This window comes from Silurus meridionalis, chromosome 8 (assembly GCF_014805685.1).
Source record: "Silurus meridionalis isolate SWU-2019-XX chromosome 8, ASM1480568v1, whole genome shotgun sequence".
Lineage (NCBI taxonomy): Eukaryota > Metazoa > Chordata > Actinopteri > Siluriformes > Siluridae > Silurus > Silurus meridionalis.
Window position 1 is genome coordinate 14135554 of NC_060891.1, and position 71589 is coordinate 14207142.

Below are 71589 nucleotides of genomic sequence, written 5' to 3' on the forward strand. Positions count from 1 at the left end.
TTTTATTGTGAATGGAATATGGATTTATGAGATTTGCAAATCATTGTATTCTGTTTTTATTTACATTTTGCACTGTGTCCTTTCCTGGACGTGGGGTTATATAGCTCCCAGTGTATAATTTATTCATTTGACTATTAGGATTTACATTTAAATGTATGGCATTTGGCAAACACTCTTATCCAGAGGGACTTACATTGATCTCATTTATACAACTGAGCAGCTACATGGTTAAGGGCCTTGTTTAAGGGCCCAGGAGTGGCAGCTTGGTGTGGCTGGGATTTGAACCTTCCCAGATTAAAATGATTGTTTTAAATGTATAAAATATGTTTTTTAAAAAGTTTTCATTTTTAAAAAGCGTTTATGTTTTTACAAGTATGATTGTAAGACTTAATCAGAATTAGACATTATTTACAGAAATTATATTGTTGAGACAGAGAAACAGTTAGCTCTGTTGCCTTTTATATTTACTTTGGAAGCCCTAGGAGTTGGCATCATCTCATTGTCATTTTCCGGTCATGTGTTTTTTGATTAGTAGGAGCAGGAATGTTAAATGGGCCTTCAGGCTATGCAGTTGGAGTTTTCTGCCATTTGCAGAAAGAATATTTAAAGGGTTTATGTAATGTTTGTGAATGGCCTGCAGAGGGTAGTGATACAAGTTCTCTTCTCTGCACTACATAGGCCACAAAAAATGTCCCATGTGACAAAATATTAGGTTTTTATTGTCTTAACAACAAACCACTGGTCAGGAAATAAGCAAGACTTGAACAAATTACAGTAGCTTTCTCACTTCTCTATCAGTCCTGGCTACATTTAAGCCTTCAATGGGTTGCATCAGATGTGGCAGATAACCAAATAATGACTAAAAAACATCCCAGAACATATTATTTTTAAAAACACGACACACACCCAGGCATGTGTTAGTTTGAAATTTCCTTTACTTTAAATTTTCTGACCATTTAAAAGCTTGATATTTCTGCCAGTTTGTACGTTGCATATTTCTGGCTCAGTATTGTTTAATAAAAAACATTTGTGGACTTGTACCTCAGAATACACATTAATTACATTAATTTAATTAATACAGACCAACTTGCCAATCGCTGCAATTTACTGGCTTGGTCCTGGTCCAGCTGCTGTCTCTGGCCATTAGCCTGAGGAATGGTGACTGGGCATAAGACTGACTATCACAAATGAGATATATAAATGGCTAAATATTAAGTTTTTTTATGCTTTAATTAGATAAATGCACTCCTGAGACCTGCTGTGCCACCATTCTTTCATTTACTTTTTCTGTAGTAAACTGTTGGGGTTTAAAACAAGGAAATTCACAGATTTTTTTCTGTAGCTTTTCTTCCACTTTTATAAAACAAACATATAGGTGTCAGTATATATTTTGATTCAAAACGTAATTCAGCGACAGATAAGTCCTGACTACATTTTGCTGTGTTTTGTGAAAATAATACATAATTATTCATAGATCACTGCAACATCTTCTCACTGAGAATAAGAAAACCAAAGCTTGTATTTTACACAATACATTCTAAATTATAAAAATGTATAATACAGATTACATACAATAAACCAGTGTATTGCAGTTACCACCATTTTCAACAATAAGTTGATTTGTACTGTGATTACGTAATAGTTTTATAAAGACTATTTGTTTTCATTTAATTTAGTGTTCCCAAATACTTGGCCAACACTGCCCTCACCTGGCTGATATGTTCCTCCGAGATGGCGGCAAAACACTAAATGCTGACTTCTATAACCTGCAACAGGGTTTACTGACAAATGCTAAAAACACAGAAAGCGTTTTAACAAGGCTATAAGTTGTTCTCAGACATTCACTGTGCCTCGAGCTGGTATTTCATTCGTCCATGCTGTCATTGCCGTCTGGGAGTCAAACAAAAAATATTAGTTTTCGTAAACTCCCAAGTTCCCAGTAATTGTACTGAGGCTGCTATCAACTGAGGCATAGTGTATAAATATTTCTTTGAGACATTGTTGAATCCTCAGTAGTCTCAGCATGGGCAGAGACTGCCAACATTGTCTTCATCTAAAATGAACACCTGCTGCCATGTCAGACGCTGATAGCTTAATAAATCTCTCCCACAATATGGGTATACCCAGGGCCAGAGTTTTGCTCATTTTGTAACTCTGGTTTACCTGAAAATTTTTACAGTCTTGTTATGGTTCTTGGGGGAACAATTAACATGAAAAATGTTTGCAGAGGTGCATGATAATTGTCCTGACATACACAAGACCAGGAAGAGGATTTAAATGTACAGGCATTTACACATAGGGCTGCCATTAGATAAGGGATTTGTGGCTAAAGTAATGGTCAGCTTAATAAAACACTATTAAAAATCATTGTATCTTTCAAACTAAGAGCTAGATTAACATATCTGGTATTCCAACAAGCTTCGATCCTCAAGTGCTAATTAGGACTAGCAGAAAATGAACTTAAAATAGGAGGTAACTAATTCTGTACACATGATTTTGAAAGGGCTGCTTAGCCAAGGAGGTAGACTTCAAATGTTCTGTTAACTGCCTCTGTTTTTTGGTTCTGCACAGAGACATCTCTCATAGTTCTTCTCATGTGTGTGAATTGTGGCTTCAGGCTGTTTACTTTGACTCTGCAGGTTTTTAACATAAATCGCACATTTGGAAGCGCTTTAATTAAATATGAACCTGACCTGAACCTAAAATGTTTAGATACAGAAATGTGGCATGTAAGAACAAACAGTGAAAATGCCTCTGAAAAGCCATTTTAGTAGTGCAGATTAGCTCTCTGTAACTAGCTCAGGCTGAAGATGGCTGGTTGTCTGAGTCATACTAGTTGCTCAAGGGACACATTAACAGTTGCTTAACCATGGCTTTTGATTTTCCTACTCTTACCTTACCTCCTTCTGTTCCTACCTGTCTACATTTTTTTGCTCTTGCTCCAGAAACACTGAGGTTGACCTCTTCTATTTCTGCTAACTGACAAATCACTGGAAGGAATTCAAGTGAATAGCATAAGTAAGGTACTATATATATATATATATATATATATATATATATATATATATATATATATATATATATATATATATATATATATAGTAGAGTATATATAGTATATGTACTGTTTGTTCAGAAATAGTCACGAGAAACCGATACTTTAAATTTTAGCATAGCAGGGTGAGACAATGCAGTAGCAGGCTGAATTGTAGTGGGTGGGATGCTATCAATTAATATTACTAAATCTATTTTCGAAATACTGTTGTTGTTTTTTACAAGATTGCTTATAAATAAATGTTCAGTTAATTAAGCATGTCTGTTTTCACCTGAGTAACACTCATATTTAACATTGTATAACATCTTTTATTGATGGCGATCGGAGAAAACTGCATTACAGCAATAGAATAGATTTTGAATTTGACAGCAAGTGTCCTAAACAAAGTCTATAGTCCTTTACGCTGATGCTAAATTTTTTAAGGAATAAAGTGCTTTGACATTGCTGCTAACATTTCATTGATAAAGAATAAACCATGACCTTAATAACTTAATATTAAATGCTATAGCTTTAAACATATTCACATTTACAAATGAAATGAGCACTAAGCATACAACTAAGGACACAACTCAGTAAGGTGACCAAATATATAGTAGATAAAATATAAATGATAAATAAACAAATTAATTCATTCATTAAAATGTAAAGAACTTCATGGGGGAAAATAAAGATGGTTAATTTATTCTGTTGATACTGCACTCTCAGGGCCCATCAGCAGGTCCACAGTCCTCATTTATGTGCACTCTTGTGTACTGTTCCAATTTTTTTATTTTCAATTATGTACCAAATGATTATTAAAAAAAATACAGTAGTTAATAAATAAATATTGTAAAATAATAAATAAATAAATAAATAAATAAATAAATAAATAAATAAATAAAATAATGGTTCGGAAATAGTTCTTCAGTTCCTGAACACATAATGACTGTAAATTAAATCTTCCACAAAGACCTGATCCAGTTAGCATGTAAACAGATGACTGGAATGCATCCATTCCATAATTTTATCTAGGATTATACAGTAGCAAGACATGGGTGGGGTACAAAATGACTTGCAAGGTTGAAACAGTAGAACCGTGCAACTAACAATGGATCACTGCAATCTTGCATTAAAGTGTCTATTAGCATTAACATTACCTGTTAATACTCATTTTAAAAGGCACAGATGCAGGTGGAATGTTTTGTCAAGCATGTTTGTGGTCTATTAACACTGCTTATCGATGAATGAGGTGCACATACTGCATTAATGCTTACTTTCGTGTAATTACATCCTGTACTTTGTTTATTAGAATGTTTGTTATTAGTATACTTGAAATTTGTGTTGATGCCATAATGTCATTAAATGCAATTTTGTGTAGTCTTGTCTGTTTAAAATGATGGTTATGCTGGTGATGGTTGCTAATAAGGTCAGGTATAAAATCACTTATTAATTGTAGTTTTATAAATGGATAATTCCTAATTAAAACTAAGGTCTTCATCTATTCAATAAAAATATTTTTTTAAATAACACTGATAAACAGCAATAAATATATTCATTTAAAGTGAGGACCGATCACTTAATCACCTAATCTCTAAAACAATGGCACTGTTTCTCCACCTTGCAAATCACCTAGAACAGCAGATGCTGTAATAAGTCTTCATATCTATGCACTTAATAAAGACAGTCAGTCATGCTTGCGATCATGGTAACTATGCCAGTTTCCGGGAGCGGTCTCCACAGTCTGGACAGGCAGAAAGAAGCCCAAAAACCAGCGGGAACCAAATACATCACTCAAATTGGATCGCCATGTTCCTCGGCTTTCCACTAGCTGCCCTTTCTGTAGCTGGCACCAGGTTTGTCCACGGGCCACAAGCAAGATTTGTTGGCAGCAGAAACCGGCACTCACCAAACCAATGCCTAACCATACATACAGCATGATGACCAGGAAGAACTGAAGGCCTGAAATGGAACCTACCAGAGAAAAAAGAAGGAGGACATTAAGAATGCTTTCAATGGCCTGGATATAGATCTCTCCACATCGTGAAAAGATTAAAACAACTTACCAAGGAAGAAATAGCCTGTTGAGAGGGGCAAAAGTGTGAGGAAAGTCAAAGGGTTTTCAAAGGAAATGGCATACTCTACTGTGAGATAGGCCACCCCAAGCACCAGAGAGTATAGACAGGTACAGGATGTGTAGATACTGAACATTATAAAGTAGCGCATGTTCCTGTTCCCTATGCAGTTTCCTGTGAAGAAACAATGGTGGTCCCGTTTCAGAATGACTTTCTTACACAATTTGCAGAAATGCCGACCATTAAGGAGGTAGTGAGCGTCCACTCTGTCTGGACAGTCTGGTGAACAGACGGGGATAATGTTCTCGTTGGCACTCTCTGCTGGGAACCATATAGTCATTAAGTAATTCCCAAGTGCATTGAGCATAAAAAACATCAAAACAGCAATATGGAGCAGCATGACAGGACTCAGTGGAACATTATGAGTTTGAAAAATAGTGGGCATGAAAAGGAAAAAATGGAGAACAAAGGTGACGGCTGTGGCAGTATAGAAGTAGGCTGGGGCAATAGCATTGAGCATTCGCAGTTTCAGCATCCTGGCGATTATGCCTGCGGTTAGATGAGATAACAGAGTACTGGTTACACAAAAGTTAAATAACCTTCCTCACAGCAGTTAAATATTTTTTAAGATTATTCCTTACGGTTTATTAAGAGGTATAGTGCCATTTGTCTGATTACTCATAATTTAATAAATGCAAAAAAAAATCTCAATTTTATCCATGTTTTTATATACGTATGTATTACTTTACATACTGTTTTACAATTTGGGATTTTTTTTTTCCCCTCATATACTATGAAATTTATATTTATTTGCAGTAGCTATCTGCTACCACATTATATACTTTCTATCATATTGTTGCACTCGTAGATATAAAAAGGTACCGCAGTGTAGTTTTAATTGCACTGATTGGAACCAGGGGGTGGAAGTGGCATGTTTACAATTAGAGGTACATTATATGCACCAAATACGTACATACATACACACACACACACACACACACACACACACACACACATATATATATATATATATATATATATATATATATATATATATATATATATATAAACTTAGGTCAAATATACATACATGCTTCATTGTACCATTTCAGCAGACAAACAAAACAGTTTGTCACTTTGTTAATGGGTAGCACTTTTTTGTTGGGATAAATACGTTTCTTATAATAATAATAATAATAATAATAATAATAATAATAATAATAATTTCACACAAGCATAACAGCCAAAATGATTTCTTTTTTATTTGAGCAATTTTAAGGTCCATTTGAGTTATTTTTCTTTATCTGTGACCGAAATTGTGGCCCAGAGGGTGCAGTATATGACAATCGTTCTGTCGCAAAGCCCCCCAGCAATCGAATACATCCATATTATTAGCTTCAACAAAACACACACACACACACACACACACACACACAGAGTAAGACGCTATCTACAATACGTATTATATAAGATTTTATAATGAGACCCATTTCTGACACATACAGGCTTTACCGTGTCTGATGATTATATCCTTTAAGCTGGTTTTTCAGTCCTCATGTCTCACGCGCGCATTAAACAAGGACTCATTAAAAAAAAAGAGAGGGGGGAATTACCGGTTGCCAGACGTTATGTGTCCATCTGCCACGCTATAATATATTTCCGTTGTGAGCAGATATTGTAGCACCTCCTGTTGGTGTGGCAACATTATGAGGAGGAAAACACCAGGCGGATGGGGGCAGGCTAGGACAATTAACCCCATCTTGCCGTCTGAAGTTTTATAGCCCCAAGACATGGTTATAAGCCCGTTAGATAATCATGGGTCTATATAAATATTAATATATAGTTAATATGTTTAATGGTGTACACCTTCATAAACGCATCATGTAGGATACACGTGATATACTGTAGGTACAACACGTCTAAAACAGATAGGACTGAAATTTTGAAGGGCTTTCCAATTGCCTTATCTTACTACAAACGTTAAATCCAATTATATTTTTTTCTTCAGAGCTTATAAACTGCGTCAAATGTTAGATTATTAAAGGAAAATGATCTGAAAAATAAGTGGCAACCAGCGCACTAAAACAACAACAACAACAAAAAATCACCCTCAGGTTGTAAATGTGGTGTAACTTTGCAGACGCTCCCTAAGCAGACGGGCGCTCCCCTTGTTCCTTGGTGCTGATGCAGCCAGCCAGAAGCGTCTAACCGGACACCGCCTGCGCTATAGACACACTGAAAAGGTGAGCCATGCTATTGTTTGAGATTTTTTTTTTTACATTAATTAATTATAAATGTTTGATAAACTGCTTGGTAATACATGTATAATGAGGAGAAATGTGTTTTAATGCGATTTAACTCGGAAAAAAAGAGGAAGCGTGTTGATTCATTTTTTATTTATTTATTTATTTATTTATTAGAATGAAGTTGAATGGTTTGGGGAAAGTGGGCGTATTGATTTATGACTTGTATCTATAAAGCAGCTGCAGCACTTCTACCTAATGCATGGCGAGCAATAAGGCGCCGATTATAGATTATGCCTGTGTTCCATCTATATATATATATATTTATAGCAATGCATTGGATTTTGCGTAGGCGCAGTGCATATTAGTTCACGGGATATTTTACGCATATCTATATAAACAAACATTATATATATATATATATATATATATATATATATATATATATATATATATATATATATATACACACATACATATATATACACACATACATATATATACACACACACACACGTGCTTATTTTAATCTCATCGCAGAGCTTTCTAGATCCGGCTTGTGCCCGTGCTGCGGTGTGGCTGCACTGTGCAAAAAGACTGAGCTCTTTGAGGTGTACAGAATACGTGAGTAAAAAGTTGAATGTCCTCTGAGAAATTGTGGTTTGTCAGCTGACACTTCACCAGAGAAATGGGTCTGGTGTGTTATAATTCACTTTCTACATCCATCTTCCTTTATGTGTTTGCTTGTGTTGAGGATTATATACAAATTTCACCTGCACCTGCAGCCTACAAATGAATCTTCTGGAACAGATTTAATAATCTCTCATCAAATATTTCTTCGGTTCTTGTCATACCATATTTCTGTCAGGGGACGATGTTGCTCAGTGATTAAGACTCTGGGTTATTGATAAGATGGTCAGGGTTGTTCAAACTCCAGTATCACCAAGCTGCCACTCTTGGGCCCTTGAGCATGGCCCCCTAACCTGTTTTGCTCCAGGGGTGCTGTTTATTGGCTAACCCTGTGCTTTGACTTCCAGCTTCCTAACATCACTGAGATATGTGAAGATAGAATTTAACATTGCTGTAATGTACATGTGACAAGTAAAAAGCCTCTCTCTTTTTTTCAAAAGGTGAAAAAGGTATTATTTGGCATATTGTCCTGATATGTGATAACTTACTAACCAAGTACATGCTTACTCTGCTGCTGCAAAAAAAAGTATTTTAGTAATGACAAAGTCTTTTTCTTAACGTATCTTTATTCAAATAGACTTGCTTCTTTTAGTTCAGACATCAGTGAAAATGGTGAATGGATAACATTTGCAGCCTTTTATCACAGACAAAGCTCATCCACTTGTCAAAAGTTGAGCGTATTCGTTTAAGCATAAGGGCAAAGTTCTCGAACCTAGAGAAAATTGGTCATGCTGTATGTAGATCTTGGAAGTATAATGTCTTTCTTTGACATTTGCTGCTGTGTCAGATCAAGGTGTCTGTAAAAAGCTTGAATACTGGTTAAAATGTCAGTGGTCTTAAACCAGAATGTTCATAGAGGTTCATAATTAGAGTGTCATGAATAAAGCATCAGAACGCACACCTGCTAAGCACAGTGTTTAGCTTCTCAGCTAAGTATAATTCTTTTTCTCATAAAAAGATTGGAGAAATGCAAGTGTGATTGTATGTGATGAAATCTTGCTCTTAAGAATGCTTCAGGGATTCAGGGATGCTTCCTGATTTATGGAGTTTGATAAAAAACAATCGTGTTAGTAAAGTAAGGTACTGATTTAGTGTGTGGAGGCCTGGGGTGTGGTCAGCTTTCTAGATCATCCTAGAGGTGTTCAGTAGGGTTGAATTTAGAACTCTATAGCAGACCACTTAAGATCTTCCATTTCAACCCATGTAAACCATAGAGCTGGCTTTGTGCACAGGTGCATTGCCATTGTCATAAACAGGTTTGGGTCTCCTAGTTCAAGTGAAGGGAAAATGTTATGCTTCTGAATCCAAAGACATCCTAACTTTGTGGTAACAGTTTGGGAAGAATCACATAAAGGCTTGGAAAAGCCAAAATGTGTATCCATATAAATGCCATAATGAAGATTTACTTTATTATTTACCGTATTTTCCGGACTATAAGCCGCTACTTTTTTGCCACGCTTTGAACCCCACGTCTTAAACAACGAAGCGGCTTATTTATAGATTTTTCCTGGGTTTTTCCCGGATCACAAACTTCAAGCCAAAAAACTGAGCGACATAACATTAGACCAATGAAATTTCCGAACGGAAACGAAAAAACGCACTTCACCTGTGTTCTGAGCTGCACGGCATCGGGAGAAAAGCTTCCATCGATGGTGATTTTTAAACGCTCGACGATGCCAAAAGATAAACTCTCGAGAGAAATTGTTGTGAAAGGAAGGAGGAAGACAGTGAACAATGACTTTCTTGGTAGGCTACTGTTTAGATACAAGACGTTGTAACGCGTTGAGTCTGGGTCAAGGGACTCAACGCCAGTTGCAACAGAAATCATATAAGCACAGACAAGTTTCCAAAACTCGTGCTTTTTTATTTTTCTTGGCAACAGCGTTACGAGTTAGTCAAAGAAACTTAGAAATAAGCATCAGAAAATAATAAGTACTTATTCATCGGTCTTGCACACATGCAGTAATAACGGAAAAATTTCGGCAGGCTATTCCAAAAATGCCGCTCTGCTTTCAAAGGAGCCACAACATATTTCACCCGTTACACCGTGTAACAGACACTGCCTTTGTAAAAGCCTGTGTAAAGTTCATTAGAACAGCTTATAGACAGGTGCGGCTTCTTTATTTTAAAATAAAAATCTTTGTAAAATTCAGTGGGTGTGGCTTATATTTGGGTGTGCTTAATAGTCCAGAAGTTACGGTAGTCTGTATATTTTATTTGATACAGATACTAGTAAGCATATTACATACAAAACATTTAGCACATGATAAACAATGTTGTAATTAGTACAATAGGATTACATTGTGTATTTACTTCTTCCCCCGCCAACATTACAGAATCTATTTTGTTCTCACAAATACTTTATTGTTCGAAAGAGATAAAAAGACACTTGATTAATCATTTCACGTGGATGTGTGAGGCTGTTTCTGTTACTGGTGGTGCAGTGTGGGGGAATAGTCAATTGGGGGCTTTTGTGGCTTGTATTATCGTCGTTAACAATTTATCAAGATGCATATATGAGCGGTATGATTATAAAATTGTCAGGATCTTCCGGGCACACGGTGCGAACTTCTGGTTTCCGTGGCACGCGCTTCTGGTTTGGCGGCCATCTTGCCCTTTTTTCCGTGCTTCCCGGTATTTAAGAACACCCAAGACTTTAGCTCGGCACCAGATTATCTCACCAGCTGAGAATATTCTTGCTACCCTGCCTGCTCTGGTTCCTGCTCCTGCTCATGCCCCTGCTCCTGACCCCTGTTCTGCTCTGCTCTTGTTTTGAACTCTGGACTGGTTTTTGGTTTGTGATTCTGCTCTGCCTTTTATTGTTCGGTTTGCTGGCTCTTTGATATTTTTTACTGTTTTTTTTATTTAGTTCTGTTTTCCCTGCATTACCCTGCTGCCTGTGTTTAGACTCTGGACTGTTTTTTAGACTGTGTTTTTGCCTTGCCCCATTGCTCAGTTTGTTTTTCCTTAACCCTGTTACATCCTGCATTTGGGTCCTCACTCACCTAGTCACCCTGAGAGATCACTGACAGAATAATCTGGCTTCTCTGCATCATGTCCCTGATTACTGACTGAATAATCTGGCCATGCATCGTGTCCCGTGAGTTTCGGACAGAATAATCCTGGCCAAAAGATGGTCAGAAACTTGTGGATGCATTAAAGCGTTGGGCTTGCTCCGTCGCAGACCGGCAATTCAGGCACCCAACTAGGATGGTTGATATTCTGAAGTTCAGCCCCCAGCAGAGAGTATTTCCAGGTGCGTCAGGAACAATCTCTGGCAAACCAGATGGTTTTAAAAAACCTCTAGAGATGGCTGTCTCTCCGGTCCCTGAGCTCTGCTATGGGGGCTGCCGAACCTCAACCTTCCTGCCTGACTGGGGACCCTGCCTACCCTACCTCTAACCTGCTGAGATCACCGATATGCCCGTCTGCCCTGCCAAGCATACCCCCAAGCCGGTCCCGACCTCCGCCAAGAGCTCTGCTCCAAAATCTCGGCGAGGGCGCCTTTCCGCGCCCAATCCTTGCTGACTACGTTGCTCTACCCCTGTCGCTCCGCCTCAGACCTCCACAAAGGGCGTTGCTCCGCCACAGACACTGCCCCTATGCATCGTATCCCTGATCACTGACAGAAATAGAGATTGTAGATATACTTACAAAGCATTTTATTAGTGACTTTATTATACTTATACTATTTCTTTCTATCAAAATAGCCCCACTTCTTAATGATAGCAATTCTACAAGATGTTTGAAACATTTCTTTAAAAATTTGATCAATATTTGGATGATTGCATTTTGTAATTCCTGGAGATTTTTCAGGTGTTCTGATGCTGATAAATCTACCATTCTATGACATGCCAAAGGTATTCGATTGTATTCAGATTCTGTGAAAGGTAGCCATTAGAAGATGGTAAATTACTAAAAAAAAGTTTGTAGGATCCAAGCAATTTATTGCTATAAACGGGTCTAAAGTGTGCCAAGAAATATCCTCCACACCGTAACACCACCTCCACCATGCTGGCCTGTTGACACAATGCAGGTTGAGTCCATGGATTCATGCAGTTGGTGCCAAATTGTGACCCTGCCATCTGTGTGCCTCATTAAGAATTAAGATTCATCAGACTAGGTAATGTTTTTTTTTTATCATCATGACCACTGCATCATTCTTATTCTGTTCTTGACTGACAATTGTGGAACCTGATGAAGTTTTTGGCTATTTCATAATGAGTTGCCTTTCTATGTTAAATTGTAAATAAGTGTGGGTCATTTTGTTCCTTATAAAGTGTCCAGTGAGTTATGTAATTTATAAGTTCTAAGAAAAAGTATTTGTTTTCCATACAGCAATAACTATGGCTTACTTCTATTTTGTCATGTGTTAGCAGGGCAATAAATTTAGGAATTAGGAGATCACTGCAAACCTTTTACATGTTTTGTAGATTTTTGGGACTTAAAAAAGCACATGCACATAAAAACATGAGAGCACCCAGCAAGCAGTTAAAGGCATAATGTTGTGTTTTTGGGCAACACTGCACAACAGATGTATGAATATTTAATGATGCTTTTGGCTGAGATTGCAAAGTGATACATCCCTCTCTGTAAACCCACAACTACTCATGATTTGTCAGCCATAGAAGGTGTGTGAGGGTGGAAAGGCACAACAGAAAGTTCACATGATTCAGCTGGGACCTTCAGGTCCCACTGCACAGTAATACTATAGAAATATAGAAATATATAAACTACTGGCAACTGTACATTTGTACTTCTCGACAAAAAAAATTCACACACAGTTTCAAAATCTCTGGCATTAACAGACTGACCTCAGTTTTAGTCCCACAAGTTTATTATGGGGAAAGCACATGGGCATGTGGGTGACAGATTGGTAGCATTTGGCAATATCATCTTGTGTTGCAATCTCAAGTGTTTACAGGGAGTGAAGGAAATGCCACATTGTGGATCTGTCTGTATATTCACTCTATTATTTGAGGTCAAATAAGTAAAGAAACATACTGAAGAAATAAACTGCACAATAAAGAGTGTGAGTGTTGAGGTGTTGATGTTGCTTATTGTCATATGTAGTTAACTCATTTAGAAAACACGATTTTTGCAGTTACATGAAAATAGTAACCAACAATAAAAAGAACTAACAAAGTTTTGTATTCTTCCGGCAAGTAAAAGTTTTATGAATATATACATTCTAATTTCAGTCTTATATAGTTGCATTTAATTCAGGTTGTGGAATATCAACAAAAGTTAATTCCTTTTACTGACAAAATTAAATATAAATGTATATTTATATCCACATCTCTATCATTAATTTTCTCTCTCAATATTTTTTAAGGCAAAAAACACCCTATATTGTTACTAAGAAATGTCCTCTGTCTTGAAGACTTCCAATTGAAAACGTATTGACAAATTACAAGATTCACAAGATTACTTAAATAAATCTGCATAAAAATCCTCGAACAGAAACCTTAGCCTGATTAAAAATAATCTGTTTTTTTTTTTTACACATTACAAAAATTTGGTTATTAATAGACTTAGTTTATATGGAGTCTCCATGTGTAAATGTATGTCTATTTTAGAACAGTAATAATAAATTATTGGAACAAATACATTGATAAAAACTGATTTAAACTAAAGATTTGATGGAGACTGCAATGAATCTGGGACTGGCCTTAGGCCAAATGTGAAAGTAAAAATCTGTACTGCAAAGCATTTTATTTGTATTTTAATGCTTGATTAACTTAGGAAAGTTAAAATGTTTACCGATTCTGTCTGACTCTATTCTATCTCCTTTGGCAGCACACTCAGTTTGATCACTGTTGACAGACAGTCTTTACAGTTCGTTGCATCCAGTCTAGCTTGATCAGGCTCGTCTAAGTCTATTAGCATCCCAGACATTCAAGGCTTTTTAGTTTTAGCGACAGCAGTGACTGTGTGAAGGAAAGGTTTCTTTTGCTGTGAGCTGCAACACTGAATGCCTATGCAGAATAATGGTATAATTTCTGAATAATATAATAATCCACTTTATTAATATCACATATGGATTTCATCTCAAATAGCTTTTTGCATCACATGCCACCAAACTTCCACTTGGATTTGGGTTCTGAGAGTACTCTATTTTCAGTTAGCCCAGAAACCTGATGTACTAATGGGGAAAATGTCAGAAATGTAGGAAAGGGCACTCACTTTTAGTTTAACCCAGTTTTTAATTATTAGTAACACATTTCTTGTGATTCTTATAGCAAGATGGATGATTTCTTATTTCATGTTCACAGATCACCAGGGCTCCACAAGAGTAGATAGATGTTTAAGCAAATTACATTTTACTATAATTTGGCAAAAGATTTATTTATCAGGTAGTCGCAAGAGGCTGCTTGTGTTGTGAAGAGAATCTGCAATTTTTGCAACTAAACTATGTGATTTACGTTACTAAAATGTAGTTAATCACAATAAAACAGCAATCAGGAAGGAAAAGGAAATGAACACCGATTAGTTGGATTTTAGTATATTTGTCCCCTTTCCTGCTTCCAGTTGTTTATGTAATTTAAGTGGAATGTTTTAATTTATAATTAGCAAGCTAGCGGCTATCTAGGCTAACACACACTTAGTTAGCTAACTGTAAACTACAAGCTGTAGAAAAACTCATTATTATTATTAGCTATGACAGCAGTAGTCTTTAAAGTTGTCTTTAAAGACAATTATTGCCGAGGTGTTTCCTTTCCAAACTGTGTCTATTCAGATAATCACAGCCAGTGAAAAATTATGTACATTTTGTCATGCCAAGAACCCTAATAATGTGTTAACCATTTTTAAGGTTCTATAACAATATATAGGTGTGGTATTAGATATAGGTGCGTTATTAGATATAGGTGTGTTATTAGATATAGGTGTGTTATTAGCATTAAAACCAACAGAAGGTGAATTTTAAGATCTATCAACCTTCTTACACATGGTTTAAAGCCACAAAATTGACATAATTTCAAGGCGGTTGCTTAAATATATTCCTTTCTAAACATGTCATCATCTTAAACATAAAACCCTTTTTTTTATTTTGGGAAATTGCCTACAATATAAAACAAACGTAACTTACATTTAGTTACAAAATTATAAAGAAACAAGAGTACAGCTTCAGCAATGATCCATAAATAACACTGTGACCTATTCAAATTGACTTCTCAGACTTTAACCGAGGACAAAAGACTACACAGACCTCTAAGGAAGGGAACAACAGTTTTAATCCATACCTCTTTGGTTATTCGTGTATTCTTTACTTTTTTTTTTACTACTTCATAATTATCTTATTGCTCAAGCATGCAATAGGTATTTAGCTATAAATATGTGGCTAATGTAGTTGAACAGATATTTAATGCAATATTTACTTGTTATTAAGTATTAATTTGAATATTTTTAATTTCTCTTTTCATGCAATCACTTCAAATATTCAAATATTGTTTAGGGAAAGCCTGATAGATTCAGGATTTACGATTGGTGATCATTTGAGCGCAGTGGCATTGTTACACAAGTGAACAGCTGTGGAAAGATCTCTGCTTGGGGCTTGACCTCAGCTGCTGTTTGGACTGCATTGTTCTTTAATCTATTTGAAATTCTATTTGTTTTTTTTCTCATTTCTCTTCTAAGACCCAGGTGCAAACAGCACTAAGCCTGTTCAGTTGTTTATCACAGTCCTGAAGCATTACACTGTGATTATAATTTATGATGTTTATAGTTCACTGATTTGTATTTCTGTATCCAAGTCAAAATAGAGACTAAATCATGATATCCTGTGACAGTTGTATGTGATGTTCAGTACAATGTTGTTTTGGTGTAATTTGAATGAATGTTTTCCATCCTTTTGTAATATTTCTGAATATAATACATAAACTTTGAATGAACATATGCAATAAGATCTTTTCAGTGACATGTAGGTCTGTGGGTAAAACTGCTGCAGAAAGAGTGCACCAGAGAAACAATTGAACATGTGAAGGACAGTAGGGAAATTACTGCCTTTTTGTTAGCTAAATTTGTCTGAGACTGTTCTGTAGTGCATTAAAATCTTTCTTTTTTGATTGGAAATAATCTGATTCTGTTGTTTGATGAAAATGAAAAAACATCAGCAATTTTATTAGATTGAAAACATGAAACTATAAATATGTCCAATAAAACTTTGTAAATGTCCTGTACATGTGTATAGGTGATATTAGTGAGGACTAGCAAGCAGTTTGGCAATATGCAATAGTTTATATATATATATATATATATATATATATATATATATATATATATATATATATATATATACAGTACAGACCAAAAGTTTGGAAACACCTTCTCATTCAAAGAGTTTTCTTTATTTTCATGACTATGAAAATTGTAGATTCACACTGAAGGCATCAAAACTATGAATTAACACATGTGGAATTATATACATAACAAAAAAGTGTGAAACAACTGAAAAATGTCATATTTTAGGTTCTTCAAAGTAGCCACCTTTTGCTTTGATTACTGCTTTGCACACTCTTGGCATTCTCTTGATGAGCTTCAAGAGGTAGTCACCTGAAATGGTCTTCCAACAGTCTTGAAGGAGTTCCCCGAGAGATGCTTGGCACTTGCACCTTTTGCCTTCACTCTGCGGTCCAGCTCACCCCTAAACCATCTCGATTGGGTTCAGCATAGTGAGATACAGCCTGGCACAAATTCTATTTTTCTTTTACCAAATTAAACAATATATAACATAATATGTGCGTTTTTTTCTAATATGCTTTATCTAATATGGTATCTAATATGGTTCAAGCAATAAAATAAAACTGCTGTGTTGCCATAACTATTGTCAGATATACTTGTTTTGACAATTAATCCACATTAATCAAAACCTAGCATCAGACTCAGTAGTGCTATTGTATAATTCACAGTGCTTATTTAATTTAGTATAATCTAATAAGAACCTGTTAGTTAAGAAATCTATGCAGATAATTAAACCATATGAGGTTTGTTTATTTGTGGGTTTGTGCATGTGTGTGTGTTAGGGTGGGGGTGTACTTACAGAATTGCTGACTCATAGTTGTCTGAAGCAGATTTGTGTATGCTGTCTAGCGTGTGTTTTGTACCAGAGCACAAATCTGTCTTTAAACTTTAATATCATGTTTATGGTCGAAACCATGACCATGACTGCATCTTAATTTTATTGGGATCTGGTGTCTCAATAGGCTTTAATTTACATAATTGTCATATCATCAACCATCCAGTGAGCCCTAATGCCCTGTAGATGGGGGTATTTTCATCCAGAAAGAGAGTGTTCCCATCAAGACCAAACTGTCTAGTCAGAGAACAAAGGTAATAAGCCAGAATAGCTTTGTGTTGATTTGCAGTGATGGTTCCCTCTAAGAGGACCCAAAACATGGCAGAAAAATACCTCATACAGCATAACAAAACAAATATCTTTTTCTTCACTTTTGTGTACTGTCTATAATTATCTCATGCAGCCTCATTTTATCTCATGATTGAGCTGATGAATGTGTTTACAAACGCTGCTTGGTTCGTGTTATCACAAATGTCCTATAAGAGCCATCTGACTGACATTTCAAACAACAATACTAATGACAGCATCATTGCAGTGACTAAGAACCTTGTGTGGTTATCATGTGAATGTGCATGTGATCCCAACACACCACACACACACTTCCTCCCTCTCTCTCTCTCTCTCTCTCTCTCTCTCTCTCTCTCTCTCTCTTTCTTTCTCTCTCTTTCTATTTCTTTCTCTTATCTCTTTCCCACATGTTTATTTTTCAGAGGGTAGTACAAATATTCACTTTAAGCATCCCTGATTAGCCCTTCTGACTCCTGGCTTAAGCTCGGGTGATGTTTGGCTGCCTCTTGTTTGCTGCAGATATTATTACTCATGCTTAAAACGTTTCACTTTAATCAGCTCTGTAGGTGAATTAATATCAGAAAAACATTGCCTATAGAGAGTAACAACACTATTCAGAATGTACTACAGTATGTTACTGATGTGACTTCATGTATAGTGTTTTTCCTTCTTTCTGCATATAGTGTTTTTAGATATACAGTATCATAAAGATACAATTTGTTTGATATCCATATTATATCATTTGAAAAACTGTATGTTTTGAATCTTGGTTTTCTTTCTATTTTTAGTATCTGCATTTTGCACACAGAACTGCTGAGCTATTTTTCAACTCATAATGAATATTGATTTTTGTATAGAAGGGATTAGTGTTATTTAAGATTTTTGGCCTTTTTATTTAAATGTACTGAATTATGCTACACATTTTTTTGTTGTTTTAAAACCAAAATATCTAGCTGTAAGTGGACAAATGTTTTAAGAGTCTTGCACAAACAACATCAAAACCATTCTACTGATTAATGTCTGGAATTGATTTTTTTTCCATAGTGATGTTTTGACAGCCTGAAGGCTTGCTGAGGTCCAAGCCACTGCCATGGCGGTGTATCACAATTCCTTGGGCACGGCAAATCCTGTGTTTGAAACGTGGTCCACAGCATCAGTGGAGCGGGATGACCAGCATTTGCTGGACTCTGTGACTGAGGAAAATGGCACTGCAGAGAGGTGTTACCTTTCGCACTCTCGCAGCAGTGTGCTTCAGGGGTTGCCCTTCGGTGGAGTGCCAACTGTCCTCGCAATCAACTTTACCCTCTGGCTGGTACAGTATTTCTCTTTCTGTTGCTGTTTATAAACAAGCCTTCTATTGGATTCAGAGACCTACAGAATGTCACCTGCACAGTTTTAGCTTCCATACATGGCTCAAATAATTGGCTCATGAGGTTCTATGCAAAAAATACAAAATAGATTTAACAAACTAGAGGTTATTCTGAGAAATTTGTATTTTCCAAAAAACTCTTGCAGTTTTTAGGAATGGATACGCCTAAGCAGATATCAATTAAACTGGAACAGAACCACAACTGGCTCACAATTGATTGGGAACCACAGGCTCATGTTGTGTGGATAACAATGATACATAACACAGCATTATACATTAATACATTTATCCATCTATTACAATTCATTCCCAAACCAAGCTATTTTTCTATATTGTCTTATGTATTTGAAAAGATGCAGTAGCTAGCAAGGCTATTAACTACCAATACTGCTTTAATATGCAATCCAATATCAACAAAATCATTTGAAAAAAAAGGATACATTTAAAATCTAACTTTCTACTACTGTCTCTAAAGCAGAAAACCCAGGGATTCTTGATGATATGTTTTTCAAAATATTATCTATTACTTTAATTCTGTTGTTAGTCTGTTACTTAAGACACCACTGAAAAAGCTCTGAAAGCTAAAAAGGAGCATAAATATGAGCATAAATGAACATAATGGTAAATCTGGAATTTATAATCTGGAGCTTGCTTGGTCACATTTAATTATGATTCATAATTTGCATTTTATACCAACTTTACTTTATTGATAAAATAGTGTATAATATGTTTGAATAATTCAGAAATATTACACCTATAGCCTCACCTAAATGATTTTCTTTTTAATCAAATCCAGATGAATAACCAAATGAGTGGAACTACTTTATGCAGTTTCAAATGAAACTGAGGCTTAGTTACTAAAGAGCAGGGTCTTAGCTGTGTTCTCATTATCTACTCACTGAGTGCATTCTGCTTGGAGTCATTACATGAACAGTGTGCATACTGACCTTACTCCCTGTCAGTTTCCAAGACAACCACTCACCTCATCTCTCTCTTCTTAAAGAAATGGCTAATTATTCCCACTGCATACAGGAGGCCTTACTTATTTCAGAATGGATTAAATTTATTATTTTAATTATATACATAAGTACATAAGTATTCACAGCCTCTGACATGACACTTGGGCTTAAATTTGTGATCATGAACAATTTAACAGTTTACATTTTTTAAATATGTAATATGCCTGCTTGGTTAAAATATATAAAATAATATAATTTTTTTATATATTTAATAAAAATAGTATCAATCAAATTAATGCTCTTTGTTATAATTGATTGAGTAATTAATTAAATTGGCACAAATTCAATCGATTAAATAAAATAAAGTAAAAATAAAAAAATAAATGTAATTCAATAGTTTAAATTTGTTAGACTCCAATTGGGTAAAACAGATGTGTATGTTATGTTTCATTTAATATTACATTTTCTAAAGAAATGTTAGTACTTATTTCAGCATGCTTTAACAAATGTTTTCATTTCTTCCATCCTTTATTCATTCACTCACTTGATCTGTTGAAATGTCATGATTTCTTTTAAGAGAAATTTTTTAAGCTAGGCTAAAGAATTAATCGTGCTAGCATTAACACTCTAATCAACATGGGCATGGACAAATATTGATGCTTTATGCAAATGTATGCTTATTATTAGTGAAACCAAACTCAACCTAGAGCATGAAGACAAAATATTCTTGTAAATGTTTTAAAGTAATTTTGGTGTAAATCATCAGGACATCTCACTGAACTGTTGCTGTGTTTCCACATGGACGGTTAATGAGATGATACCAGAGAAACTGTACCTTTTATAACTTTCATATGGATTAGATAATCAGAGAATATTTGTTTCCAGTGTGAATTGATGTATCTAAAAGACATTTCACGCTTTCTATGCATATATTTATTATGTCTGTGAGGCAAGTATTCACTGAGATTCAGGTTGTTTTGTTTATGTGTCCGTGAAAAGAGATGACAGAGACAGCACAGGCGCCCCCTGTCTGTTTTCTTTATTTTAAAAAAGCACAGCGTTTTGTTATTATGAGTGTACAGTAATCCCCATTTATTGCGTGGTTGCACCCACCCCCCCCGCGAAAAATGGAAAATTGCCACCCTAAAAATGCCCACACACTTTAAACACACATAAAACATTTGCAAGAATACAGTAATTATATTTTGATTAATACATTTCTTCTTTCTTTCTTTTTACAGATAAGAACAATATATCATTCAAATCTGTGAAGGGTTTACTTTTATTTGTGTACTATGATCCCCCACTTTACGGTGTTTCGAATCTCGCTCTCCCGGTTTATCGCAGAATTACATTTGCCACATAACTAATTAGTTTCGCTGATTTTCCCGGTCTCTCGCGGATAGCACGATAGAAAAGAACTTATAGGGAATTGTATTTGTTGAGTTTAAAGTTTACATAATTAAATGTATTAATAAAAATATAATTATTAATTATAAAATTATGTAAAATGTTAATACAGTGCAGTACAGAAAGTAAAGAAGGCGGTGACGTGTATCTTTAACACAGCCTCTTTTTTTTTTAATCATAGGACACTTCAACCAATAAACAAGCAGAGAAACTAAGCATAGGCTACGTTAATACAGAACTGTACAGTACATTTACTCACTATAAATGTGATACAGTGTACTGTATTTCTACGAATGTACACAAAATTTATCTCGCTATATTCTTGCAAATGTTTTCTGTTTGACAGTAGACATATACAGTATCTCACAAAAGTGAGTACACCCCTCACATTTCAGCAACCATTTTAGTATATATATTCTCAAGGGACAATACTATAGAAATAAAACTTGGATATATTTTAGAGTAGTTAATGTACAGCTTGTACAGCAGTATAGTTTTTCTGTCCTCTTAAAATAACTCCATTATTGTCAAGATAGCTGGCAACAAAAGTGAGTACAACATAAGTGAACATGTCAAAACTGTGTCTAAAGTGTCAATATTTCATTTGAGCACCATTATTATCTAGCACTGCCTTAATTCTCTTGGCCATGAAATTCACCAGAGCTGCACAGGTTGGTGCTGAGATTCTCTTCCACTCCTCCACAAATAAATCACGGAGCTGCTGGATGTTAGACACATGGTGCTTCCTCACCTTCTGCTTGAGGATGCCCTACAGGTGCTAAATAGGGTTCAGGTCTGGATACATACTTGGACACTCCATCACCTTCAGCTTCATCAGCAAAGCAGTTGTCATCTTGCAGTGTGTTTTGTGTTGGAAAACTGCCGTTCAGCCCAGTTTCTGAAGGGAGGGCATCATTTTCTGCTTTAGAATGTTACATGTTGGAATCCATGTTTCCCTTAAGAACCGAAGCTCCACAGTACAAGCAGCACTTGTGCAGCCCAGACCATAATGCTACCACCACTATGCTTGACAAAATTTTCTTGGTACTCCTCACCAGGGTGTAACCACACATGCTAGACACCATCTGAGCCAAACAAGTTTGTCAAGTCTCATCAGACCTCAGGAGATGGTAACAGTAATTCAGGCTCTCGGACAGGTTGTCTTCAGCAAACTGTTTGTGGGCTTTCTTGTAATACAGTTTTAGAACAGGCTTCCTTCTGGAACAACGGCCATGCAAACAGACTTGTTGCAGTGTAAGGCGTATGATCTGAGCACTGACAAGCGGACATTCCGCTTCTGCAACCTCTAAAGCAGTGCTGTCAGCAATCATGTGTCTGTTTTTTAAGTCAGCTTCTGCACCTGACGTGCAGCACGAGGATTCAACTTCTTTGATCGACCCTTGCCAGGCCTGTTCCCAGTGGAATCCATCTCGGAAAACCACTGTATGACCCTGGCCACTGTACTGTAACTCAGTTTCAGCGTGTTACCGATCTTCTTATAGCCTGCGCCTTTTTTGTGGAGAGCAACAATTAAAATGTTTAAATCCTTAGAGATTCTTTGCAATGAGGTGCCATGTTGAACATCCAGTGGTGAGTATGAGAGAATTGCATGGTTACACGACGTACAGCTGATATCACTTAGGGTGTACTCACTTTTGTTGACAGCTATTTTGACAGTAATGGCTATATGTTAAGATTAATTTAATTTCATACTGCTTTACAAGCTTCACTTTGACACATTTGTACAACGTGGTGCAGCATCTACCATAAAGACAGTTAAGTGCATATGATTCGTCTCCTGATTTGTTGTCAAAGGTGGAATGCTGGTTTTGCCACCCACTGATAAAAGTTACTATGGCAACCAGTAGTAGAAATGTCTAGTGTCGAATACATAGTACATTGACTGGCAACTTGCAGCTAAAAAAAATCTTTAAAAAGCTGTTAATTGAGCTAAGGTGATTGTGAAAAGCCAAAGTTTTTTTTTCATTTTCAAATGAGCATCACATGATTGTTATAATTAGAAGCTTTAATATTGATAATGCCATTACCTCATATGTAAATAGTCAGCGTGTAGGATTAGATGTTTATGAAATTAAAGTTTTTGGGTTTTTACGTACACATAGTAACAGTAAAACCTAATCTTTTCATGCTATTTGCTGTAGTTCCTCCTGCTGTTTTTCTCCTGCGTGCGGAAGGCTGCATGGGATTACGGGCGTCTGGCACTGCTGATGGAGAATGACAGGTACATCAACTTCCACTGAGAACACTCATTCAGCAACAGCACATTCTCTGCTAAAGATGCATATGGATAATGATAAGGTATGCAGAGAGTGTAACATTCTGGACAACTGTTTGGTAAATTTATGTACATCCAAACAGCCACACACTCACACACAAAACAAACGAGCAAACTATTTAATAAATAAGCATGAACATTTAGAATGAAAAGCAAATATATGAAAAATATAAAAATAAGAAGTTTGACTTCTCTTTTGCATTGTTTTTTTTCTCTATCATTTTTTTTTCTTTCACTTTTCTACTCATTTAATAACTCATGATCATCTGACTTGATAGTTGCAAGGATTAGTCATATTTTAGTTTAAAGAACTTTGTTGTAACACACTGTAATATAGCCTCACAGTGCTACTTCCTTTGTGGTGAATTTGAGTGAGACATTGGCACCATCTTGTGGAGAACATGTATGTTAATTTTGCATAACAAAAAATCTACTGCTTTAGAATTAGAATGTAGTCTTGTCCCAAATTAAGTGGGGTTTTTTTTCAGTCTACATTTTCAATTTTCTGTTTGTATAAAATTAAGTCCTTGAGTATAAAAATGTCACTGCTGTAAAATCTCATCATGGATGCTCTTACAACGGAAAACCTGACAACCTCAAAGGCTTGAATTACATGAAGCTGATTTGCATAATCGGAACAGAAATCTGAATACATACGTAATATTTCTCTGAAAATGTGCAACTTTCGGCCTCCTCCCTCTAAAAAACAACTCAGTTATAACAATATGGAGATATCAATCTCAGCATACAGTAGCTCTCACACCGATGTGACACTGTGCGATGCTGATATAAGAGAATTAGTGCTGTAGAGATGGTGGGGTTGGTCAACACTGTACATTTAGATGCACTTTATAAGCACATCTCTTGTAGATTTACAGTTAGTGGATATGTCCCATCTTCCTTAATACATCTTAAACCATTGTGTTAATGATCTCCTGTCTTTATCCTGCAGTTTCTTGAATATAATAGTAAATTTTTAGTTGTTTTTTAATTTAATTTATTTAATGTGTATATATTTATTTCCAGAAGATCTCAGCTAATTAGGCAAGCTCTATGTTGCGAAATATGGTGTTAAAACACTGAGATTTTCACCGAGAGTGTATAGTAGAGATTATGCTGGTTAGATTGCCACTGTGTTTCGTCACTCTGCTGGGTTAGTCATCATGACTCTCCTCAGTAAATTCACTGTAAAGTCTCTCCACACCCATTTGTTTAATGAGAAAAACTTTGATGTAGACCAAAGTTTACATGCTCATTTAATTCATGGTACTGTTTGGAGCATGTTGTTTAGGTTAGAGTTTCATAAATGGCATCACACTCACACTCAAAAGCTGTGAAAACTAATATTTCTACAGAAACCCTACATTTGTTAGTTATTTCTTTGTTGTTTTTTTTTTTTAGCCTAACATCACTTTTCTATGGAGAGCAAAGTGAGAAAGAGAAATCTCCTTCAGAAACCAGTCCCTCAGACTCTGAGATCAAAGACATGGTGAGAGGACATGCACAAAGATATATACACACACACACACAAACAAAGCTCACACTTAAACGGTAGTTAAAGTGGTACAGTTCCTTGGCATACTTTTTTTTTATTTTTTTAACTAAATAATCTGAGGACATAATAGCATGCTTGTTTTTATTAAGTTAATTGAATTAATAGTATGGGCTTAGGATCCATCAGTTGAGACAAAAAAGGTACATGTTGTTACATTACACAATGTTGTGTGTTTTGCCCATGTGCTATACAGTATATACGTCTCTCACATTATGACTCACCTTTTCCGAATCGACATTCTGCCCCCTGGATTACTTGTTGCATGTTGGTTCAGAGCAGACTCATCAACATTAAGTGTTTTTATATAACTTTTTCTCTGTTCTCTTGGAGCACAAATGGATCTGACAGATGCTTAGCTAACCAGACATGCTCTTTTCTCACTTTTATTTGACCTAGACATTTTTATGCACTTGTTGTCTTCTCTTCCGTGTCTTTATAGGGTTTCTGCTCCTGGCTCACGTCACTCTACCACATGAAGTAAGTGTGCACTGGCTGGGTGATGACATCCCTCGCTCGCATTATCTCTCATTAAGCAGGGAAAACAAACGCAGGCCTATGGTCTGCCACTCACTCTCACAGCTTGGCGTGCTCCTTAAAGTGGCCACTTCCCTTGTACTGACGGTTTCCAGGATGTCATTTGCGCGGTCGGGTTGGCGCACTAGCGCCATATTTAGCCGACTGCTTTAGAACCATCTAGAGCTTCTAGAAGGTGGTCCTGTCAGCAGGAGACTGGGAGGCCATACTGTGTGTGGTGTGAGGCTCAGGGTGTGTGCTCCTGTGTGCACGCATGTCTTTATACCTGTTTATTATGTTATATAATCATGTGTCAAGCTATACTGTAGGTCACACATATTGAAAAGATATGTAGTTTCACTTGTTCCCACACTCATTAGTTATGTACTACTACAACAACTGTGAGGTTAATGGTTTCTCTTTGCTCTCTTACAGGGACGAAGAGATTCGTAGTAAGTGTGGCATTGATGCAGTTACGTACCTGGCATTTCAGCGCCACATCATCCTTCTCATGGCTGTAGTGTGTCTGCTTTCTCTAAGTGTTATCCTGCCTGTCAACCTCTCTGGGAGCCTTCTGGGTAATCTCAGCTTGCTCTCAACTCTTTTTTTGTTTTACTATAGAGCTCCAACACAATAAAAAAAAATAATAAAAACCCCATGACAACAGTCACAACACTTACTGCCCACAGTTATGATGTCACCAGTAAAGGAGGTCTCATTGTACTATCAAAAAATGCTTACTCACTGGATACGATCGAAATAGCGTACAGCAAAGATGGCAAATGTACACACATCCTTCACTCAAGTAGAGGTATAGACTCATGTTTTAAAATACTGGTGCAAGTTGATGTACTGACTATACTTTTTCAATCAAGTTAAAGTAAAGAAATTTAGGCTCTGACATGTACTTAAGTAAAAAGTAGCCTTACTACCTGTTTTAGCGTCAAGCTGGTAACTGGACCTCACGTCATATTACTATATTTATACAATAGAATTTTACATTTTGTTACCTAATAAATGTATCCAGGTTAAACAACCACCATATAAAACACAAGCAAAGAAATTATGATGATGATCAGGTGATCAGTCATGTTTACATCGCTGTCTCCCTCTGTCTTATCCACGTTATCCAAACTCCTTGTTGCCTTCTGCTTCATTGTTAGCTTCATAAGCTAGCCTACGCCTATGGCGCGTGATAGCCAGAAAGTGATACACCAGTAGTAGGTTTAAAACTAGGTTGGAAGGGCGATGGGCTGAAAATGGCAATGAAAAGAATAAATATTGATTATGTCAACAAATAGATTACAACTAAAGTAACGAACCTGGTTTGAAAATGAAAGAAGTAGAAAGTACAGATATTTGTGATATTTGTGTCAAAAATGTAATAAGTGAAAGTAAAAAGTTGTCCAAAAAAATAAATAGTAAAGTAAAGTACCGATACCAGAAAAATCTGCTAGAGTAGAGTAACGATGTATTTGTACTTCTTTACTTCCCATGTCTGGCGTACAGTATTACATTACACAACCATGAAAAGATTTAATACAGAGAAAAAGAACAGTCTGCCATGTGTATTTCCTTTCCATTTAAATAAACAAATATATGACAATGACATAAAATATAAAGATAAGGCTTATACAATCTAATATACTAATACGTTTCTTTAAAAAGACTTTCACAAGGGTTGTACTGTGATGAACTGCTTGCTCGAAATGGTTTGGAAACAATCTAGAAACTTTAGGAGGTTTCACTTGTACCCAAACATTAGTGGATGAGCCCAAAGGGTTTGTTTGGACCACCCCATAGTGTTTGTAGATGGTTTGAGTGGCATCTAACTGGGGGTTAGAAACGCCAAGCAAAACACAGGATGTCATGGGAAAGTCTCTGACTGTCTTCACCCTTAGAAAAGCATTGTGAAGAGCAACCTCCCAGACTCGTACACCCGGATTCACACAGCTTTCCTCCCCCAGAATAGACTCTAATATATTGAATGTTGATGTATTTAAAGTAAAGACAGAGTAAGATTATAGAGTCATGTTTTAATGAGGAGTTGGTAATATAAACACTTTGCAGAGTTTAGATATCTTTTTAACCTTTTGACTTTTTTTTATTTATGTAGAATCATTGCAGTCCATTTCAGTCTGTGTGCATTATGTCTATATAGTAAAATTTGGGAAAATATAAACCTTCCCATGGCATGTTTTCAAAATGTAGTCTGAAATAGTGATTGGAACGTTTGAGAGTTCCTTCAATGGCCAGGACTCCACTCTCTGTTGCTTGGATTGCATCATTTTCTTTTGATTAAAATGCCAAAATAAATAAATAAATGTAAATGAAAATCTGTACAGACAGACAAGATTTTTTCAGACCTAGATCAAAAACATGTCCCAGAACTGGCAGATAATTATATCTGCAAAATAAAATAGCATTTAGTATTTTTATGTTTGAAAGTAATAGATAATTCTTTGATATGAGACATGAGGTTATTGTGCATAGGAATATAATGAGACATTAGATTCCAGGATTGATGTATGTATGTATGTATGTATGTATGTAGGTATGTAGGTATGTATGTCTCTTTTAAATAATTTTCTTTTTTTTGGGTCTTTCAGAGGACAGCCCTAAGAATTTTGGTCGGACAACTGTGGCCAACATCGCAGCACAGTACGTTATCATTTTTCCTTATTTGAACATAAGAATTACTGCCATATTATGTGGGGAATTAACCCGAGCATGCATGTTGCTGGTTATAACCAGTGCTTCCTCTCTACCACAGGAACAGTTTCCTGTGGATACACAGCATCTTTGCGCTACTCTACTTTGTAATTACTGTACTCTGTATGGTGCACCACTCCTCACAGCTAGAATACAAAGAGGATGAGAAGGTTAGTATGGCCAACGTTCTTTGAATGTGTGATTGTGTGTACATGTAACCCAATGTGGTCGTCCATTCTTGTAGCCTATTCACCTCAAGGTTCAAGCACAAAGTGCAAATGCCTTACTGCTCACCAAGGTTGTAAAAAGTGGTTATTTGACTTGTCGTAACCTTTCGGTCAGCTCAACTCAGTCTGGCCATTCTCCCATGACTTCTCACATCAGCAAGCTGCTACTTGCTGGATGGTTACTTTTTCTTTTATTATACTTTATACTTCATGTTAGATTCTGTCTAGCACCAATAACAATGCTACTAAGATCACTTTTTTTACATTCTGATGTTTGATGTGATGCTCTTGACCTGTTACTGTTTGATTTTATGTGTTGTGCTAAATGGAAAATATAATGTTGATGATAAATTTATGTGTACAGATGTGGTAATAGATGATGTGATTAGTTAGTATTTGGGTTTGTTTCTTACCATTTGTTGTCTGAACAGGTGGCCAGAACTTTAATGATCACCAACATTCCCAGAGAGATTTCTGACCCTGGCCTGATTACTAAACACCTTCAGTGAGTAATGAAATGAGCAACACTGTTATCCTGATGACTCCAGGTTTTTATTAGCATTTGCATTTGCATGCTTGATGTTACTAGACAACATAAAAAAGAATTTTTGGATTACGTATCAGATTTTGTTTGTGTAACCCAATAGCGAAGCGTACCCAAGCTGTACAGTCACAGATATCTGCTTCTGTTTCAATGTACAAAAGTTGATGAAGCTGGACTCTGAGAGGTAATTCATTTCCCTCTTCCCTTCTAGCCACAGCAAAGAATTTAACATTATTTTATTTTTTATTTTTTTATCAGCACATTGTGATTCAGGGCAGACGCACTCAAGAAAGTTGATTAAAGTTCACTTGAATGTTCTTGACCTTTGGATTGCAATGTTTGGTGTCAGAAATTATTCTCCCCTTCAAATCCTCATTAGTCTGGTTCTCTTGCAGGCGAAAAGCAATGAAGGGGAGGATGTATTTCACTACCAAATCACAGAAGGAAGGGAGGATCATGATAAAGACGCATCCCTGTGCTCAGATCTTCTGCTGTGATATATGTGGCTTTGAACAGGTAGAATACAATACAATCATCTGTACACACTTTGTTATTAACAATATAATAGTGATATAATTAGTATAAAATTTTATTAGTATTTGAAGTTTAATCAGTTATTGCTAAGTCGGTGCACCTCTTAAAGTTGGCCACTGGGGACCACTGCACACTAACTCTTCTCTTTTTCTTTTCTCTTCTCTTCTCTTCTCTTCTCTCTTCTCTTCTCTTCTCTTCTTCTCTTCTCTCTTCAAGATTGATGCTGAGCAGTATTATAGCGAATTGGAGGAGAAGCTCACAGATGAGTTCAATGCAGAAAGGAATCGTATTACTATGAAAAGACTGGGCATTGCCTTTGTCACATTCAGAGATGAGAGGATGACAGCTGTGTAAGCACTACATCTACTTGCAATAGTTATTGGTCATAGTATAGCATGTTGAAGATGCTTGCTCATCAGTAATGCAATAGAGTAATTCTCATAGACATACTTTGCAGAAATAAAAGATCTCATAGCAAGTTAACGGTACCTGTTGGATTTCTGTAGCATTGTGCAGGACTACAGAAGGGCACGCTGCCGTCGGAAACCGCAACAGTCCAGCATCACTACAGTCGTGCACTCGCACCAGTGGGGTGTCCGCTATGCCCCTGCCCCCAATGACATCATCTGGTATGTATATTGAGAATAAATAGGCCTAGTCATGTTTCCTTTTTGTGACTGGTTCATGTGGGCTTTTTCAGACTTTACACTCTATGTAGATTTTTGTGTTAAAAAGAACTCACCACAGAAAATGCTTCAAAAAGTTGTGTGATGCTATTTTATAAAAATTGCAATTAAATTTAATATACAGCATAAAAAGATTTAAAATATGACCATGCGCTTGTATTCCTTGAAGGACCACAGCATGTATAAGTCTATGTTAAATAAACTGGATGATTTTTATGAATATGTATAAATGCTTCATAAAGTCATCTTTTACAAACATCTCTGGTATTTATTTCTATAGAAAAATAGATAAGGGAATCTTCTATAATGGTCATTCACTTCATTCTGGTTAAAATACTTTGATTAGTGAGAGCAAATTAAATAATTTAATCTCCCCTTCTGCAGATCTGCCTGTTTGTCTGGACAGCCTTTGTGGCAGCTTCTTATATAATAAGTCTGAGAACATTGAGAGTATGCATGTGTGTGTAGGGGGTTGTCTGAGTTATACTGGAGAGGTTCTCAAATTGTTGATGCTAATGACATTCCTGCATCATCAGGGTAAACCTTCAGAGAAATTAAAAAAGCATTAAATATATATATATTTTTATCTGGTTTTATAAAGGTACACATCAAGTTATTGCTTTAAAGTTTGGGATTGCTTTGGAAGCATTTTATATTTTTTTATCCCAGCTACATATAAGAGTCCTTGCTTTATAAACACAAGTACTAGATGAGAAACATCCACATACAGTATTTCATGATATTTTTTTATTGCACATAATTTTTTCTGCTTAAGTATTAGCTCGACGCCTTAATAATTTGCAGCTTCAAATTTCCGGTGTGTGTGTTTCTGCAGGGAGAACCTGTCCGTGAGCGGCTCCCGATGGTGGCTTCGATGTGTTTTGCTTAATATCCTACTCTTCCTCCTGCTTTTCTTTCTCACCACTCCTGCTATTATTGTTAACACTATGGACAAGTTCAACGTGACTTGGCCTGTGGAAAGCCTCCAGGTTAGTTTCCTTCCACATCCCCATGTACTTGTATAATTACTTCTTATAAGAAAAAAAATGAATTTTCTCACCTAGTAAGGGACTTTTAACTTCATGCTCTTTTGTTTTCAGAATCCAGTTATCACCCAGTTCTTCCCCACTTTGCTCCTATGGGCTTTCTCCGTTCTGCTCCCCTTTGTTGTGTATTACTCTGCCTTCTTTGAGTATCACTGGACCAGGTGTGGTGTAAAGACAATTGTAATTTTAACAACCTCTGCCCACCACAGTTAGCATCCCCAGCCTTAATAAAGAATACTGTTCAGGCTTAGCTATAAAACACAATAATTACAACTGATTTGGTATGACTAAAACACACAGTGAAGCAGCATCAAACAGGAACAAAACCACAAAGCCACTAGTTACTGTTACTATATTCTGTAGTACTTCATTGTTTTAGGATTACCCAGAGCTATTTTTGTAACATTAGATCTTAGTAGACGTTATGTTGTGCCAGTGGATGTCTGTTCACTGTGTTTTATACTGCAGTGACATATTCAATGTGGTGCACAAACATATTACATAACAGCAAAGCGAAACCCCCACCCAACCTCCCAACCCACCATACACATGCATTCTTCTCTCCAGCACTGTGTGTGTGTGTGTGTGTGTGTGTGTGTGTGTGTGTGTGTCTCTCTCTCTCTCTCTCTCTCTCTCTCTCTCTCTCTCTTTCTCTCTGTGAGTGTGTGTGTGTGTGTCTGTCAATCAGACGCACTCTTAGCTAACCCCCTCAGTCTTGTTGTCATAGTGATGACAACAAGGGAAAAATGAATATGTGGCCTCTTTGGATCTGGATCCTATAGCACAATTTTTCTGTCAAAATCCTAATAATACTTTTCACCCAAAAATTACTTCCATGGTTGTACAATCATTTTAGGTTTTATTCAGGTTGGGATCAAAACAAAATATATTGACAATTTTGGAACTGAAACCTGATATAAAATAAGAACAACACACTTCAACCAGCATAGGACATCATCCACCTTCAGGAAGATAGAAAGACGCCCACCTGAGTATGGGTTCTATATTTGGAGTCAGATAAACAGTTAGTACATACTGTGCAGGTTACATTCAAGGGAAGTGGAATTGCAGCTGGTTTTGAATATCCAAAATAACACTATCTATCTATCTATCTATCTATCTATCTATCTATCTATCTATCTATCTATCTATCTATCTATCTATCTATCTATCTATCTATCTGTATATATAATATACATACACACGCATACATACATACACACATGCTGTTATTTTCCAGGTCCAGTGAAAATCAGATCACCATGCACAAGTGCTTTCTACTGCTGGTCTTTATGGTCATTATTCTGCCATCCCTTGGTCTGTCCAGGTAATTAATTAATTAGTAGTGATGCCATGCTGAATTAAAAAAAAAAAACATATCCATGTCTACAAATATATTTATATATCCCATGTTTGTTTGTTCCCTAGTTTGGATTTTTTCTTCAGGTGGCTCTTTGACATTCACTTCCTGGATCAAAAGGATGTAAAGTTCCAGTGAGTCAAAGCTGCTAAAATTCAAAGTCTGATTTCACTGTTTAATTATTGGAATTTGAACACAGTCCATACTGTTCGTTTATTTGTGGTTTATTGTTTTAGATGTGTGTTCTTGCCGGATAATGGAGCTTTCTTTGTGAATTATGTCATCACATCGAGTCTGATTGGGACGGCGATGGAGCTGCTGCGGATTCCTTCACTACTGGTTTACTCTCTGCGTCTTTGTTTTGCAAAATCCAAAGCTGAACGCATCCATGTTAAAAGAGTGAGTATGAGGGATTACTGTATTACATTCCAAATCAAATGTCTTGAATGTTATTCTTTAAGGATGCATAATAATGCTGTTTTCTGTGAAATATTAGTTTAATGATGATGATTCTGAGAATTATTTTGCTTTATTTAAAATTAAAATACCATAAACAAAAAGATATCTTAGGAGACACTAAATTCCTGATATATGAATCTGTAACCAGGTGTAACTAGCTCACATTATGTGTAATTTAAGCACTGTGCACATTTCAACATTTTATACATATGGATTTAAAGGAGGGTTGCACCACATAGAGTGGGAAAATGAGATCAGTGATAGATTATGTACTTTGGTAAATTAGTGGCTGCCAGTTTGCTGTGATTTTTTTTCCTATCTTTCAAAACTAGATGTAAATTATGTGAGGCTGTCAGGCATGTGTTTTTTTTTTTTTCTTCATTCTCATAGATATAATTTATGCTTAAAAATCAGGGAATCTTTGACTTTTAGTACTGCTTGTCATTTGGGCCATGTTTGTCACACATCATTAAGAAGATTTGTGAGATTTTTGAAATGTTATAGATGTTCTGTAAGCTTACACAGCATCTTTTTCACTAAAAACACTACATATGTTTGGACATATAAGTCTTATTTAATTCATTTATTTTTTACTTTACTTCCACTCTTGCTGTTGCTAAGAGTGAGCAAGAGTGACTTTTTAACGCAATAGGTACCTCATGCAGATCACATGCACTGCAGAAGGCATACCCAAACAGTTTGCAACACCTTGGTATAATTTTATTTTGTAAAAGGCTTTCGTAAAGTTCAATTACGATGCATTAAGTTGTATATATTAAGATATATATTGTGTAAATATCTTGCAAGTCTGCTTAGCAACTTTAATTCTTTGTCTAATTCTATTTCTTAACCACAAACAGACAAGAATAACAAGCAGACATTTAATCTCTTGTTCTATCTTGCAGAGTCAAGCCTATGAGTTCCAGTTTGGGTTAGAGTATGCCTGGACTATGTGCATATTTTCTGTCAGTATGACCTACAGCATCACCTGCCCCATCATTGTCCCCTTTGGTGAGTTTTCAGTGTAAGTTGATGAGTCTAAACTTCATACTGAGTTTAAATTTGAGCTTTTTTCTTGTCAATCTTATCAAATAACAACCGAATGCATCTTTTCAACTCCATCTTTTCCTATACCGTATAGTTTTATTTTTCATCTGGTTCTTGTCAAACACATTTTTTTATCCTGCTTCAAGTTCCTCTCACTTTTTTAATCCTTCAACTCTTTTAGTCTTTCTCTCCATTCCTCTTTCCCCCTGTGGTCAATGTCCTTCTTTTGCTATACATGTGTGTCCAGTCTGCCTCGCTCCACTTGTGTCCTCTGGTTCTCCTCCTCAGCAGAGGGTGTGCTGCGTGGGCGTCTGAGCCGTATCACTGTCAGTATCTCAGTGTAACGCGAGGTGTCTGCGAGGTGTGAACGCCACTCTAGTCTTCCAGACACCTCGAGCCGTCTAGCCGAGAGCCAGACGCCCACTCCACACCTGCTCTGTCACCAGCACACATTATGACTGTTTATTTACTACACTGCAGTCCATAATCATTCCTGATCCCTTTTAGTACTAAGGTCATTTGGCATCTGCTTTCTACATCTGGGCTATGCTGCAGGTTTGAATGGCGCACTTGATTAATATTGTGTACTTGGACATTCTTTATTCATCCACCTATGATATTCGTGCCTTTGTGTGTTAGTTTTCAACATTTTATAAACTTGTTATTGCTCCTAATGTTACTCTACTGTGATATTTCTTGTGAAATTAGTAATAGTGTGATCTCCCTGTTTCAGGGCTGTTGTATCTGATTCTGAAGCACATGGTTGACCGTTATAACATATACTATGCCTACATTCCTACCAAGTTAAATCAGCACATCCACTCAGCAGCTACCAGGCACGTGCTCGTGGCACCACTTCTCTGCATGTTCTGGCTTCTCTTCTTCTCTGTGCTCCGACTTGGTAAGATGCCAGTAAACAAAACCCAATACATAAGTTCTATTTGTCAGATTCTCAACATTATATTATTTATTTATGTTGTGTAATTAGTTCCTACACTTTTTGAATCTGCTGCGAGAGGAAGAACTGTAAATTGTGCAGTAGTCTCATTGTATAACTGGTGTTTTTCAGGTCCAGTGCGGCCCATCACTCTGTTCACGTTCATCTCTGTACTTTTGTGTGTCATCTTTTCATTTTTTGGAATCTGTCTGAAAAAACTACAGCCAGACAGATCAACAAGTTATCAGGTGAGCAACAGATTATTTAGTGATATGTAATCTTTTATTATTTCAGGCTGAAGTACATGTAATTCATGTCAGGTTTGATGCTAAAGAATTAATGCCTTTTTGATTCGAGTGCATTTTGAGTTGTGTAACCTTTCAGCATTACCCATTTTCAGATGTCTGATACAGCCACAGAAGGAGCCTACAGTGATATAGAGAGAAACACTGCATCCACCACGACTACTGCTAATGTATTTGCTTTCTGCATTTTCTTTCACTATATCCTTACAATTTCTGGTCTCCATTTAAACTAGTCAAATATGACCACTAAAATGACAAATATAAAATAAAGGCCTGTTTCTTTTCGTTTGTCCTCTCTGCTCAGCTCTTCATAGCATCGGTCTTACTGGAACCAGAGCTGGGTCTGACACCCATGCCCTCTCCTGCCCACCAGAGTTATGGCACCATGGGTAACTGCCACACTTCGGTGCACGATGAAGAGGAGGCACCTGAGAAAGATGTGGAAGAGACAGTGGAGACGGAGCTTGAGGACACACCAAGACCCGCTGGCTCCAGCTCTTTGATGGACAGCCCAGTGGACTACCAGTGACACCCACTCACCTCTACCAGCAAATTAAAAGCCCCCTGCCTCACCTTAACATGAGGCTGTTACTGAGGCACATGCTGCATACATATTGTTTCCTTCCAAACATTTCAGAAGTGGATCCGGCACAATTTGTGCCCACTCAGTCTCTCCCTGTCTCTCTCTCTTATTATCTCTGTCTCTTTCTCTTGCAGTCTTTTTGGTCTCTGTAGTCTTTTTCTGTTTTCCTTGAGCCTTTCTTGAGACTGATGACGTCGGGCATCATTGCTGACAGAAGTACAGAAAGTTGGACCCTGTGCTTATGGAGGTGCTTTTCCTTGCCTCTGCTGATTTCTAAGGTCATGTCTTCTAGTGTTTTTCTGTGCTTGTTCTGTGCAGCTCCCAAAAACTTGACCCTGTGCTCTTCTGTTTAGGCAGGATGTCTGTAAATTTGGACATGGATGGAATATATTTATACTTGTTTTGTGCTAGTTGCTTATTACTCATTTTCATTTTAAAATTATATAAATATAAGGGTGTTTTTTTCTATTATGGGTTTATATAAAGATGTACAGTATTACTTTTCACTGAAGGAATTATTGTGTTTTATTAATATTATTTTCATTGTAATTTTTTTTTTTGGTAACTGTAATTTGGAGATTTGTACGCAATTAATCCTTATCTTTTTTTCATTGCATCAAGAGAGCAAATACCATCTTCATCAATCCTCAAACTGCTAAATTTATGGGTTTTTTAAATTTCCTCCATATTCATGTTTGTAGTCCAAAATGGAGCAGATGCCACAATGATCTCTGCAATGCAAATGCTTTGCAGATGCATTTAGCTGTAGCGAGACAGAGAATTTAGGAATATACAGTTATAGAAATAAAAATTAAAAAGTCAGTCAAAAAGAAAAATCCCAAACTGTTTATTTACAATAGAAGTAAATTTTCGCACCATATAATTAAATAGACATGAATTTTAAAGTGAACTCTAAGAGTAACAAACATTACAGGCATTGATATAAATATTGCCTTCATGCATCATTGTCTAGAGAATTCAACACCACGTTCCTTTTTTTTTTTTTTTACAATGTATCTGTTTTGTTGCAGCATTCTCAGTCTCTTAAGGCAAAGTGTTGTTGCAGCACCTATAATGTTCTTTGTAAGTTTTGTATTATTCTCTTTGCTGCTAGTGGTTATTTGTGTGGTTGAGAGAGGGGCTTGGGTTTGCGGGGGGGCCAGGGTCTTGCCGAATTAAATGCAAATTAATGCCTGTTTTGTGCTCTCTTGCTGTGCCTTGAAGAAAGATTAGAAAAAAAAAACATTATTTATTATTATTTTTTTTTTTAAAGACTGACAATCCAGCATGGCCTGTGATATGCTGCATGGACTGGTGACAACTGAGCAGGAGATGACAAAGTGCCAAAAAAAAAAAGTCCAGTAGGTACTTAATTTACATAGTTGCATACAAATGCTCACCTTAGAACCTAAAAAAGGAAAACATAAAGTTTCCCATAAAGCACAACATCCATTTTCACATTAACATTCATCTAGTTCTCTTTGATTCCTATTTAATTAAACACCTTGATAGATGCAAACCGAATATTAATTAGATTTTTTTTTAATCACTTTGTGCTGACTGTATTTGCTAGCATCCAGCTTGTAGAACTTGTTTTGTTTACCCAGTTAAGGTTTGTGGGTTGTGAGGTTTCTGTGTATGACAGGGAGCACATTGCTGAGTGAGCTGCTGTATCGTATCTCACTGCACTATAGCAGAATACAATAAAATAAAGCTGCAAAAAACACTTCAGTATCACGTTCTTTAAGAGTATGAAGTTCCACATTGTGCATTTCTTTATGCACATGTGTAGTCACATGATTCACATTTATCAGTCTGTTTTTGGCAAAATGAAAATGTATGATATAAATGTTTTATACATGCCACTCAGAGATGGGAAAAGTACACACATCCTTCACACAAGTAGAATTACAGATGCTCGTGTTTTAAAAGACTCTGGTAAAAGTTGAAGTACTGACTACAGTAAAGAAATACAGGCTCTTACATGTACTTTACTTGCCATTACTACTACCTGCTTTAGTGTCACACTGGTAACTGGACCTCACATCATATTAATATATTGCTATAAAAGAATTGTGTTATCTAATGAATATATCCAGGATGAACAACAATAATAGAAGTAGAGAAAAGATGACGACGATCAGGTGATCAGGAATGTCTCTGTTCTCAGTCATGTTTGGATCGCTGACTCCCACTGTCTCATCCACGTTAGCCAAACTTCTTGATGCCTTCTGCTATGCTTGTTGTTAGCTTCATAGTCTAGCATACGTCGGTGGTGTGTGAGAGCCAGGAAATGATACACTAGTGGTAGATTGAAAAAGCCGCACAATGACGAGAAATAAGTTGATTAAAACTAAATAACAAGCCTGGTTTGATAATGTAAGAAGTAAAAAGTACAGATATTTGTGTAAAACATTTAATGTGTGAAAGGAAAATTTGTCAGAAAAATAAATAGTGAAGTAAAGTATTTATACCAGAAAAATCTACTTATGTACAATAATGAAGTATTTGTACTTCATTACTTCCCACCTCTGATGCCACTGGTACTATTGTATGGGTTAAAATAGATAAGACCTGAAATGCATCTGTCCCATCATCAGGAAATCAGACAGATCTGTTGCTCAGAGCCAAGAAAGCAAAATTGACCATGTGTAGGAAAGATGTATAGAGTCTTTCTCAAGCCAGGCAAATACGTACGTTTGTGAGATCATGTATGTGGAAGAGGAAAGCATTTTCTGAACAGAAGAACAAAAGATACGCTTGGTTTTTAACTTGGAGCACTCGTTAACCTTCACCCTCCTCATCGAGGTCTTTTTTGGAATCATGCACAATTGTCAGCAAAGGTTTAGGAGGATTGCACAAAAGTGAGACTTGGTTTGAATTCTTCCTGGACCAGACTGTAGGTTCACATAAAGTATATAAAAAGGGTTAAAAAAAAAAAGTTAAGTTGATTTCTACATTGATCTCTGAGATCATCAGCAGTGATTAAGAAGATGCATGGTAAATACTGTTATGGGTTACAATCTGTATCAAGAGAAACCATAGCATAAAGCCTGTAGGCTATTATGGATATGGGATATAGATATAAGTAGATATTTGTAGTGCAGCTGTCCATCTGCCTTTAAATGTGTGTACTAATTTATTTCTTATAGTTCTTACTATGCCATTTGTGGTAACAATAGTTTATAAAATAATGCTCAATTTTAATTAAATATCTATTAATATATATTAGAATTTAGCTCTTTACTTTTAATGTAATGACTGCAGTCACTGTATGCCAGTGAGAGTATATTAAAATTATGCACTTAAAATTGTTAGAAATTATTTAAAATTATAATGCAAAAAAAAAAAAACGCTTATTGAGCAAAAAGGCTTTATGATAAAATATATTTAAATCTCAGAAATGACAGTGTAAACCACAGTGGTTGCAAAATGTAAATAAGAAGACTTTGGAGCTGTCTTTGCTTCATTACAGAGCTCTCTTTACATTTCCCTGTGAGATACAAATTAACCGAACATTTCAGAATGTTACATGTATAATGTTTTAATGTTAGATATTTAATTGTACTAAATATACAGAATATTTAAAAACAAGTGATGAAGTCTAAATGTACCACACTTATCAATACTTATATAAGATATCATGACTAGAATGTATGTTTGTAGTATGGAGTTAGTACATGGAATAAGTAGAGTCTTTCGTGAGTTCATTTTTTATGGTTAATTTGTAATTACAATATGACAATAATCACAGAACGGAGGGTAATGTGATAACGGGCAGTGACATTTCAGCAGTTATTTGTAGTGTGCCTCAATAATACCTTTTCAGTAATACCTTCACTTTGCCCTTAAGCAATGGCAGAGCAATCAAAGTCAAAATTGCTTGTCATGTGTTTCTTAGAACACTAAATAGCTGTTTTTAAATGAATGTCCTGCTGAGAAAGTGGAAACCTTAGAACTGCCAATTATGCTTTCACAGTACATTATGTGTTGTTACCATTGAAGAAGCTAATATTATAGGATGGAGCGGTGAGCTGACTGAAACGTGCACTCAGAAGTTCTGCTTCACTGACTTGCTTCATGGTCTTTTATTCAGGGTTTCTTCCTCTGTGTGCCTTTTTTTAAAGGGTCACCACAACAGTAGGTTACCATAAAAAGTGCTTGAGAAAAGTCGTCTTGCAGAGGGGTGATGGAAATTTCCAAGAATAAAAGCAAAGAGTTGAGAAAAGAAGAATGATATTCCATGTGTTCCAGCAATAATTGCCAATGGAAATATGGAATATATTTATAATAACAATTGGAGAAATGTGGTACTTCATTTACTAACCATTTGATGTTTGTTCATCCTTTTAAATGTACATCATTATAATGTTATGTAGGAATTTGGCAGTTTTCCCTATCTGCTGCCTATTACTTTTTCTGATTTGTCACTGAAATGCATATTGAATTGGAAAAAATGAATCCAGGAATATTTAGCTTTGTATTTTTATGCTTAATTTATATATAAATTTAAATGGGTCCAGTTTTTAGTGCATATTAATGTGACACTCAGGAACTGTGTGTGACTCAGCATGAAGTAAAATGGAGAAAGGCACAGCGAAAACTATTGCTTTTATTGTGGACATTTTGGGTATTTCTGAGACAGTGCAACCTCTGAGGTTCAAGAGATTTTTTCAAAAGCAGGGGTTTCAAACCCTGCACCCATTTGAGTCTAATCCTATTCAGTTCTCATGAACATTCGTGTTATCTGTTCTGGTACAACACCCAGGCCAAGTTTCTATTTTGATTGCACTGATTAACTGTGGGGCACATGGAAACTTCATTAACCAAGCTACAGTGCCTTACACACAAGATCTAAATCATGGTTGGAAGTCCCATTGTAGAAAAGTCATGCACCGCACCAAGTCCCTCATGCTTTAGATTGAAGCCCTGCATTATGAAAACCTTTCATTTAGGGTTACTGTCACACCCCAGCACCGCATAATACTTGGCTTCTCATGGCTTGAGCAACATAACCCTGCCATTTCATGGTCAGAGAAACAAATCACCTACTGGTCTCTACTACATACAGCATTGTCTCCACACCCCAAAGATATCACTAGCCACCACCTCAATTGAACACTCTAACATGCATGTCTCTGTCTGTGTGCCCGCAGAATACACTGACTTACTGGAAGTCTTTAGCAAAACTAAAGCCAGTGATTTATCATCTCATATGCCTGTGCCATCAACCTGCTGCCAGATGCAGTGCCCTCATGCATCACAGTTTAACTCATTGTCAGTTCCAGAACATCAATATTGTAAAGGAGTATATTTAGGAGGCTCTCCAGCAAGAATACATTCTACAGTTGTCAGAGTTAAAAGCTACAGTAGTCTTGTTACCAACTCCCAAGCTGCCTTGTTTGACCCATTAGGTTTATTACAAATCTGCACAAGTCTCAAAAAAAATACAACAATCCTAGTGCTCAGTGATCACTTCTCTAAGTCTCTCCATCTGATCCACATTTCAAGTTTTCCCTCTGAAATAACATGCAGATATGCTGCTTACCCAAATTCAGCTCAGCTAACCCAAAGGATTATTCAAAGTTCTGGCCACAGGCTAAATATGCACAAAAGTAACTGAATCACTCAGCCACTTAACTAACCTCAAAACACATCCCAACTACAGCATCAACCTGATGATCATGTGTGACTAACAACCCACAATCTCAGACTGCCTCATTCATTCCTTAAGCTCAGCTCTAGGTATGTAGGCACATTTAATTAATTAGATTTATTCAGCCCACTGCAGAGGAATACACATGTTTATTGCCTTAGCCTTGCCTGTTTTCTGTTTATAATTCTAAATCACGATTCAGATTTGCCTGCCCTGGCATTTAATAAACCATTTTGTATGGTGATTGCATGAGCCTTTTCTAATATTACATAACAAGTACTAGTAGATGTGTACTAATAACTAAATGATAAAAGCTGAAAGTATTCAATTGCTTAACTGTTGAATTAAAAAAACAATAAAACTTAAACTAAATATTGCAGGCAATTTTTATAATAAAAGGAATACATATTTTGTTATTGTTGTTATTATTATTATTATTATTATTATTATTATTATTATTATTATTATTAGTTGGCCAACAGACAAGTATATTAAAAAATATTGGAAGCAACCTACTACAAGTATTAATCTATTAAAACATAATTTACTTTAAGGTCATGCAACACTAAAACTATACTGTGCTATGCTGTAACGCACAGAGGTATGACATTTTTGCCAATGAAATAATTTACATATAATTGGCAGATTTGTATGTACAGATGACAGACCATCTTTTCACTAAGAGAGGACAAACACCACAACTCACTGCTAAATTATTGGCCGGTGACATGCTGATGCTTGTCAATAGCAAAACAAGTGATATATGGACATATTGTTTTCCATATATGACATAGTACGTTGACTACCACTTTTAACCCAGTCAATAAGTGATGATGTCAAAACAGTGTCCAGAAAAAAGTATGTAACAGCCATTTGGGAAATGAATACTTTGATTATAGACACCTGAACATCTTACAAGTTACACAGATTAAAGTGTAGATTAAATTAATCAGAAGAAAAATTTGTTTATTTGGATTATTTACATAATGGATTTCTTTGAAAAGAACTGTGGCTGTGGTTAACTGTTTGTAATTGCCATAGTCACAGTGTGCAAGATGAACACAATGTTTTCATTTTTAACTGGCTGTTTCGCTACACACAAACCCTGCACTCCCTATATTGAGTATGCCCAGCTGCCTCGCTGCCCCTCATCCATCTCATAAGCTTTGCCTTCATAAGCAAACAAGAAGAAACATATTTATAGATTGACTGGTTGGCCTTTGTTTTGACCAATAGATGCAAAAATAAGTCTATCAATGAATATGATTTTAAGATGCCCTACAAATTAAATAAACATTGGCATTTATAAAGATTAACATTTACTGATTGGCTGATATATGGATCCCCATTTGTAGATAAGACACCAAAAGTGTACAAATAAGGCCTACCCCTGTCTATGAGGTAAATGATAACTGCTGTATTCTTACATTTATATGTCATAGGGAAGGACATTACCCAAATTGGAGATCTACCCTTGTGCACCACACACTCGTGCCAAAATTGTCGAGTGTGTTTCCGAGTTACTAGATATGTCTGTCGCCATTCAGTGAGTGAGTGCAAGAGTTTAGCGGCACCCAACTTTCCAGTTAGTGGGAGTGCTGCTAACTGAAAACCATTCAGGCCTTTAACGAGAGCCATTGATGTGGTTGTGCTTCTCCTTCACTTCACCACAAGCAAAGAACTCGACATGCAGCAACCAAGGCTGTCGCTTTCATGAGAGCAGTTCAGTTAAGCCCAAGTTTTCATTTAAGTGTCATGCAAGTGTTAGGGAAGCGTGCAAGCAAGGCAAGAAATAGCCTACACTGCATTGCCATGTTTAATGTGGAGCCGTCATGTGAGGCGTCTGATGTCCATCAGAGCAAACCTATGTGTTCAGAAATAAGTTTTAGGTTTTACACACTTTCATTCCTCAGCTGAATTACAATTCCTTAGTGGCTGCTGTGGTCCTGCTGCAAGGCTCAAATGTGGCTGAGTTTATGCTGGTGCTCAGCTTTCTGATCTGTTTATCTGTTTTACAATCCCCTTTAGTCTCCTATGCAACCTTTCTTAATAGGCAGCCTTTAAAAGGTGAAGTCCCAGTGGACCACACTGTGAATCTTTCCCCATATGCCACACAAAAAGCTTTTATACATTGTGTTATTACCTGTTTCCACAAAAAAAAGATAAGTATTTAGAGAAAAAAAAGATGCTCACAGTGTCGCTTGAATCAGTTATCTCTTGCAGATGCTTTAGATCCTATAATTTGATTAAAATGTAAATAGTATATTGGTAATGATGATCAAAGGTAATAATAATAATAAGTAATGTAATATATTATTTGAGCAAATGTCAGTTTATCCTCTGTTTATCGCACTTGAGTTGGCAGGGTAAATTCTTAGTGTGGCATGCAAAAAGATACACCTCAAGACTTGAAGCAATGAAAGTATAGGTTGTAACCCCAACATTTTACATCAGCAAGTACAGTATGAAGTCTGCTGTACTGTGTTTGATAGACAAGATAACAGAACAGACTTGAGACATGTGCAATAAATAGATGAAATCAGAAGAGAGATGAAATAGATGACAGGAACTCAGGCCTTGGCAGCGGCTAAGCCACAGACGGACATTCTCATTAGAAAGAGAGAACATTAACAGCCATACGGTGTCAGCAGCTCCTCTTCACTGTCAAAGGTGTTGCTCGTGTGATATAGCTCATAAGCCTATAGCATGCCATGCAGTGTATGGACATGCACATCTATGGCATATCATTTTAAAAGTCTGTGTGCACATTAAGTAGATTAACCCTTTTGCTAGGTGCTAACTTATGTTCATAAGTCTGTTCCTCATCCTCTCTGGTTAGTTACCATAATTGGTAAAGTATACATAGGAGTCAGTATTAAGACCCTTAAACTGAGGGCTGCATTGCTGAGAGAACACTCGTAAAAACTTGCAATAACCCAGATGCCTACAACTCAAGTGCCATTATTTAAAATTACAGATCAGATAAGTCAGTATGCTAAGTCAGCTAAGCCAGTCCTCCAATCCCAGCACGCCTTTCACTGGCGCCCTTCAGACTCCAATAGAGAGTGTCAGTCTACAGAGATACAAAAATCCCACTTCAGACTTGCCTGCACTCGGCATCGCTGCCGTTGCTATGGAAGGTTGTCTGTGCCCTGCTTCCAAAACATGCAACAGACTTTCTAAAAAAAAATTATTCCTTGTTTGATTTGTTTCTTTTTTATATCTGTTTTCTTCCTTTACTAGATTAAATATTTGGGGACAGATACTGTATAGCATGAGCATTTTCTGGATTGTATGTAATAATAATCTAATTATTGGAAAAAAAATAAGAATGATAAGATCCTAAATTATTTTATATTTACGCACTGCATTATATATCTGCATTATATATTATCTGTATATACTTTAAATAAAAATATTTTTAAAGTAATTATACATTATATATATTATATTAGAGGTTTAACGTTACACAAACTTGTACTTAATGGGCTCTCAGTTCAGTACACATGTGCACCCAATGCAATTCTTTTTTTGAGGAACATGGTTAAAATCCCTAGGGAACATATTAAGTGGTGGACTGCAAGTTTGTTGTGTCTCTGCCTCGCACTTTGAGTGAATAGTGCTCCAGAACTCCCGGGAGCAGCACGATAGGGGGAAAGGCGTACAGACGTAGCCACGGGCACGTCTGCACCATGGCGTCCAGGGTGAGAGAGAGAGAAGTGCAGTGCAAAGTCTCCTAAGTCGCAAACAGGTTCACCTGGGCTCTGTAAAATCTCTGCCATATCTGCTTCACCACCTTGGGTTGGAGCCTCCATTCCCCAGGCCTCAGCCCTTGCCTCGAAAGGGCATCTGCTTTCCAGTTCAACTGGCCCAGGATGTAAACTGCTCTCAATGAGAGGAGTTTTCCATCGGACCACAGGAGTATCTGCTGTGCCAGCCTGTACAGGGGGCGAGACCACCCCCCTGGCAGTTGATGTAAGAGACCACAGACATGTTGTCCATACAGACCAACACGTGGTGACCTCCTACGTCTTAGCAGAAGTGTTCCAGTGCCAAGAACACTGCCATCATCTCCACGCAGTTTATGTGCCACGAAAGATGTGACTTGTCCCACCGACCTTGGGCAGAGCAGCCACTCATGGCCGCTCCTCACCCCATGATGGATCCAGCCGTTGTTACTGTCACACGACGACAAGGAGCTCCCAGGATGGGGCCTTGAGACAGGAAGGTAGGTTGACCTTGATAGTACGGAACGGATTGCCCTTTCTGGAGAACCCTCTGTCTCTGAGCCACCACTGGAGGGGTCTCAAATGTAGGCGGCCAAGTGGGATCACACTGGCCGCTGCTGCCATGAGACCAAGCAGTCTCTGGAACTGCCTCACAGTCAGTGACTGGCCTACTTTTACTCTCTTGACTGCAGTGCAGATGACTTTGATCTGGACAGAAGACTATTGTGCCCGCAACACGGTCGAGTCCCACACTAAGCCCAAGAAGGTGGTTCTTTGTACTGGAGAAAGCACACACTTCTTTGCGTTTAATCATAACCCCAATACCTTCAAGTGTGCGAGAATAACATCTCAAAGCTAATACCAACCAATTGTCAATATAGTTTAGAATGCGGATGCCCTGAAGTGGTAGCGGGGCTAGAGCCGCTTTTATGCACTTGGTGAAGGTGCGGGGTGAACGGGAGGACCCGATATTGGCAAGCAGGACCAGAGCCTGCTTGTGTCCCACCATGGTAGGACAGGGCAGAGGGGACCCGAACTGAATCGAGTAGCCCTTCTTTATTGTACACAGAACCTACTGAGATACGTCTGGCAGGCCTTCACAAGCTGCCAGGAAATCTCTCAGGGGAACCAGCCTCTCTTCGAAGCAGGGTGCCCTGATTGTCAGGCCCGCTGCACCACTGCCCGTTTGTTCGCGGAGAGGACCACCCACACGTCGGCCGACCCCTTGGACTTGGGCTTAGAGCGTTTCTGGGCCTCACGTTGCCCAGCCATGCTATGCTGAGAGCGACAAGAAAAGTACCGCTGAAATGCTGCCGACTGCGTTTTAGACTCCTGGAACCCGTCGACTACCATGCCCACTGCGCCCACCGAACAGGGGCATTCAGCAGAAAAACCCTGTCAGGAATTTCTGATAGGGTGAGCCACAGATGCCTTTCTGTGGCTACTAAGGCTGACATGGAGCGACCGATGGCCCGCACCATTTCCTTGGTTAATTCCCCCGTCCAGCTCTCGCAGCAGATCGGCCTAGTGCGCCTGCAACACACCCATAGTGTGGAGGCAGCCTGCGGCCTGACCTGCTGCTGAGTAGGCCCTGCCTACTAAGGCCGAAGTGGCTTAACGGCTCAACGGCTTTGTAGGCAGCACCGGAACCTTTAAAATGCACCAACTGGGGAGAGATAGCTAGCAAGCGTCTCGTTAACCCTGGGCATCTCTTCATAGCCGCACTTCTTAAACCCCACTACATTCGTGTATAGCAAATGTAGGGAACACAGGAAATTATTGAGGTTATTCAGCTTTCTGTAAAATGCGTTGCTTCCTCTTCTCTTTAGGCCAAGCTATCTCTAGTTTAGCAACGGCCTGTGTCACTACCTACAGGAGCCCATCAAACAGCACAGGCTGTGAGGAGTCTGTGGGCACGCTAGCATCTGAAAACTCTTGTTCAGCGAGAGCGGGACCTGAGAGCAGGCCCTATCTAGAACTTCATAGCGGGCCATGCATTTGGTACCTGGGCATTCAGTGAAGACTTACCCGACTTAATCCACCTCTTAATACCACCACTATCACGTCCCAATTATAAAAACCATCAGTACAATACAAAAACGCAATATAACAACACGTCGCATTACAAAGAGAGAAATTTCACATATGGAGTGTGAATACCATTTGACTAAAGCAAGAAACCCAGTTAAGTCAACTCCAAACCCTTTCCCGGGCTGAGATAAGCTAGGTTAAGACAAGGTTGGCCGACCTCTTCTCAGGATGTCTAGCTATTCTTGAAAATAAATTTTTCTTTCTCCGTAGGCATTTCCTGGTTATTACACACCTTAGATGTAGACTAGTTTATGAAGCGAACATCAAGCATGGCAGAAGGCAAAAAAAGTCTGGGGGTCAGCGATGTAAACATGAGTGAGAAAAGAGACATTCTTGATCACATGAACATAATCATCTTTTCTCTGCTTGTGTTTTATATGGTGGATGTTCAGCCTGGATACATTCATTATCTAACAAAATGTTTTATTTGTTTTGTATTAATATATTAATTTAGACTGTCAAATGCAAATTCATTTTAATGGCACCGCGATTAATGCAACGCACATTTCTGTTTGACCAATTTTATAAAAAAATATATAAATAAATAAATATATATAACAGAAAAATTAAAACCTTCATCACAACACACATTTATTTACGCCGTCATTTCCTTACTCAGATAAATAAACCACCGTAAAATAATTTTTAATCAGTAAACATTTGTTTTAATGATGCACCAAGTCTCACATCCGCTGTGAATCACACATCCGACAATTTACCCTCTGGTGTCGACAAACGCACCGGTGCGTTTTGTGGCATTTTCCTCATAACGTTGAAACTAACTTAAATTACTGTCTTTTTGATCGTACAGATAAGAGCAATACATCGTTCAAATCTGTAAAGTGTCTACTTTTATTTGTACACACTCATAATAACAACAAAATGCTTTGGTTTTGTAAAATAAAGCAAACACACAGGGTGCGTTTTCTATTGTCCCTGTCATCTCTATTCACAAACACACAAATAAAACAACCTGAATCTCAGTGAATACTTACCCCACAGACATAATAAATGTATGTATAGAAAGCTTGAATGTCAACTTATAAATAATCAAATATTCTCTGATTATGTAATCCGTATGAAAGTTATGTGGTATAGTTTCTCCAGTATCACCTCATTAACCATCCATGTGGTAACACAGCAAAGGTTCCATGTGGTGTCCTGATGATTTATGTAATTTAAAACACCATAATTACTTTAAAACATTTAAAAGTATAATTTGTTTTCATGCTCTACGTTGAGTTTGGTTTCACGCAAAGTAAACATACATTTACGTAAAGCATCAATATTTGTCCATGCCCATGTTGATTACAGAATTTAAAAATGTATTAAATCAAGGTACATTTAGAACAAATAAAAATGTGTGAGTGAGTTGCGATTAATCATGAGTTAAATGATAACAATCATGTGATTAAATATTAAATATAATATTAAATATTTTAATCGATTGACAGCCCTGATACTATTATGTGGCATCCAGTTACCAGCGTGACACTAAAACAGGTAGTAGTAATGACTACTTTTTACTTCAGTACATGTCAGAGCCCAATCTTCTTTACTTTAACATGAGTAAAAAAGTATAGTCAGTACTTTAAGTCAAATCAGGTCAAGTCAAGATTATTTCTACAGAATTTAACAGTTAAGGTGAATGGCGTGTATTTATCCCTGATGAGCAGCCATGGCAACTGTGGCAAGGAAAAACTCCCTTAGATGTTATGAGGAAGAAACCTTGAGAGGAACCAGACTCAAAAGAGGAACCCATCCTCATTTGGGTGACATCAAGAGTGTGATCATAAATTTTTAAACACTACAGAACACTGGAGAGTGAGAACTAACATTAGCACTGGAATAAGCAACTCATAAAATAGCTCAACATTTGCGATCATCATAGATCCAACACCAGTTTCTCCATGCCAGAGCCTTTAAACAATCAAGGGGGTCCAGTATCCAAACTCCACATGAAGTGGGATCCAAATGGCGCTAGTATGTCTCTAGATGGCTCGTGATGTTTGCGGGGTTGGCATCTACTTCTTTAAAGGTCATGAAATTAACAAGCACAAGTTGATAATGTGCATGTGATCAGATGTACTGGAGCACAGAGTTATGATGTGATGTGTGTTATGTGTAGGCTTTGCTAAAAAGATACGTTTTTAATTTGAACTTAAACTGGGAAAGTGTGTCTGAGCCACGAACACTGTCAGGAAGACTATTGCAAAGTTCAGGAGCTAAATGTGAGAATGATCTACCGCCTTTAGTGGACTTTGCTATTCTAGAAACTACTAGAAGTCCGGAGTTTTGAGATCTGAAAAATCGTGACAGATTGTAGCGTGTTAGAAGACTGGATAGATACATGGGAGCCAAACCATTCAGTGTTTTGTAAGTAAGTAGCAGTAGTTTGTAGTCAATTCAAAACTTAACAGGTAGCCAGTATAGGGATGATAAGATTGGGGTTATATGGTCATATTTTCTCGACCTTGTGAGAACTCTGGCTGCTGCATTGTGGACTAACTGTAGCTTGTTAATTAATGATGCAGAACAAACACCTAGTAATGCATTACAATAGTCCAATCTGGAGGTCATAAATTTGTGGACGAGCTTCTCTGCATCAAATATAGACAACATGTTTCTTACCTTAGCAATATTTCTGAGGTGGAAGAAGGCTGTTTTTGTAACAAGGTTGATGTGATTTTTGAAACACAAGTTGCTGTCTAAAATAACTCCCAGGTCTTTACTGTTGAACTAGTAGTTACAGTACATCCTTCTAAATGCAGGTTGAAATGCTGGAGCTTCTGTGTACTGATTTTTGGGCCAATTAGCAAAATCTCTGTCTTATCAGAATTTAAAAATAGAAAGTTAACTTTTAATAATAGAAAGTTAACTTTTACCTAATTTTTTTTTAAACATGAGTATCTGTACTTCTACTTAAGATAAACTTTTATTATGCTAGCGATGAAAACAGAAACTAAAATGAAATGTGTGGGAAGCAGATCTGTAGGCATCTGTAGGATTGTGTAGGCACCTGGGCCTGTTTCTGTTCTGACCTTTAGAGTATTCAGTGCAACTACAGTACATATATAAGAACACCTCAGCAGATCGACAGATAGCAAACAGAGTTGATTATATGACTTCAACCCATTATATATATATATATATATATATATATATATATATATATATATATATATATATATACTATTACTGTCAAACAGCTTTGGTTTACTTGAGAGTGAGCAAAAGCAATCCAAGCACATCATCACTTATATCCTCGAACAGTTAAAACTGATACAAACTGTAATGCAAACAACTGCTATAATGTCTATTCAGACATTTCTTTCTTGTCCAAGGAAGACTACATTATATAATTCTATCGCAACATCAGCAGGCAATTGCCGTTTCATTGGAATGAGATGCTTGGACTTGAAATTACACATTGAGTTTTCTTTATTCATGTCATTTGAACACATGAGCTCAAAATAAATCCTGACAGAAAAAATTGACAGAGCCCGCTATTATGTGTGTTACAGCATGTTTGAAGAAACATAAGATGTACAGTGCTTGTGAAGCATGAGCATTTTTTGGTTGAGGAGTCAGGTCATATCATCGCTGTTCTCAGCAGCTACATAAGTGAGGTAGACATTCACTTCAGTTAACGAATATCAAGAGATTGTAGAGCATTACTGAGTCAAATATAGTAATACATTCACATAACAATTCACTGATAAATAGATAAAGACAATAACAAGTTTGTAAGTGCTATGAAAATATTTACACTTTCCCTCCATCTGAAGAACCATCCAGCTTACATACCATTATATATCATGCTATTCGTTTAACTGTAGTTATTTAATTATTACAACTGTTCCTGAATAAAATGAATAACTGTATAACAAGCCAGAGGTCCTTGTTGAAGGCTGGCAGAGATTCAAGAAGTTATAATAGTTTTTTTAATAGTTTTTGTTGCTTATAAAAGTTTTTAAAGCTTTGCATGAAGGGACATTTATATTAATAACAATTTAGGTTCTATGAACTCAGATCATTTCAATGATATCCCTAAACCTACTTTACATCGTTTTGCAGTCCAGAAATGAGGGATTAAAAGTATTTTACACAAGAATTTTATACAGCACCACTAAGTAGTAACAGTTTACCAATACCTACCTACATAAACACCAAAAATACAAAAATAGGCTGTGGATACAGTAGCTTTTATAACACCAAGAAAAAGAACTCCACTATATGAGAGTACCTTGAATATGAAGTTGTGCAGAATAACATAAAATGGTTTACACAATGTCATTGTAACTTGGCATGTGTTAAGATGCTTGGCATTATTATTAAATGTAGCAATTTTTTTTATACAAAGAGAACTATGTTTATGTAGTACTATTGAAAGTATTTTATAATGTGTATAGCAGCAAACAGGAAATCATCGCTTTTAACATCTTAGGGCTCACATTTAAAGGATTTTTTTATCCTGTCAACATTGTTGTTCATGATATAAAATTCAAGCCATTTAAAACAGTCGATCCACAATAAGTAGCTTTTGAAAGCAGTGTTAGCTAACAATACATTAAAAAACATTTTACAAACTTAATTTGTATTGTACTGGTTAAATCTGTGTTATCCACGTTATCTGTGAGGTGATGAGTTAAGCATTAACAGTGTAAATGGAGTAATGTTTATGGCATAACAGTCTCTTATTGTTAGGTAACAGTCTGTTTTTGTGTTTTGTTAGTCTATAGAATGAATAATGAAATGTAAGGTAATGATGTGGGAACAGGAACTAACAGTCTAAAAAGTATTATTTGTGATTATTGGTAGCATTGATTTTTCATACAGTATGTCATGATAGTTATATTGAGGATTACCTAGGAAAACCTTTGCTGATTGCTAACTTGCTCTTACACAATTGTTACAGAGAATATTATACACATTTCACACTTATCAGATTGAAGTTATAATCATTATTATTGTGACAATCCAAGGGCTTCCTAAACCGGGATGTGATTTTAGTTTCATGAGACAAAACAGTCGAGCCATTGTTGCTCCGAGTTGAACAGGCTGATGGTGCATAGTCAAAACTCTGTTTCATGACACTTAGTAAGAAACATCTAAAACAGCACAACAACCATAAAAGATAGGAGACACATCAAGCCATTATATACAAGGCAAGTTCCAGTTGTTAACGTCTCAGCCTTAATCTTTTTGTTGTCTGTATTTCAAACAATAAACCCTGCAAATTATTGCACTGATAGTACTCATAATTTCTAACCCCTTTGACTAGAAATATATCAGACGCCATACGTCAGAGATACGCTGGCCTGTGAGCACATGTCTCGCCACAACTCACTGACTACAAGGTTGTCTCTAGACCAACTTTAGGATACATTTTTCTTTATGTTGTACCATTGCTTAGTTGGATTTGTGTTCTCCGTTCTTCGCCCAGCCTCTGGTCATGGCAGCCACCACAATAGTGTACATGTTGAGCCAAGCCTGGCGCAGTGCAGCTGTGTAGCCTGTTCCAAGACTGCACTGCAGCATGTAAAGCAGGGCCTCTCCAACCACCTGACCAACAGAGACATAAGGATCTGTCTAAATTTTTTTTTTTTTTTAAGAATTACTACTGCTACAGCTGTTTAAATTATTTATTTTAAAGAGCAGGAACATTTGTAGACCAGGTTGACTCATATGGCCTCATCCATAGGATTTATAGACACTACAATACTTACAGCAAAGGACTGGGTTTTCACACCAACAGTTTGGTGCTTCTTGCCCAGGTTCAATAAAAAGTCCTCCAAAGAATCCAGGTCATCAAGATGATTGACAGCTGCTTCAATCACCAACATCACCTAGACACAAATGGTCAGTGCTTTTATGCTACCCATAATCAACTAATCAGCTGTTTGGAATCAAATATATATTGTGAGTTTAAATTTTATGCAATCAATAGTAGAGGGAGAAGAAACCATTGGTCTCACCTTGGTGACATGCTCCAGGAACTCAGGGTTAGACAGACACTCAGGCACTACTCCACACTTGGTTTTATAGTTAAAGAGGCTCAGAAGAGTTGGGTCCAGTTCAAACAACCTATAAGACACACATCACTTTATATTAGCTATACATTGGCCAGTATTGTTGACACTAGTGGTACTCTGCAGCTCTCTTGCAATCGATTTACATTAATATAGAGATCTTGCTTTTGCCTGTCGCCAAGCAACAAGTCAAGCCTCTGGCTGAAGTGCGGCAGAAGCACCAGGCATCCGCAAGATGAGAGTGGATGTTTGATGTGATTGTTTACTTTGGTGAGGAAGAGGTGTTTCAAAGCTATTTCCCTTTTAACTTATTCTGATTAAATGTCTTTGTGTCTTGTTTAATTAAACTGTCATATCGAGTCAGTAGTGAATTAATGATCTGCTATTTAAATGCTATGCAAACTCACAATTAATAGTGTACACTCTGCTTTTCATCAGCAACAGTGATGCTACATAAATAAAAATCCACAATTGTATCTCAAAATAGCATTTAAAAAGATTTCCAATCCTGAATGAAATAGCAAAACAATAGAAAACCTTTGATCCCAGATACCCCATATTAAGCATCTGTCTCTGAGCATGCAATAATGTGAATGTTAATAATTGGATACACTACCTGGTAAACATGACGATGCCGTGCGGGACCTTGTTCTTGCCAAGGCTCTCCCAGCTGTCCCGGATCAGCTCCTTGTCTTTGCCTGAGAGTTTCTCCATGTTTTCACTAAGTGAAGATGTTGCTGTCTTAACTTGCACAAAAATATTGCATCAAATTTGTGTCCTCTAAATCAAATCAGGACTTCCTGATCCACAGTTTCCATTTCCCTAATCCCAAAACAAGAAAGATCTTTACTTGTGATCAACCTGGAAATCAAGGGAAAAGTCTCAGATGAGAAAAACACTGTTAAGAACCTGCAAGCTACAAAAAATGTTTAATCTAAAAAAAAAGGTCTCTAATAAAATTGGAACCAAATTGCCCCAGCATCCAAGCAGTGTATGGTGTGCACTCAGGTGACATACCTTAGATTTTTTTTTTTGCTGACCTTGCTTTCTCTGTGGCTCCCTCTCGGGCTTTGGGAATTCAGGGTGTTCTGTGCGAATATGTGCATGTAAAGCCTTGCGTTTACTCTCTCTCTCTCTCTCTCTCTCTCCTCTCCCTCTCCTTCACTCACTCACTTACTCACTCACTCACTCTGTGTACCCTCTCCCCTTGCTGAAGCTTGCGCCCTCACACAGCCTAGTTTGATGTGCAGTCAAAGTGAGATGACAAGGTTGATGTGTTTATATCTGCCATTATCCCTTCTCTATTAAACTCTTTCATTTTTCTAGCTTTTGCACAGGCACACTCCAGACACCTACATGTTCTTGTCATCCTATACAGAAGACTCATTTAGATAACAGACAGACAGAGAAAATCTGTGGCTCATAATGCTCCTTGCATTAGTAAGATAAAGATGTTATGAAGCACAGCTCCTCCTGCAGGTGAGACCATGACCATTACCTGAAGGGAATATTTTGCTGTTTTTCCATAAATTCATATATTGGATGTACAATTCTTGAAAATACCCATTATAAGACATCAGTCATTTAACCTTTAAAAGGATATGTATAATTGTATTATTTGTTGTTTATATTCATGTTGCGATAATAAATCAAGGAGCATCTTTCACTTGTCAGTTTATGAGACTGCATTTTGTCAAAAAAAAAAACAAAAAGAAAAAAAAACAACAATGAAGTATGTTAATAGCCTGTATCCAGAATATAGTTTCAATATACAGTCTGATAATAAATGGTTAAAATATTTCTGCTTTATTTTTGCCCCATTTAGACATAATGACAGGGTTCAAGAAACCTGTAGAACACAACTGTAGATATATTGAGAGGAAGCAGCACATACAACTAATGACAGGAGTGATATGTATATGCGGAAAACATCGAATACATCACTGAACTGCCCTTACTTGAGGTCCGATACACTCTGATTTTAAATTTGTCTTGTAAAAAAAAGAAGTAAAATTCAGAAATGGGTTTTAGTCATCATGTTTGCTTTAATTGTTCATTGCATGTTTTTCAGCAAATTATTGGCCTGTCTAGTATGTGGAATTTCTCTTCAGTGAGTTCAAATGACAAATTGACTGTATGCACTGGGTTGAGTGAAGTGCTGTCATCGTGAGGGACAATCTGTCGGGAAACTGAGTGTGCTTGGAAATGACAGAGAAGCAGGAGAGAGCACAGTTGCCATGACGACCTTGCAGGAGCCCTTGAACTTTCCATCATGTGATGCTTAATGCTCAGGCCAAACATGTCTCTTAGATCTTGAGCTAAACAGCACTTTGATTGAGTGCATGAGCAGATACACATTTAATCTGTTGCTTATGGTGTGATGCTCGGCCCCTATGTGCATGTTGCAGTCGATTAGTATAATATGCAACCTGAGCATATTATAAGAATCTCTAATGTTATTTAGGAAATTTGTTTGATAATGTTAAATGTAAGCGCATTGGAAACTTTTCAGTCTAAGAGAGTTAAAGTCATAAAACCTGTACCATAGAATATAGTATACAGAATACTTATCATATCATGCAGTATAATCTAGTTTCAGAATATGGATTGTATATATTGTTGGATGCTGCAAACCTCTAGCTTTAACAATTTCAATTAGAATTTTGTAATTGGATGCTATATACAGGTTGGTTCTCCAACCCTCTAGTTTTAACACTTTTCCACTTGATATATATATATATATATATATATATATATATATATATATATATATATATATATTTTTTTTTTTTTTTTGTTGTTGTTCAGATTTACAGTTAACACTCCATCCAACCTATTTCAAAATGCGTTTTGAAATAGGTTGGATGGAGTGTTAACTGTAAATCTGAAAATCTGAACAGAGTATAAGCTCCTAATGGGGCAGGCAGCTGGGGCAGCAAAGTGACATGAGGGTTTCTTTTTATATGATAGATAAATAACCAACACTGACTTTAGTGGTGCTGTGGTTCTCAAATTAGTCAAGCCTCATCCCCAAAATTTATATGTCCGCAATTTGAATTTCAGATGTGCCTTGTCCTACAGAGAACTTTTTTTATTTTGTATTTTTTTAGCATTTATTTAAATTGAGATCAGAGAAAAAAGCTTTTTATTTTTCACAGTTAAGGGTAATAGTTACAGTGCTTTAATACATGGTATATTTCATCACATTTACTTTGCAGCTGTCAGAAGGAAAAATATAAAATGCATCCCGGGGTAAACTTTCCCTTGTTTACAGTTTGTTAATATTCAACTATACAAACATTCCAGACCTATCACAACAGGTTCTAGAACATGAACATTTAGATCATTTAAAACAAATCAAGAACATATGGCATCAATATAGCCTCAAGTATTATTTATTTGACATATTGTATCAAATATAAGCAGATGACAAACACATGCAAATGCTTTAATATTCCTCTTTTTGTAAAGATTTTTTTGCTAGCAAGTGTCACTCTGCAGTCCCCAACATATATAGATCAACGAATCCCAAACTGGCTTTGACATTTTTATCTTAATAAGCAGGTTGCATGGCCAGAACCCTTCTTGTGGAAGTAGAATCATAATCATCTCGTACAAATCGCGTACAAACATGACATGTAAACATTTAGTCACAAGCCAAGCAAAAGAAAAATTATATCTCTTAGATCTACATGGCTTACCACATTTTTACCAAGGCCCAAATGCTGAACCAATTCTAGGAAAGATCCAGAGTTTTTGTATCTGACATGACACTTTGTGTTAACCAAATACCAACTGCTCACCCAATGTCAGCAGGCTCCTTTCTCTTGTCTTCTATTCCATCCTCACTTCGGAAGATGTTGTCCCTGCTTCCTTTCATGTAGCAGAAGCAGTTTTTTAAACTTGTGTGCATTAATATTTACCACCTAGATAGTGTGCTACAACTTTAATTTCATTATAAGCCATAAGTGAGGAACTAAAATCTACTGGTATGTACATAATCAAAATATTAGTCTCCCTATTATCTGCATTCAATGACAATAATGGAACTCTAGTTACAATATAAATGTTTAATATTTAGACTGTTTACCTGTGCTGAGTGTCAGTATCAAAGCTTTGATCACCAACATTACAGTTGCCATCAGTGTCTGTATTCTCTGATGTCTGGCTTTCATCATTCTCTCCCGTCGACCTTACAAAATTTTCATCCAGGCCCTCGTGCTCTAAAGTATTTCTGTATCTGCGCTCAGCATCGCTCTTAGCATTTCTCTACAAGAAAGAGTTTTTATAAAATACCAGTGGAAATAAAATATTAGGACAGCAGGATGTTTTGGTTGGCTACATGTAGACAGACTAAAATATGCATTATTTAGTTATGACTTTTAAAATACCTGTGACACCTGTTCAAAGAGGTAAGGACGTGCTGAGACCCGAGCTTTCATCTCCCTCAGTTCTTTTTTATAATCTTTTATCCTTTCTTGATCAGCCTGTCTGCAATTAGAAGACAAAATACATAATGTTACTTATTTATTATATACTTCAAAAACTGTAGTTAATTTATACTGGATCTGCAGGTGATCTCACCAATAGGAAATTCCACATGACACTACATTTACACTACACTGAATTTGGTTTAAATCAGAGGTAGACTTTTAATTGTAATTATTTTCTGAAATTGCTGCTATTATTGTTCAACATATCATTTTTATTTCTAATAGGTGTTTCACCTATGAAAGCTATAAGCTGTTTGGGTTGGAGGGGTCATGCATGAATTATTGATGGAAGCTGTCGTTTCACTTCAGGGGGTTCGATTTGTCATTTTCTCTGTATATTTTTATCCCAATTGCTCACTTCTTGAGTTGTTGCCAGACTTCTTATTCACAGTTCACTACAATGGCACACTATCTTATCCTGAATGCACCGACAAATTCATAATTAGCTCAAATCTTGTTGCAAAGCGCACACAGTCTGTGAACTAACTGTGCTTTGACAATCTGCTTAATGACAGAGAACCTTGCTGTGATCAGTCTGGTCCTGTTTTAATTAAAGATGACAACTAATGAGGTTAAATGGAAACTTATATGTTGAGACGGAAAGTCTTCGACACATACTAACACATCTCAAACCTGTTTTCTTCTATACAACCACTCCATTAAAAAAAGTACATGGAGAGCATGCTTGCCTGTGCTGCTTGAGTTTTTCCTGGTAGACCTCTTTCAGGCTTTTGTGGGGGTCCATAGCTTTGGCTCGTGCTACAAGTCCTCTGCTAATGGTTTGAGAGTTCATTCTGTGTTTTTTCATCCAATCTGCACTTTCTTGCTCCTTACTCTCTCTCAGCTCCACAGACTTTCTGCATTGTGTGGAAAAAAGAGACAAAGCAGTAATAGTTCAACCCGCAAGAACGTTATAAGCAACAAATACAATTACAGATTAGAAATGGTCTATAAGAAAAGCAATATTCTGCTGACCTTATAGCCATAGACCTTTTCCTGGCGGCATCGGTTATATAAGTGGGAAGAGTATCTCTAGATAATGATGTCAGGCCACTTAAGGATTTGCTCCTCTTTAAAACATTCATGTCAGTGTATTTCTAATGACAATAAAAAAGGAAACTTCTTAGTAAAATCAATTTAAAAGCATCTCTAAGATAGAGTTTGAATGTATGGTTTTATATTTTTTTATTTGCAAGAAACAACTAGCCTAATAACATTTCTAGCAAATTAGCTAGCTGCCTGTAAACTAGATAACATTTATCACCTGTACTGTATGCTGTGTAGGTTTTTTCATTAGGGTCTTGATTTGCATTGTCATTTCCTTAAATATTTGCTTGAATGTTGCCTAGCCTATCTGAATATACAATAACAAACAGCAATTTACCATGATTTTAGCTAATAGCATTAGCTAGCTAACACGTAGACATTGCATTTTAGTATTAAACATAAAAATCATGTTCCCAGCTTTTTTACAGTCATAAATGTGACATAATACACTATAATACATAATTTTTTAATGATAGCATTAGTTAGTTTTGTTACATATCCTTAATCAGTCTGTGTGTGTTAGCATTCCAGATGTCAACTTATATATTGAAAATCAACCAGCAAAAAGTGTATCTGTTTAAACATAAGCATTAGAACATTTAAAAAAGAACTGAACACTAAATAAGAAAAGGGTTAAACCAACTTGTGATTGGTCTGTGCTGCTTATACTGTGACGTGGTTGAAGAGCTGATGTTCGTAGTTGGAACGGCTGGCAGAGGGTGACCTCTCTTCTTTCTGTTCTCTCCATCACCTCTTTTTGAAAGGCCTGGTGCAACTTTTCAAAATCTGGGACCTTAGTGTTTGTCTTTGGTCGGAAGGATGGACTCTGCTGTAAGAATCCCAGATTTTTAGTCTTGGATCTCTGCGAGCTACAAGCCTGATGATCAGCTCTGATACTCAGGCTTTGGATGGGGGCAGAGGATGCCCTAAGAGTCTCCTGAGCCCTGACCTGGATACGGATTTTCCTCTGTTGCTCCTTTTCTAGTGGCATTAAATGGAAGATTTACAATAAATGGACATAATTTAGTCATAAGCCATAATTTGACATCATAACTAATAATTTAGAGACAAATCAATAAAAATCATTTTAGTCATTTTAGTGGTAGTTTTGAGAAATTACAATAAATCGTGAGCTAAGCATATCCAAATTGATGTCTCAATACAACTATGTGTTTATATCAGAAAAGAGAAGTAATGAAGTAAATATACTTCATTACTGTACTTATGTAGGTTTTTCTGGTATCAGTACTTTACTTCACTATTTCTTTATATTTCTTTATATTTCTTTAAATTTAAATATATATATTTACATTTTTTATTTTCACTCAATAAATTTTGTACACCAATATCTGTCATTTCGACTTTCTACATTTTTAAACCAGGTTTGTTACCTTAGTTTTAATTTATTTGACATAATCAATATTTTTCTTATTTCCTTATTTATTTTGTTTTCAGCCCATCAACCCATCTTTTTCATTTCCTGGTTCTCAAACACCACAGACGTAGGTTAGTTTATGAAGCTAAAAACAAGCAAGGCAGAAGGCAACATGAAGTATGAGACTAGCATGGATGAGACAGAGGGAGTCAGGGATGTAAACATTTTTTAGTAATTTTTTAGTTTAGGATGTAGACATTTTTAATCACCTGATCATCACCATCATCTTTTCTCTGCTTGTGTTCTGTATGGTGGTTGTTTAGCTAGGATACATTCATTAGATAACAAATTAAAATTATTTTATATTAATATATCAGTAAGACATGAGGTCCAGTTACTAGTGTGACACTAGTCTAGTAACAGATAGTAGTAACGACTACATTTTACTTAAGTAAATGTCAGAACCCAAACTGCTTTACTTTAATTTGAGTAAAAAAGTGTAGTCAGTACTTCAACTTTCAACAGAGTCTTTTGAAACATAAGTATCTGTACTTCTACTTGAGTAAAGGCTGTGTGTACTTTTGCCACCTCTGGTTTATATACATCAGCAAAAGAGTTGTCTAAAAAGCACCTTTCATCTGTTCGGAGATTGCTGGGTCTGTTACAGCCTTAGGTTTGCATCTCTTCCTTCCATCATCCTTTATGTTTTCACTCACTTTATCAGCACTGGTCTCTGGCTTCAGCTTTTCCCTCTTCTCCTGTCTTTGGTGAAACCTAAAGGGTTTCTGAATGGACAAAAGGAACTCTTTCCTCTGCTGCCGTCCCTCATTTCTCACACGATCCTGTGTCTGTACCATATCATCATAAAGGAGCTTGGAGATGTGCTCCGGCACAGGTGATACTCGAAACTTTTTCTGACACTCAGCCCAGTCCAGTTGTTCTTTGTGATCTTGTGAACGAGTCACGGTAGTTCTCCAGATCCCAAAAGAGTCAAGTGGCCTGTGCTGGCTCATCTTTGAGCTCAGGTCAGGTGTGGAGGAGGATTTCTGTGGTCTTAAAAACATTTTCATTTCAAACATGTGCACAAGTTACAGTATATTACATAGATTATTTGTGTGACATTAAAACATGTACAGAAAAGTTTTGTTTGTCTATTTTTAAAAAAGGTTTGTATTAGACTTTTAAAAAGATTATGAAGTCAAGACATGGATTTGTTTTCTAATAGCAGGCTAACTAGTAAACAGAATGTAAGAGTTGATGTGTTGATGTGATAACCAAACAGATTATCCAATATTCATATCTGATTTATAATCAGAAGAGCTTGAACTTACAGATAAATGCTTTCTCTGCTTTTGATGTTGGCTCCATCTTTATGCAGATTTTGCTGCAGGTTATTTGTCGTCTTTGGAGCATTAGAGTTTGTGGAGAGCAGTGAGTTCTGCACTGTACGGCTCTCTAGACCAGCCTTGTGCTGCAGCTTGATCTGCTGAAGTTGCTGTTGGTGTGAAGCTTTTAGGGCCTCTGAATGGACAAAAGGAACTCTTTCCTCTGCTGCCGTCCCTCATTTCTCACACGATCCTGTGTCTGTACCATATCATCATAAAGGAGCTTGGAGATGTGCTCCGCACAGGTGATACTCAAACTTTTTCTGACACTCAGCCCAGTCCAGTTGTTCTTTGTGATCTTGTGAACGAGTCACGGTAGTTCTCCAGATCCCAAAAGAGTCAAGTGGCCTGTGCTGGCTCATCTTTGAGCTCAGGTCAGGTGTGGAGGAGGATTTCTGTGGTCTTAAAAACATTTTCATTTCAAACATGTACACAAGTTACAGTATATTACATAGATTATTTGTGTGACATTAAAACATGTACAGAAAAGTTTTGTTTGTCTATTTTTAAAAAAGGTTTGTATTAGACTTTTAAAAAGATTATGAAGTCAAGACATGGATTTGTTTTCTAATAGCAGGCTAACTAGTAAACAGAATGTAAGAGTTGATGTGTTGATGTGATAACCAAACAGATTATCCAATATTCATATCTGATTTATAATCAGAAGAGCTTGAACTTACAGATAAATGCTTTCTCTGCTTTTGATGTTGGCTCCATCTTTATGCAGATTTTGCTGCAGGTTATTTGTCGTCTTTGGAGCATTAGAGTTTGTGGAGAGCAGTGAGTTCTGCACTGTACGGCTCTCTAGACCAGCCTTGTGCTGCAGCTTGATCTGCTGAAGTTGCTGTTGGTGTGAAGCTTTTAGGGCCTCTAAGTGCAACTCCAAAAGAATATTAGACTTCTCCCTGTCCTCTAGGAAGGACTGCAGGCCCTCTGATGCACTCATCCTGACTTCTTTATCAACCATCACTTCATACTTCGATTCCTCTAATGGGGAAGAGGAGGAGGAGAGAGAGACGTGACAGCGTTTTTTTTTCTATGGAAAAACAAAGGGGCCTGGAAAGCAGCAGCAGGTGCATATGACATAGTGGAGCTTAAATGCAGGAATAAAACACTTTGCACTTTTAATTTAAATTTTTTTTTTTTTTTTTTGTGGCTTCACCACTGCTGGACCTGATACGTTTATTACGCTCACTACCATGTCAGTGCTGAAAATAGCCGAACACCCAAAGGATGTAAACAGATGTAAAAGATTGTGTACGGTGTATCAACAGATATTTTTAATAGTGTTCAGTACATAATACAGTACATAATGAAGAGGTGGTAGTTTAGTGATTAAGGCATTGGACTTTGAATATGAAGGTCATGAGTTCAAATCCCAGCCACACCAAGCTGCCCTCCTGGGCCCCTGAGCAAGACACATAACCCCATAGCTGCTCAGTTGTATAAGTGAGATAAATGCAAGTTGCACTGGATAAGAGCATCTGCCAAATGCTATAAATCTAAATATAATTAAATTGTTTGGGTGATTTCTTAGCAGGACGATCGCAAAGAATCCCACTGGGTACAGCAATGTGGCTGCCGTTACCATGGCAACAGCGACGCCGGTTCAAACGCACCATTACATTTACGGAACTCTTGTATAAACGAGCAAAGCCCACATCCATACAGCATACATTTACGTATCCTTTACATATGGCAAATTTTTTTTGAATAATTAATAATTATTGAAATTAATGAATTTAAGGCAGGAAATCGGCAGGTTCTATAGACTCAATAGTCAGTCATTTATTTCAATCTTCTCACCCGCGACTTGTGATTGAAAGCAGTGGTCGGCACGACGCAGTTTCAGTAGCACACTCACATTTTCTTGTATATTTCACGTCTCATTTCTTCAGAAAAATATCCACTGGCTGTGTCTCAAACGCGGTGATCACAAGCAACGCTTTTCGCTTTCTCTCTCCCAGTCCCGAAGCTGCGCTGCGATGTTCCCCGGAGCGCACGATGGCGATAAACATAACAAATATTCTATTATATACCGAGTAGGTTTCTTACAGATATAACAGCCAGCTAATATTACCAATAATTTGAATGATCGCTTATTAACCATTCAATTATAATAATATGTCAGTTTAAATTATGATTTAAATTCTCTGGCTCGTGATTGGCTGGTTAAACAGGAAGTGCTGGACTGTTACGCGAGCGGGTGTATAATCATGGCTGGATGAGAGGAAAGTTGTTGTCAGTGAGAGAGACAGCTTGAAGGAGAATTGATTTGTGCGGATTTTAAAGGATTGCGTTAAAAAGTTGCTTTGCGCCTCGACATGTTTGCTTTGGTGAAAGTGAAGCAGGCTGCATGCGGAGCGGGACGCCAGGGTTTCAGTGTGAGGAGTTTGAGGAGACTGAGGGCGTTCAGCACAGCACCCCCGTCCTCTGAACATGGAGAGGAGGGAAACGACGTGTACGATATCGTCATATCGGGCGGAGGAATGGTGGGGACTGCTATGGCTTGCTCGCTAGGTGAGTTTAATTCAAAAGGCCAGTTTACGCTCCTTCTCTCTGTGTAAAGTAGCCTGCGATTGGCTTAAGTACAGTGTGGCCCAGGAAGGCCAGTCATAACGTTCATTTCCGCCCTTCACTTTAATCTGACCCCAGCTTTTCTCTTCATGAAGTGCTCATTTAGTTGGATAGAAGTTTTTAAGGTTAGGCACTGAATGAGTGGCCTCACATTTTAAAGCTGCAATTGCGGTTTCAGTGAAAACACACACACACACACTGGGGTCCCGGGTTGCAAACGTGGCCAAAAGGCAATCAACATACAGATCTGATTAAAAGGCCAGTCCTTTCCTCCACCCTTCTGGATAAACTTCTTTTTTTTTAATATAACCAGAAACAACTGAGATACAATCAAAACACTGCAGTGTGGGGAGATGTACAATACACGATACATTTAAATACTTTTTTTATATAGAAAATTTCACCAAAAGCATGTCATATGTAATTAAGGAGAGACATTTACTGTAAATGTGTTCTCAAAAGCCAGCAGTGTTAATGGTGATTAAAAACGTCAGACTCTTTTGTCATGTGTCCTTCAGTTTTAGTGGCACTAAAATCACTTCAAAGTGAACAATACCAGGTCACACATTTTTAATAATAAACATTTGTGACCTGGTATTGTATGAGGAAGTCAGGTGTGTCGGAGAAGTATGTGGGCGTGGTGCAGGACATGTATGAGGACAGTGTGACAGCAGTGATGTGTGCAGTAGGAACGACAGGCTGGTTCAAGGTGGAGGTTGGACTGCATCAAGGATCGACTCTGAGCCCTTTCTTGTTTGCAGTGGTAATGGACAGGTTGAAGGACGAGGTCAGACAGGAGTCTCCGTGAACTGTGATGTTTGAGGATTATGTGATTTGTTTTGAGAGTAGGGAGCAGGTTGAGAAGACCCTGAAGAGGTGAAGGTACGTGCTGGAGAGAAGGGGAATGAAAGTGAGTAAGAGTAAGACAGAGTACATGTGTGTGAATGAGAGGGAGGGCAGTGGAGTGGAGTGGTGCGGTTGCAGGTAGAAGAGGTGGAGGAGTTCAGGTACCTGGGGTCAACAGTGCAAAGTAATGGAGAGAGTGTTAGAGAAGTGAAGAAAAGAGTGCAGGCAGGGTGGAGTGGGTGGAGAAGAGTGACAGGAGTGATTTGTGATAAAAGAGTATCTGCAAGAGTAAATGGGAAAGACTGTGGTGAGACCTGCGATGTTGAATGGTTTAGAGACAGTGGCATTGAGTAAAAGACAGGAGATGGAGCTGGAGGTAGCAGAGCTGAAGATGTTGAGATTTTTATTTAGAGTGATGAGGATGAACAGGATTAGAAATTAGTTTATTGGAGAGACAGCGCAAGAAGGACGTTTTGGAGACAAGGTGAGGAAGGCGAGATTGATATGGTTTGGAAATGTGCAGAAGAGGGACATGGGGTATATCAGTAGGAGAATGCTGAGGATGAAGTCACCAGGAAGGAGGAAATGAGGAAGGCCAAAAAGGAAGAGTTTAAGGATGTGGTGAGGGAAGACATGCAGCTAGTCGGTTTAAAAGAGGCAGATGTGTGTGTGTGTGTGTGTGTGTGTGTGTGTGTGTGTGTGTGTGTGTGTGTATATATATATATATATATATATATATATATATATATATATATATATATATATATATATATATATATATACACAAAGTTTGTACACCCCTCCTATTTCCTCCTAGCAACCATTTAAGTATATTTTCTCGAGGAACAATACTATTGAAATGAAACTTGGATATATTTTAGAGTAGTTAATGTGCAGCTTGTAGCAGTATAGATTTATTGTCCTCTGAAGATAATTTAACATGCAGCCATTATTTTCAAAATAGCTGACCATAAATGTGACACCCTAAGTGATATCAGCTGTATGTCATGTTACCATCCAAAGCCACATGTCCTATTCATCATGTTCATGTTTTTTCTGCTTGACAGGACCATACAAATTTGTGTCTCGTATTAGAGCAGTTAAAGTGTGGTGCTTTGAGTACAATTCTCTCATACTGACCACTGGATGTTTAACATGGCACCTCAGTGCAAAGAACTCTTTAAGGATTTGAGAATTGCAATTGTTGCTGTCCACAAAGTTGGCGTAGGCTAGCAGATCAGTAACACCTAAAACTGAGTTACAGTGCAGGGTCAGACAGAGGTTTTCCAAGATAAGTTTCACTCAAAACAGACCTTGCAAGGGTCCAACAAAGAAGGAAGAGTCCTCGTGCTGCGAGTCAGGTGCAGAACCTGGCTTAAAAAAAACAGATGCATGAGTGCAGCCAGCATTGATTTAGCGGTTGCAGAAGCAGAAGGTCCTCTTGTCAGTGCTCGAGCTAAAGCCGCACACTGCAACAAGTTGGTTTGCATGTCTGTCGTTACAGAAGAAAACCTCTTCTGAAGCTGGCTCACAAGAAAGCCCACAAACAGTTTGCTGAAGACAACTTGTCCAAGAGCATGAATTACTGGAACCATGTCCTGAGGTCTGATGAGACTAAAAGAAACTTTTTGGCAGAAGGTGTCCAGCATGTGTGGCAACATCCTGGTGATGAGTATCAAGAAAATTGTGTCTTGCCTACAATCAAGCATGGTGGTGGTGGTATCATGGTCTGGGGCTGCATGAGTTCTGCTGGTACTGGGGAGCTGTGGTTTATTGGGGAAACATGGAGGCCAACATGTACTGTGACAATTTGAAGCAGAACATGATGCCCTCCCTTCAGAAACTGCGCCGAACGCAGCTTTCCAACACAATAACGACCGCAAACACACCACCAAGATGACAACTGCCTTGCTGAGGAAGCTGAAGGTGATTGAGTGGCCAGGTATGTCTCCAGATCTGAACCCTATCGAGTACCTGTGGGGCATCAAGTGAAAGATGGAGATGCACCTAGTGTCTAACGTCCAACAGCTCCGTGATGTCATTATTTAGGAGTGGAAGAGGATCCCAGCAACAACCTGTGCAGCTCTGGTGAATTCCATGGCCAGGAGGATTAAGGCAGCGCTACATAACGGTAGAGCTCACAAAAAATATTGACAATTTGGATAGTTTTGGGGTGTTCACTTAGGGTGTACTCACTTTTGTTGCCAGATGTTTTGACAATAATAGCATATATAATATTATTATTATTATTATTATTACCGCAGCGCGCATTTCTGTTTGACCGTTTTTATTACAAATATCAATAAATACAAAAGAAGCGACATTAGAGCCTTCAACGCAACAAAACACAATCTCAAATGTGTATGTATTTATGAAATTATATTATGTGTAGAGAATGTGGGATATATACGTTTACAATATGAAAAACATGTGCATTGTGTGTACAACTGGACAAAAATCATATACAGGTGATATATCGATACACGATGCACTTTCTTGTTTTAGCTCATGGTTCAATTGTATATTTTCCTTAAAAAGTCTAATTTATTATAATACGATACAACATTGAAGTGCAAAGTAAGTACAATGATTTCTTCCCATTAAATTGTTTCTAAAAAGTGTCTCAAACACAACAATCTGCACTAAGTTTTCTTCAGATCATTAAGCTGTTTAATAACTTGGCTTTCATGAGCTAAGCCAGAAATAAGTTTAGGATAGTCATGTCTCTGTTATCCCTTCAGCAATCGCTTACTTATTCATAAACATTCATAAGCTTAATGATAAATGCCTTCTGGGGTTAAACGCCTTCTGAGACTACTGAAAAGGCAGTCTTCAAAGCAATCAGCTTAACTAATACATTAATCTTAAAAATATATACATTTTTTTGAGTTGATCTCTGTATTTTTGTTTACTCAGGCTCCGATCCGAATTTACAAGGCAGAAAGATTCTTTTACTGGAAGCTGGCCCCAAGAAAGAGATGGATAAGGTGCCAGAGGTTTACAGCACACGGGTCAGCTCTATCAGCCCGGGCTCAGCATCACTCCTCAGTGGTATAACTACACATTCTGGGTTTTTTTTTATTTTTTTATTTTTATTATTTTTTTTAAACCTGTGCATTTCTTTCTCTTTCCAAGCTGTTGTTCTTGACATATTTATAAGTCTAGCAGACTTTATTTTCTCTGTGCAGTTTTCGGCATGTCTAATTCTTTAATTCAATTTTTACACCATCCAAATCAATAAGAACAGACTCTGACATGGTTGTGGAATACTGTGAGCAACACTACGTCGCCCTTTAATGAAGGTTGTCTACAACAGCTGAAGACCACATCAGGTTGCACTCGTCAGCCAAGAGCAAGAACCTGAGGATACAGAAAGTACATACAAACTGTACACTTGCAGATTGATGGAGAGCCACCTGTTTTTTTTTTTTTTTCAAAATTTTTGCAGGATCAGTCCAGGCTTTGTATTGTAGATATAATTTTGTCATGGTTTGTATTTAGTACGCCTGAGGCCTGTTCTGTTTCTGCCAGTGCACTGGAACTCTCAGTATGCCGAGTGCGGATCAGATTTCTCTGAATAAATCTCACTTGTGTGTGTGGGGGTGTATGGGCGAAAGAGGGAGAGCAAGAGAGGCAGCCGATTAAACTCCAGGCTCAAATCTGTTGTAACTTTCTATAACTTCAAAGAGTCAAACTTTCCGTTGCTTAAGGTGTGTGTTTTTAAATATTCACTTTGGTCAAAACGTATGTAGACACTATTGTAATCACTGAGTTCAGAGTTTAAGCCACACCCAGTACTACCATGTGCATCAAATTAAGCTCATAGCCATACACAAACATTGGCCGGAGATTGAGTTGTATTAAAGAGCTCTATTATTAATAATAGCATTCACTGCTGACCTGGACAAATATCGCTGAGCTCTTATTATATGTTTATAATAGCATAACAGAAATGTTTATATTTTGGTGAAGTACTTCAAATACATATCAAACGGTTGAAAAATAGTTGCACGTAGTTCTCCAACACTGTGAATTTGTATGATGCAATTTGTCCAGTAAAGTACATGTCTGGTTCACTCACTTTTTTTGGGTTTTTTTTTTTTTTACCACTGTAATTGTATACATTATGGCTCGCTTTCCTGGGTCTATGTCATTCAGGCAGGCGAGGCATGATGTGTACAATTACAGTACAAAATAACTCGAAAGTATACAACAAGTATTAGAAGTCATTTAATGTTAAACATCCTGACTAAATTGGTGAGTTTGGCATACTGTGATGGAAAGCACAAATTTAGTCTTCTGATGTGTGTCAGGTCTGAATGATGTAATCCTTGTTAAATCTTTTTGTAAACAGCAAATGAACTCGGTTTTTCCTTAGGTGATTCAGAATGTGGCACAGCTGTTTTGTTGATGCATTGTGTTGCTTTCAGCCGGTTGGCAAACCGCTGGAAAGCTAACTATAGGCATGTACGGTGCCTTTACATGTCATGGCATTATATATGTATGGGTGGTTGTTGGTGGTTTTTATAATGGGTTTTTTTTTTTTTCTGCCACTGCGGCAAACCTAAAATCATCCTGCAACACACCATAACTGGCCGTGTGTCTTTCTTAGTCCATGATGAGCCATGTGAGGGTTCATTTAGAGGCAGTGCTCTGGTTAATTGAGGGGCATTATACCTTGAAAGGGCTCCCAGCAGGAAGAACATACATCTGCTCCAATCATAGAAAAGCTCATAGAGAGGACGCTGTCATTAAGCCTATTTGCAGCAGTGCTTGCGGAGAGAAGATTCAACAGGATGTAGGTCAAAGGATAAAAGAGACTTACACACGAATTGTTCAGAAATTTGGTAGCATGTCCATCGGTCCTACTCATTTTGTTCCATTACCATAATTAAAGTGGCTCGTTTGAGCAATTTGAGAGAATGTGGTATACTCGGACAATGATTATTTATTCGCCTTAAGTAAGAGGGATCTTTTAAACCAGGACTACAGCAGGGCTTTTAAATTGTACTCAGAATACTACCGATTTAGAAAATTACAGTAAATACAGATTTACTTTGTTCAAACATGTAATGATTCTCAGTAATTAATCAGTGTGTCACAGAATTTTGTTCCTTATTATATTCAAACCTTGAAACAACAGGCAAATTGTTTTTTTTAGTCTTTCTAGCTCGCCCCAACTCAGATTTGTCGTCTCATTTTGAAGCTTTGGCTTAACTGCAATGCTTGGAAAAGTCATTTCACAGCTTAAATCACATGTGTAGGTGTGATCGAGTCAGCATTTGGCGACGCCTGATTGTTTTACTAATCCACGTAAATTGTTACTCACGCACTGACTCAGCTTATGTCTTTTCATTTGACAGGTCTTGGAGCTTGGGATCATATCGTCAAGCTGAGATGCAAACCCTATCAAAAAATGCAGGTTTGTAAACAAGCTTAGTGAATCATTGGGAAAATGGGTAAGCGTGTGTGAGAAAAAGAAATCAATCTATAGCACATTCTGGGTTCTGTATGCAGTTCACACAGTGGTGAGAAACCCTTTTCTTATTTTGGGTGGAGTTGTGTTTTTTTGTTCCAACTTTGAAATGAGCCAAACTTGACAAAGTAGTGAGCCAGTGTTGTGTGACAACATAAATATGCTTTTACTGTACTTATAACAATGAGTTATAATTAAAATGGCAAGACACCCACATTTTCAGGAGGTGTAATTTAAAAAAATGAGAGACCCTGAAATAAGCACAATTATTTCACATTTCTGCGTTTTGCATGAAATTTTGGCGCAGGAAGTGCGGGAATCAAGTCAGAAAAGTCCAAGTTAGTTCATAAACTTTGCATTGCTTAATGCAGCAGGTCTTATACCTCATTTAATGTGCTGTCACTATAAATCATGGCAGATTAAACTAGTGGCCAAGTTCCCTGTCTACTAATTAGGAGACTTTATTGGGAAAACAGGTTCGAGAGGGGAAAAAAGGCTGCGGAGAGCCCAGAGGTCAGCAGCAAAAGCACCCTTGGTTTCTACACTCTTCTAGAAATGCGGGTCCACCTCGTAAGATGTGGCCTTCCTTCAAGCGAAAAAGAAATCCTGTGGCTTTTGGGCAAGTTAAGGGATGTCATAAGAGGCCACTATATGGTATCCCTCACTCGCTGTACCTTTTCTGTACTCTGTAACCTCTCTCTTTTCTGTCTTGTATATGTGTTTATGTTCAAACAAGGGAAAAAGGCGGTTAGAGGGAAAAGACCAAAATGGGTTTGGGAAATGCCAGTTACCAGAAAGTATATTTTAAAGGTTTGGAGGTTCCCTTCAGAGTTATCAGATAACCAAAGTGGCCTGTAGCTTTTCTAGTATCTCAGGAGCAAGAATAGCTCAATGTGACTGATTGCTAAGACTGAAAGTACATAGTTACATTCAGCAGT

At 37.2% G+C, this 71589-nt stretch overlaps 5 protein-coding genes across 9 annotated transcripts in view; 2 read left to right on the plus strand and 3 right to left on the minus strand.

Annotated features, from left to right (window-relative positions):
- Positions 1-3342: 3342 nt before the first annotated feature.
- Positions 3343-6816, minus strand: zdhhc22 (zinc finger DHHC-type palmitoyltransferase 22). 3 transcript variants are annotated; one of them, XM_046855922.1, is made up of 3 exons: positions 6720-6816; positions 5098-5655; positions 3343-5005 (listed from the first exon to the last, which is right to left on the minus strand). In XM_046855922.1, the coding sequence occupies exons 2-3, from the start codon at positions 5639-5641 to the stop codon at positions 4719-4721; spliced, it is 831 nt and encodes a 276-aa protein (XP_046711878.1). In that variant the 5' UTR covers positions 5642-5655; positions 6720-6816; the 3' UTR covers positions 3343-4718. The 3 variants fall into 3 exon arrangements, with proteins under 3 accessions (XP_046711878.1, XP_046711877.1, XP_046711876.1); XM_046855921.1 differs by having other exon boundaries at positions 6619-6768; XM_046855920.1 differs by having other exon boundaries at positions 6610-6758.
- Positions 6817-7263: 447 nt separating this feature from the next.
- Positions 7264-37671, plus strand: tmem63c (transmembrane protein 63C). 2 transcript variants are annotated; one of them, XM_046855929.1, is made up of 24 exons: positions 7274-7349; positions 7890-7973; positions 18448-18715; positions 23304-23383; positions 24839-24926; positions 25432-25469; positions 25941-26083; positions 28115-28166; positions 28279-28387; positions 28876-28949; positions 29092-29172; positions 29384-29504; positions 29739-29872; positions 30029-30151; positions 31044-31197; positions 31309-31415; positions 32495-32581; positions 32683-32748; positions 32851-33013; positions 33979-34084; positions 34854-35021; positions 35190-35305; positions 35458-35532; positions 35667-37671. In XM_046855929.1, exons 3-24 carry the CDS (start codon positions 18494-18496, stop codon positions 35889-35891), a joined length of 2532 nt encoding a protein of 843 aa, XP_046711885.1. In that variant the 5' UTR covers positions 7274-7349; positions 7890-7973; positions 18448-18493; the 3' UTR covers positions 35892-37671. The 2 variants fall into 2 exon arrangements, with proteins under 2 accessions (XP_046711886.1, XP_046711885.1); XM_046855930.1 differs by lacking the exon at positions 7890-7973 and having other exon boundaries at positions 7264-7349.
- A 13172-nt stretch (positions 37672-50843) lies between these two features.
- Positions 50844-56076, minus strand: ngb (neuroglobin). Of its 2 annotated transcripts, XM_046855721.1 has the most exons (6): positions 54470-56076; positions 54069-54313; positions 53399-53507; positions 53150-53269; positions 52808-52985; positions 50844-52053 (listed from the first exon to the last, which is right to left on the minus strand). In XM_046855721.1, exons 2-5 carry the CDS (start codon positions 54164-54166, stop codon positions 52833-52835), a joined length of 480 nt encoding a protein of 159 aa, XP_046711677.1. In that variant the 5' UTR covers positions 54167-54313; positions 54470-56076; the 3' UTR covers positions 50844-52053; positions 52808-52832. The 2 variants fall into 2 exon arrangements, with proteins under 2 accessions (XP_046711677.1, XP_046711676.1); XM_046855720.1 differs by having other exon boundaries at positions 50844-52985; positions 54470-56070.
- A 221-nt stretch (positions 56077-56297) lies between these two features.
- Positions 56298-63705, minus strand: fam161b (FAM161 centrosomal protein B). The gene is made up of 11 exons (XM_046855787.1): positions 63559-63705; positions 62433-62739; positions 61977-62154; positions 61699-61886; positions 60999-61420; positions 59636-59973; positions 58921-59042; positions 58635-58802; positions 57844-57943; positions 57543-57721; positions 56298-57321 (listed from the first exon to the last, which is right to left on the minus strand). The coding sequence occupies exons 2-11, from the start codon at positions 62717-62719 to the stop codon at positions 57252-57254; spliced, it is 2052 nt and encodes a 683-aa protein (XP_046711743.1). The 5' UTR covers positions 62720-62739; positions 63559-63705; the 3' UTR covers positions 56298-57251.
- A 223-nt stretch (positions 63706-63928) lies between these two features.
- The window catches only part of coq6 (coenzyme Q6 monooxygenase), a 14007-nt gene continuing 6346 nt past the window's right edge, over positions 63929-71589 (plus strand). The window contains exons 1-3 of the mRNA XM_046855718.1: positions 63929-64272; positions 68092-68226; positions 70539-70597. Coding sequence (XP_046711674.1) covers positions 64077-64272; positions 68092-68226; positions 70539-70597 — 390 coding nt within the window. The 5' untranslated portion in view covers positions 63929-64076. The remainder of the gene's footprint in view (positions 64273-68091; positions 68227-70538; positions 70598-71589) is intronic.

Coding starts and splice junctions, on each gene's coding strand:
- fam161b (XM_046855787.1), bottom strand. CDS start 62,719: ATGGTTGATAAAGAAGTCAGGATGAGTGCATCAGAGGGCCTGCAGTCC. Junction 57,944..58,634: donor GAAAAACTCAAGCAGCACAG/GCAAGCATGCTC, acceptor TTCTAATTGCAG/ACAGGCTGATCAAGAAAGGA. Junction 57,322..57,542: donor GATACTGACACTCAGCACAG/GTAAACAGTCTA, acceptor CATGAAAGGAAG/CAGGGACAACATCTTCCGAA.
- zdhhc22 (XM_046855922.1), bottom strand. CDS start 5,641: ATGCTGAAACTGCGAATGCTCAATGCTATTGCCCCAGCCTACTTCTAT. Junction 5,006..5,097: donor AACAGGCTATTTCTTCCTTG/GTAAGTTGTTTT, acceptor TTTCTCTGGTAG/GTTCCATTTCAGGCCTTCAG.
- ngb (XM_046855721.1), bottom strand. CDS start 54,166: ATGGAGAAACTCTCAGGCAAAGACAAGGAGCTGATCCGGGACAGCTGG. Junction 53,508..54,068: donor GGCATCGTCATGTTTACCAG/GTAGTGTATCCA, acceptor TGTGTCTTATAG/GTTGTTTGAACTGGACCCAA. Junction 52,986..53,149: donor TGAAAACCCAGTCCTTTGCT/GTAAGTATTGTA, acceptor TCTGTTGGTCAG/GTGGTTGGAGAGGCCCTGCT.
- tmem63c (XM_046855930.1), top strand. CDS start 18,494: ATGGCGGTGTATCACAATTCCTTGGGCACGGCAAATCCTGTGTTTGAA. Junction 25,470..25,940: donor ACGTCACTCTACCACATGAA/GTAAGTGTGCAC, acceptor GCTCTCTTACAG/GGACGAAGAGATTCGTAGTA. Junction 31,198..31,308: donor GGCCTGTGGAAAGCCTCCAG/GTTAGTTTCCTT, acceptor TTTTGTTTTCAG/AATCCAGTTATCACCCAGTT.